The sequence below is a fragment of the Pipistrellus hanaki genome (assembly GCF_964339955.1).
Source record: "Pipistrellus hanaki genome assembly, chromosome: 6".
Classification (NCBI taxonomy): Eukaryota; Metazoa; Chordata; class Mammalia; order Chiroptera; family Vespertilionidae; genus Pipistrellus; species Pipistrellus hanaki.
Window position 1 is genome coordinate 11,230,711 of NC_140508.1, and position 71,316 is coordinate 11,302,026.

The 71,316-nt window shown below is 45.9% G+C and overlaps 1 protein-coding gene across 4 annotated transcripts; it reads left to right on the top strand.

Annotated features, from left to right (window-relative positions):
- The first annotated feature begins 6,379 nt into the window (after positions 1-6,379).
- On the top strand, positions 6,380-45,619 carry ZNF217 (zinc finger protein 217). Of its 4 annotated transcripts, none has more exons than XM_084888461.1 (8): positions 6,380-6,502; positions 7,887-8,062; positions 18,697-18,784; positions 32,322-34,057; positions 38,294-38,410; positions 39,477-41,024; positions 42,416-42,548; positions 43,531-45,619. In XM_084888461.1, exons 4-7 carry the CDS (start codon positions 32,644-32,646, stop codon positions 42,523-42,525), a joined length of 3,189 nt encoding a protein of 1,062 aa, XP_084744587.1. In that variant the 5' UTR covers positions 6,380-6,502; positions 7,887-8,062; positions 18,697-18,784; positions 32,322-32,643; the 3' UTR covers positions 42,526-42,548; positions 43,531-45,619. The 4 variants fall into 4 exon arrangements, with proteins under 4 accessions (XP_084744587.1, XP_084744590.1, XP_084744589.1 ...); XM_084888464.1 differs by having other exon boundaries at positions 39,519-41,024; XM_084888463.1 differs by lacking the exons at positions 6,380-6,502; positions 7,887-8,062; positions 18,697-18,784 and adding an exon at positions 21,960-22,164.
- The last annotated feature ends 25,697 nt before the right edge of the window (positions 45,620-71,316 follow it).

The window sequence follows — 71,316 nt, forward strand, 5'->3', positions numbered from 1 at the left end:
CTTTGCATAATAAACAATAAGGATTTCTAGTCATAAAAGCAAGGAAGTACTTTTAAAGTTCATACATTGCATACTAGACTTCATCCTCTGGCCTTTTCTAAGGATATTGCCAACTTTAAGAATTCTTATACTTAATACTCTGTTTCCCCGAAAATAAGACAGTGTCTTATATTAATTTTTGCTCCCAAAGATGCGTTAGATCTTATTTTCAGGGGGTGTCTTATTTTTCCATGCGCTAGGTCTTATTTTCAGACGATGTCTTATTTTCGGGGAAACAGGGTATATGGCAGGTACATAGGCCTAATAACAACACTCTTCTACTTTTTGCTCAGTTATCCCAAATTACTGTGGCATCTACTACATTCTACCTAAATTTGTTCAACACACATTTAAGTAGAGTTTAACCAGTAACACCTATATAATTTCCTCACCTATCCCCACAGTTTGGGAAATGGTACTTTTATTTTTATGCAGGAAATTCTGTACCAGTTCAATACATTTAAATTAAACTTGAATATTAAGGATCTGATTGGCTTATATTTACTTATTTATTTTAAATATATTTTTATTGATTTCAGAGAGGAAGGGAGAGAGAGAGAAGAGAGAGAGAGAGAGAGAGAGAGAGAGAGAGAGAGAGAGAGAGAGAGAGAGAATGATGCCGGAGAATCATTGATCAGCCGTCTCCTGTACGTCCCACACTAGGCATTAAGTCCGAAACCCAGGCATGTGCCCTCAACCTTCAGTCCGCAGGCCAATGCTCTAACCACTGAGCAAAACCAGCCAGGGTTGGTTGGCTTTTTTAGTGGGTGCATTTTGACACCTACAAAAAGCCTGAGAATGGACCGCAGACACTATCAATATGTATTCTACAAACTCCTCTGGCAGCAGCCACTGGCTTGATCAGCTTAATGATTCATTAACACTGGTAATGTTACTTTTCAGTTGTCTGCTATGTGTACTTGAAAGTAAAGAGGACAAAAATAAGTTTGAGGGGGGAAAAACATTTTAATTGCTTTCAAATGTTCCAATAAAACTGAAATGCATACACTCTTGCTCAAGAATGTCCTTGCCAGATTATTACATACTTGCTTGCCAAATCTCTCTAGCTTTCTCCTATTTTCTTAATCTTAGGAACTACAGACAATATTGAGGGTTGCTGGCTGTTCAGAACACATCAATGCTTTCAAAAGGCTTTTAAATGTTCAAATGTTGTAGGAAGGAATGAAAAAAAAAAATCAGGTCTCCACTCTTAAAAACAATTAAAAGTTTATGAGTCAGAAAATAGCCAAATAATCTTAAACTCCCAAGAACAAAGTATTTTTTTTTTTTGCATTCATGTTTAAATAACCATTTTGTTATCTTCAACTGTAGTTCCTGCTGAGAACATCCCAATAAACGGCCAGTCTCTGTGACTAAGGAAATACTCTAACTTCTGATCCGCTGATAGGAGAAGAAATATCACCGAGGCCAGCAGGTCTCCAGGTCACTATCTAACAGACGTGGCTGTGGCGCAGGCCCAGCTCCGTGATGAGGGAGCAGTGGTGGTGCCCCAGCCATGACACATCTGCTGAGATGATTTCAGACCATTGAATGACACCAGGTGGGCATTCTGTACGCAGGGTTCTGTGTAAAAACGCACCGTGGACGGCAGGTGTCCCCTGATTAAGGGGTAAAAAATGACAGCTTTCTCTGATGAATTTGCAATATTTCGCCACATACTTGGAAACTAATATAGACACAACATCTTTAATAACTTGGAAAAGTAAATCGAAGAGCAGACATATTGGTTTCCAATATATAGAAATGGAAGGAAATCAAATGTTAGAGTAAATTTAAATATCATTTTTGTCTCAAGCGAAACTCTGTTTGATATGCATGCCATCCTCCAGATAGTCATAAGAACAATTTTATTTCAATCTTGATTTCTTTGAAGGTAAAAGAAAACTCAGCGTCTTGGGTTCAGGATCAGACCTTACAATGTACTGTTTTTATTTTTATTATTGAAACAGCATAGATTTTATTATTAATTAATTAATGAATTTTCCCCATCACCATTTATCTAGATTTCTATGTCCTCTTCCATTTCCACCGCCCTCCTCCTCCTGTACTGTGTTTATAAACAATATTTTAAAGAAAAAACAACTATGACATCTATAAAGACAACATCCTAGCCCAAGCTGTTTGGCTCCGTGGATAGAGCGCCGACCCAGGCCCAGGGACTGAAGGATCTTGGGTACGATTCTGGTCAAAAGGTCAAAAGGTTAGTTGTAGGCTCCATCCCCACCCCAATCAGGGAGCATGTGGGAGGTAACCAATTCCTGCGTTGCTTTCACATTGATGTCACCTTCTCCATTCCTCTCTCTCTAAAAAATAGCCTTGGGTGAGGATTAGCAACAACATCAAAAAGAATAAATCTCATTTTTAAAAAAAGACAATATCACAGTCATAGGGCACCTTTCATGCACCCTCATAGTATCTTATGATATAAGGTGGGAGTGGGAAAACTGAGTCAGGGTTAGAATTAAATTGTTGCTTTTACATGATCCCTGAACACCAAAAGCCCAAGATCTATTTAAGATGTACCCTTTGCTCTGGACTCAACTTGATATAATTGTTATTTTAAGTAAATGTACTTTCTTTTTCTCCTCCTCCTCCTCCTCTTCCTCCTCCTCCTCCTCCTCCTCCTCCTCCTCCTCCTCCTCCTCCTCCTCCTCCTCCTCCTCCTTCTCCTCCTTCTCCTCCTCCTTTCTTCTTTCTTCTTCTCCTTTCCCACAGTAAGTGTATTTTAAAATATATTTTTCATCATAATTCTCTCTTAGTGGTAGAAGTAATTCATTTATCTCAAGGATCAGAAGGAAAGGCTTTCATTCCCAAGAGATCCAATGCAGGGGTGGTCTATCCCACTAAACAGCTTTAGATATTCACAAATGCCAGGAGATGTCATCAGAAGAAATAAAATTCCAAAATAGACCTTCTTTGCTCCTTCTGAGACACCTGAGAAAGCAGGTTTGCCACTAAGGCGAACACACATGTGCTTTCTGTTGGGGTTTAAGATTGTGGGCTTTTTGTATCTTCTAATTTACAGCTGAAGTAATTAATTAAAAACAAAACATCAGGCTATCAACCTGGTGGTCAAAGAAGAGAAGAATTCTTTGAGGAGATATAGTTTAAGAAAGAAATAACTGTCCTGGTTGGGTGACTCGGTTGTTAGAGTGTCGTCAAATATGCCAATTTTCAGATTTGATCCCAGGTCAAGGTACATACAAAAACCAACCAATGAATGCATAACTAAGTGGAACAACAATTTTTTCTCTCTTCTTCGCCTCTCTTTCAAATCAATAAATAAACATAAAAAAGGGGGAGGAGGCACCCTCCGGGCATGGCTCAGTGGTTGAGTGTTGACCTATGAACCAGGAGGTTATGGTTTGACTCCCTATCAGGGCATCTTCCCAGGTTTCCAGCTGGATCCCCAGTAGGAGGCATGCAGAAGGTGATTAATGATTCTCTCTCATTGATGTTTCTCTCTCCCTCTCCCTTGCTCTGAAATCAATTAAAATACATATATATTTTTAAAATTATTGTTTTTTATATTTAAAAAAATTTTAGATCCAAGGAAGAAATAAAGGGAAAAATGGAATAATGCATTGTAGCACAGACTGAGTGAGGAACCCTCAAAGTGCAAAAATAATATTTTCCAAAGAATTTTTTTGTTTGTCAAATCAACTGCTTGGAGTTATTTTACATTCCTTTAAAACCTCCAAGTTCAAAGTAAATAATTGTTAATAAGGGTTAAATACAATCTCTTTAAAATCTAATCTTTTAAAAATCCAATCTTTACACGGAGAACGTTTCCTGAGAATCTGACATTTCAGTTAAGGTTGCAATCTTGACAGAGATGATCAAAGACATCACATTGGAATATTGTGATCCTGTTTAGAAACCTTGCATCCTGTATGAATTCTGCTAGAGAATTTGAGTACAAATTAATTAACTTAATTTAAGTTAATTCATACTAAAAAAGAAACTTCTGGCCTGGTATGTTACTTGACTCTCTGGTCTATTAATAATGAAGAGAACTATTTTACTGTGGTTTTTTTTTTAATTTTTAAAAAATATTTTTATTGCTTTTTAGAGAGGAAGGAAAGGGGATAGAAATATCAGTGAGAGAAACATTGATCGGCTGCCTCCTGAACGCCCCTTACTGGGGATTAGGCCCGAAAACTGGGCATGTTCCCTGACCAGGAATTGAACCAGTGACCCTTGGTTTATGGGTTGATGCCCAACCACTGAGCCATACTGGCTGGGAGAGAACTGTATTTTTAAGTTGGGGAAGCGTTCATTTTTGCTACTCCCAACTGTGACCCCAGTATACCCCGTGTCCACGAAGTCCCGAAACAAGGAATATGCGTCAGGTCACCCAGGCATCTTCAATCTGCAAAAATGAGGCTACCGTGGAACAGAGTCCCATAGAATAAAAGAGGGTGAAATAAAAACAAACTAAAGGCGTTTAATAAAACAAATTAAGTAACACTATGCAGATTTCCAGACGTTATGGAAATCCTCTACCGAGCCCTGAGCTCGTGGGGTGTGCCGGGCCAGCTGAGTAGCTGGATGAAATGGGAAACTCCACGCAGGAAGTGCTGCTGCTGCTAATTAAGGAATGTGGAACCCTTCCTTCTGAGTCAGCTGGGCGGTATGTGGGACTCTGTGCTGCTCACATGAGGCTTGCATGAGACTTCAGAAAGAAAACCAGAATATCTTGCCACTTAACATGTATGAGGCAAGATGTGATGTGTGTGTGTGTGTGTGTGTGTGTGTGTGTGTGTGTGTTTAAATGTTTCCTAATCTTTAAAATGGCTCCTTGCCGCTGGCCTTTTATCAGCTGATCGTATTCCAGCATCATCTCCTCCTCTGATGGCACGGTGTTATCCCCTAGCCTAGATGGGGGCCGTCTCCGAGCTCACGTTTTCAGGTACACAACCTTATCATAGCATTCTGACGATTCACTGCTATTACTCAGCAATAAAAACATCTCTGTCAACCTTGTTTTTAATTTCTGTTTGGAAAAAGAAGTCAAGTAGATCTCATTTATTTCAAGTGTAATTCAGGCATCGTGTAAAGACATAATTCAAGAAAAAGAGGAGGTAGGAAAAGGTGGTGCAGATTTCATAATCAAAAGACAGCCATTTACAATTTTGTATGTTTGGCCACTAGCCATATATGGCTATTAAAAGAAACTACATACAATTAAAAATATTAAATCTTTATTGTTAAAAGTATTAGATATGTCCCCCCACAGTGATCTCTTCTAGTCCACCCCTGCCCACCTAAAATTTTTGAAAAGTACACAAAATTAGAAGAATAATAAAATGAGCCCTCATCCCAACACCCAGTTCTGTAGTTTCAACTTGTTAAGCACATTTGCTTCAATTCCTGTTTTTTAAAGTTTGTTGAAGTATTACAAATTCCAACATATTATGTCATTCTCCTAAATGCTTCAGTACATGTCTCTAAAAATATGTATACTTTTTATAATAATCCACAGTGCCACTATCACAGCTAATGATTGTTCTCAGCATGTCCATGCCAAAATTTCCCTGATAAGAAAACAAGTTAAAATTTTAATGTATACCTACATTCTCCCTTTTTGCTTACTATATATATATATATATATATATATATATATATATCTCCCTCATGTGAGCAGCAGAGTCCCACAAACTAATATATATATATATATATATATATATATATATATATATATATAGTTTGTTAAAAATATGATTTTGAAAAAAATACGATTTTGCATCTTGATTTGTTTTCAGTTTGATATAACTATTTCCCAATAGCAAATTTTTCAAAACTCTCTAATTGCGAAATGGCTGTGTGCAAGTGTGTGAGTGTGTGTGTGGGTAAGCTGGGTGATTAGTGATTCCTCTGTCGGTCTGTTTCCACGTATATACGGAGCGAGTTTGTGTGTGTGTGTGTGTTTTCCTTCCTCTCGCAGTCAGTTTGTTGCCATGCATATCTTTGTTCACAACACCTCTCCCTGGCCGGGGCTGTTTCCCTAGGACTGGGTCCAGGAGTGCTCTGAACAAATGTATGAGCACGGCAGGGCCCTGGACTCGCTCCGCCGTTGTTTACAGAAGGACCGTTCCAGTTTACACTTCCACTCACAGAGGCCGGGCGCCTCCGTCTCAATGTCTCAGGGCAGCGCTTTGCAGGGAGGGCGCTTCTACCATCCCTGGCTGGGGCTGGCTAATGTTTGTAACCATCTCAGAATACATAAAGACACATTTCTCTCCCCCCCTCCCCCCAGCCCTGCACACCCGGCATGCGCAGACTGCCAAACAACCGCAAAGTAACTTTGATTAGAAGAGAAGCCGGCCCATCTGAAAACGTGGTAATGAGATAGTTTCCACCCCCCGGGAAGCCGGCCTGCGGGGGCGGGGCGCCGGTCCTGCTGGCCTCTTCCCATCCTCAAGGAGGTAGAAATGCACAGGTCAGCGTTCTCTTCCTTTGCTTTGCGGGTTTTTCTCTCTCCTTTTTTCTACTTAAAGCTGGGTCTTCTTATCTGTTGCCCTCTGGCTGGGTGGAGGATGCAGAAATACGGCTGGGAAGTAGAAAAGTTTGGTGGCAGGCGCTTCCTGTGAGCGCAGCCCCACGGCAGGCAGGCACCGGGGAGCAGAGGATTAAGGCAGAGCCATTTTAGCTTCGAGTCCAAATTCGACTTTGTTTCCTGGGGGACACGTTGTGCTCGTTTGCTGACTTCCAATACAGTTGCCTCGGTGGCTGCCGATTGCGGCGCAGGAAATGCTTATGTTCTTTTTAAGGAACATAGCATTATCAGCTACAAATCCTTGCAGGAAAGTCAGTGGTGTGGGGCTTGAGAAGTTTATGTGACAGATTTGTGAGTGTGTTTGGAGTCAGGGAGAAAGAAACACTCTCAGGACTGCCGTGTTTATGGGGGAGGAAAAAAAAATAAAAAGGAGGAACTTGATAAGGACATATTCAGCAGGATGGTCTTTAAAAGCCCAACATCTGAATCTTTATTTTCTTTTCGTTTCTCTCTTTTTTTGTGTGTGTGTGTGTGGGGGGGGGGGGGGAAGGGAGAGTGGGGTGGGAGAGAAGCTCAGGAAAGATGGTCCTGTTATTCTCACTCGCTTTTCACTGTTTTCACCCCATTCAGAGGCTCAAGTCCTTCCTCAAAGCAAAGTGGGGACAAAACATAATCTCTTAAAGTATTTTTAAAGAGGACATGCAGGCGTGGTAGGGTAAATGCATATATACTATATATCAATATATATCTATCTATCTATACATCAATATATATCTATATATATAAATGATTCTGTATAATATGTTTGTATATATGTTAACAAAATGTGCTAACCACATTTTAAAGAGTCCAGGATTCCAGAGGGATTTAGTTAAGCTGAGGCTGTTTTGGAATGGGGACAGACACTGCAGGAAGAGGGATGGCTAATGCCATTTTGACCGACGTTTCCTGAGTGTTCACCACGCAGTTACCAGGCAGTTTTAAGATTTCATGGAAATGGGTTTATTTAATGCTCCTAAGTGCCCGATGTGCTGGGCGGCAGTGTTATTCCCACTCTGCAGGCGAGACCCAGAAGCTGGGTCAGTGGCCTGAGGCCCCCCAGGAGCAGAGAGCGCTTGGACTCAGCCAGTTCTGGGGCTGCTGTATCCAGTTCTGGTTTCTGGGGAAACCTGGGCCCCCAAACCCCTCAGTTCCTGGCGGGTGGTGAGGCGGGGTAGCTTTGGGCCAACTGTTGAGATTGGGGCAGCTGAGCTTGGGCCTAGACTCAGGATTTTGGGATCACTTTATCCTATCCAGGTTGTGACTCAGACTTTAATCTCTTCCCCAGCGTTTCCCCCCAATCCCAGCATCCTCTCTGAGGGCGTGGCTGCGGAGGGCACACATTATATTCGGAGACTTGGAGCTCATCCAGCTCGCTCACCCCTGCCTCCTGCCTGGAGAAGGTGCCCATCGGACTCCGGAAGGCCGGCGGCCTCCCAGCGCCTGCGGATCCCCCAGAGCCTGGTATGTGCCGTGCATTGCCTACATGGGTTGGTCGTGTTATTCAAGTTCTGGAGCAGACAAGTCCGGGTCCAAATACGACTGTCTCTCTCTCCCGCTATGAACACACTCGCTTCCTGCGGTGGGAAAAGCAGAGCTGGCTGTGCTGGCCTGCGAGCTGTGCTTGCGGGCAGGGTGTCTTCCTTGCCGGCTTGCTAAGTGCCTAATCCCCCTGGAGAGTTTTACGAGTGAGGACCTGTTTATTCCACCCAAAGGGGAATGCATTACCTCCATCTGTAAAATGGGGGCACAGAGGCAAAGGGAGCTCAAGGGAGGTGCCAGAGGCTGCGAGCCCAGCGTCTTGGTTTGAACCCAGAAAGCTCACTCCCTGTACCACCGCTCAGGCACAGCTTTCTCACCTGGGGGATTAATATACATAAGTAATTAATATATCTAAATATATAAAAGGCTCTGCCTAGGTATCCAGAAATGGTGCCTCTGGTAAGTAGGTAATCAATGTTAGCTGTTACTATTCTCTCCTCTCCCAAAGCCAAGGTCAACCACTTAGTGTAGATAAGAATGGCATGAGTCAGCATGGGCTATTGGATCAGGCTAGAATTCCACTTTATTCTCGTTAGAGAACCTCAAGGAAGTTAGAGAAGTTGGTAAGTCAGCAAGCGGGTTAACCTCTGATGGCTCCAGTTTCCTCACCTGCCCGATGCATGAATATACAGGTTATTAGGAGAACTAAATAACGCTATGCCTGGATCAATCACCTGTGGAGTTAAGACTGGCACCCAGCAAGGGCTCAACAAATTGTATCACTTCCGCCTTTCCTTATCCTTATCTCTTCTTACTTTTACTATTATTGTTGCTGTAAAAGTAAACCAAAAATATGAACACACTTAAATATCCGAATGAGTTCAGCAGAGGGGATTATCAGCATTACTATTTTAGGCGTGTTCTTGGTTTTATCAGTCTGTTTAATAAGCCTCTTAATATCTGAGCCATTCCTCTGCTCAGACCATTCCTCTCTGACTTTTAGGTTCATTCATAGTAAAATGATGTGGTCGTTTTTTTCTTTTCTGTCCTATTATTATTATTATTATTATTATTTTAAATGGGCATAATTATAATTTTATTTTTTTTTCTTTTATTAAGGTATTATATATGTACATATCTTACCATTGCTATTGTTTTTTTAAATTGAAGTTATCAGGGTGACATTGGTTAATCAGACTCTACAGGCTTCAGGTGTACAGTTCTGTAGCGCATCCTCTGTACATTGTATGGTGTTTACTGCCCCAAGTCAAGTCTCGTTCCGTCACCATTTATCCCCCCTCGATCCTCTTCTACCTCCCCAACCGCCCTTAAAACCTGGTCTTTGCAATGACCCAACAACCCCATCGCAATTTTCAGACTTGTCTCCTCTTCTTCCTCCACACAAGCCACCATACGTGCTGGCTTCCCTCTGTTCCGGAGCCGCTGGGCACCTTGCCTCCAGGTCTTTGCGTGTCAGCGCCTCAGCCTGGAATGCCCTTTGCCCGGAACTCGGCATGGCTCTCTGTTCCCCTTCAGATCTTCACTGTCTTCACCTGTGCAGTCTTCCTGGCCCAGCCTATTTAACATCACCCCCTGCTCCTACTCCCCTCACTCAGGCAAGTAACAGCACTTCCCCTCAGCCCATGCCCCCAGGCACCTAAGGCAATAATAGGTCCTTAGTTTTCTCCACAACATTAGCATTTGATACACCAGGATCTTATTTAATGCACCATGTTAGCTCCACCAGGATGGGGTTGCTTTCCTGCTGCATCCCGGGGTCCTAGAACAGTGGCTGGTATGTGGAAGGTGCTTAGGAAATATGGGATGAGTGAGTGAGAAAGTAAGGGAATGAGTGGATGACAGAATCCAGGGGGCAGGTTTATTTAATTAAACAGAACAGCTGTGTATTGGGACACTTCCTGTGTGTGGCCATATTCCACAATGTGGAGGAAATGGGCCCTCCCTGTGAGGGGCCTGCCATCTAGTCTCAGCTGGTAGGTCCAGCACACATCCAGGTCGAGGCATCACCCAGCAAATGTCATAAAGGAGACACTGGACTAAGGGTGACTCACCGAAGAGACGGAGCCGGCCCTGGGGGTGGGCCTTGGGGGCTGGCGGGATGGGTGCAGACTGGTTTTGGCACGTACATGGCACGGGTTTGGGGAGAGTCAGTGTAGGGTGGGGTGGGGGGGGTGGTTAGGCATCAGGCACAGAGCAAGGAGGTGGGTAAGCAGAAAGGTTTCTCGAGTGTTTATCTGAAGCTAGTATATGGAAATCCTAAACATTTAAAAAATATATATATTTTATTGATTTTTTTTACAGAGAGGAAGGGAGAGAGATAGAGAGCTAGAAACGTTGATGAGAGAGAAACATCGACCAGCTGCCTCTTGCACACCCCCCACCGGGGATATGCCCGCAACCAAGGTACATGCCCTTGACTGGAATCGAACCTGGGACCTTTCAGTCCGCAGGCCGACGCTCTATCCACTGAGCCAAACCGGCTTTGGCAATCCTAAACATTTTAGTCACCATTTTTTATTCTCCAGGGCATTGAACAGTTTGGGATTCTGTTAATTTAGGAAAAACTTATTTCTTGATTTTAATGAGAGAAAGGGAGAGAGAATCATCAGTTTGTTGCTCCATTCATTCATGCATTCATTAGTTGGTTTTTGTATGTGTTCTGACCCAATGGCACCAGCAATCTTGTACTGGGACAGGCTTCAACCACCTCTACTCCCACAGGGCCTCTTCTAAACCCCACCCCCTCCTGCCACACTGCCCAGGCCCCGCCTCTTCCTGTCCTGGAGGCCCCGCCTCAGTGGAATTCTATGTTAATAGAAAATCTGTGTAACAGTTTTAATTATACAGGTAAAAAGATAAAAATATTTAGCCACCACCAAACGGTCCTGGGCCTTGCCCACAACTGAGAATTAATCACTTTTGGTAAGGATCTTCCCAATTTTCATATATTTCCATATTTCTTTCCTTTTTTCCTTTTTAAAAAGTGTTTTTTCATTGATTTTAAACAGGAAGGAAGAAGAAGAGAGAAAATGGATGAAAGCCCTAGTTGGTTTGGCTTAGTGGATAGAGAGTCTGCCTGCGGACTGAAGGGTCCCGGGTTCGATTCCAAGTCAAGGACATATGCTTGGATTGCCAACTTGATCCCCAATAAGGGCCCCGCAGGAGACAGCTGATCAATGATTCTCATCATTGATGCATTTATCTCTCCCTCTCCATTTCTCTCAGAAATCAATAAAAATACATTAAAAAAAGAAAATGGGTGAGAGACACTGATTGGCTGCCTCCTATATGCCCCCTATGGGGGATCGAGCCCACAACCTTGGCATGTACCCTGACTGGGAATTGAACCAGTGACCTCTTGGTGCATGGGACGATGCCTTTCTATTTATTTGTTTATTTAGGTACAGTTGACATACATTATATTAATGTCGGGTATATAACAATTATTTGATATTTATATGTTATGATCAGCATATATATTTGTGTGCATGTAAACATAGGTATGTATTTGTGCATAGTATATGTATATATACATACGTACCTATATATTATGTAGTATACATATACATATTTTTCTATTAGAAACTATATTATGGTATGCTATGTGTGTTTAAGCAAAAAAATGACATACCTTTTTGCAGCTTGATTCCTCTAAAAAATTTTTTTATTTAACAATGTCTTGGTGATTTAGGTTCATGTGGCTCTACTTGATTCTTCCCAGGGCTGTCTATTAAGTTTGGAGAGACCGTGGTTTATGTGGCCATTTTCCTTGGATGGGTGTGTAGGTGGCTTCTAATTTTTCACTATTGCAAACAAACAGTGCCAGTGAGCATTCTTGTGTACCTGAGGGGTTATTTATTACCCTAGAGTAGGCATTATAATTATATGCTTCCCCCTTTATTTATGCTTTAATTTGTTTAGTGCCTATTTCTCCTATTAAAACGTAAGTTCCACAAGGACAGAAATACAATTTGTTTTGTACTTCACTCTTCAATTACACCGCAGTCCAGTGCCTGGGACAGAGGGGTCTTCAGTGAATAGTTATGGAGGGAATGGGTGAACACGTTGGCTGGGGTCACGGGGTGGTCTTGCATCCCGAGAGGAGAGAGCGGTGACTTCAGTTGGCACGGGGGAGATCTGTGCCCAGGGCAGCGGCAGGTGGCTATCACGGAGCTAGAAGTGCTGCGGGCTGGGAGGAAGACAGGTTCAGCGGCCTGACGGTGAGATTCCTGTACTGATCAGGAAACCGGAAACAAGGAACGGGAAGGAAAGGGTGCAGTTGAGAACTATGGGGATGGCGGGACCTGTAAGGTGTGCTAATTGATTAGCTCTGAGGGGCAGCGGAAAGGCAGGCGTGGAGGGAGGGTTAAAGCCTAGTTTAGGACACTTATTTTTTAAACATTTATTGCCTCCCACTTTTTTTGCAAAAAAAACACTGCTAATTGCTTTCGGGACATGAGTGTGCACAACCTTTCTCCCTCCCCTCCAGGAGCAGTCGCACCAATTGGGGAAGGTGGGTAACCAACTGGGACAGCAAGAATGCGAGGGAGTGGCTGGTGGGAGGGGGCCAGACTCGGGCCACACGTGCTGTTCCAGAACAGGGCCGAGGGGAGGATGGTCTCCCTGGCCCCAGACCACACACGCCGGCTGGTTCAGGAAATGGGTGTCCAGAAATGTGTGTCGGTGTGCATGTTTAGAAATGAGGGACGTTCGGGTTGGTGACAGCGGAGGGCTGGCCTCAGTGTGGTCTGGAAGACGGACACGCACTGAGGCCTGGGGCCCCAGGCAGGCTCCTCCACCGTTGGGGCAGCAGTGTCACCTTTTAAAGAAAGGCAGGACCGTCGAAAAGGGCTGGTAAGACTGCAGGAGCCCAGGGGCAGGTGTCCTTATCGGCGACATTTCGGACTCCAGGGCCACGCCCTGGACGGCGACAGGAAGACCTCCTTGGAGGTGAAGGACTGTGGGTCTCAGTTCTCACGCCTCTTTGTGTGGCCAGGAGGATCCCTGAGGAAGAAACACCTGAGGTTGAATAGTTCTCTTGGCTTTACTTCCATTTCCTTCCAGTGGCTTCCCTGGGCCCTTAGAGCAGGGGTCCTCAAACTTTTTAAAGTGGGGGCCAGATCACGGTCCCTCAGAGAGCTGGAGGGCCGGACTATATGAACTACTAATTCCTACTGTAACACCTCGGCTGCGCTCACTGCCCAAAAAACCTGGCGGGCCGGATCAGACTCCTCTGCGGGCCGCATGTGGCCCGCGGGCCGTAGTTTGAAGACCCCTGCCTTAGAGTATTAATAAAATCCAGTCTTCCCAGGGCTCAGGGACATTGGCGTTTCTGGCAGCCCCTACTGTACTCAGGGTTGACTTCTGAAAAGCTCAGTGTGTCAGGTCTGTGATTTCTGCTGGAAAGGTAGTTCTTTGAACGTGGAGTTCACGTTCTTCCAGCTGAATCCCTGGTATTGGGGGAAATGCCAGGCACATCACGGAGTCGGTGTGCATTCCCTTGATTGAATGCATGCTTCACCTCTCTGCCTTTAAAGCAAGATTAAAACTAGCCACTTGGGCCTGGCCAGGGTGGCTCAGTGGTTGAGCATTGATCTATGAACCAGGAGGTCACGGTTCGATTCCTGGGCAGGGCACATGGCCGGGTTTTGGGCTCCATCCCCAGTAAGGGCGTGTGCAGGATGCAGCCAGTCAATTATTCTTTCTCATCATTGATGTTTCTCTCTCTTTCTCAGTCTCTGAAATCAATAAAAATATTTAAAAAAACAAAACCAAAAAATTGATTAGTAGGAGGATGTAATGAGATAATGGAGATTATCTCATGCCTGGCACATGGTAACCATTTACTCATTTTTCATCCAGTATTTGGTGAACGTCTATTATGTGCCGGCATGGTTCAAGGTCCTGGGCCACAGGATGGGGTGTGGGGTGAGGCCTGGTTAGTGTCTGCACAGGAAAGGAAACGCTGTGGTGAAGGGTGGTGAGGGGGAGGAAGGAGATAGGCGCTGAGGTTGGAGACCCCAGTGATGGGGGAGGAATGGGCCTTGAGGGAGGCCCCATATCTGTGGATAAGGACAAGGCCCTGGGGGCAGGTACTGGGTCTGACTCTTAGCTCTGCTGCTTCTGACAGTGGGCTTTGGGAGAGCCACTTCGTCCCTCTGCCCAGGTTCATCTACAAAGACAGGCTCTTCCTCGGAGGGCCCCCAGGAGTTAGAGTGAATGAGTTACAGAGTAGAGAGCATACCCTGAGGACGTAATGAACTGTTAGCGCTGATCAGCCAGCCTCTGGGCACTGCACCTGCTTTTGGCAGAGCATTTTTGGAAGCATCAGTGCTCCATCCCAAGGCAGAGAAATGCAGAAGGCACTCCTGGGTGTGGGTTTGCACAAGTCCCTGCTCTCAATGGCGTTAAATAGGCTGACTCAGACCTGAAAGTAAGAGAATAAAAATCCTAACCAATCAACTATACAGACAACTTACTAGGCCATTTATGTCACCTAATTGAGAGAGCTGGGGAAAAAAGAGGAGAGGGAGGTCAAAGACTCTGAATGTTCTTCCTAGTAAACTGCGAAACCCCCTGGGTTCCAGGTCCAATGTCAATAGCATCAGGAGAGCTGACCCTTGGGTGCCAGGTATATTCAAAGGCGAGTGAGTCCTACACAGCCCTTCGTGGAGTTGATGCTCAGTGTAATTGACGGTTGATCAACACAGGAGTTGGGGGTGCTTACCCGGGTGCAGTTGAAAATCCCAAGTATAACTGCTGATGGCCCCCCTCCCCCAAACCTAACTACTGATAGCTTACAGTTGTCTCAAAGCTTTTCTAATAATGTATACAGTCAGTTAACACATTTTGTGTATTATATGTATTATGGACTGTATTCTTACAATAAAGAAAGCTTGAGAAAAAAATACTATTAAGAAAATCATAAGGAAGAGAAAATAGATTTCCAGTATTGTTCCAATAGGGAAAAAAAATCCGTGATGTGGATCTGTGCCTTTGGCTGGTGTGCAGCACGGAGCTTCCTGTGGTATGACTTGGGGCAACACAGCTGTCCCGTGAGGCAGCTGATTAGAGACTATCGTTCCATTTTACAGATGAGGACACTGAGGTCTAACCGGTTAGAAGACCCACATTTTAATTCCCTTCCCATTAGGATGCGTTTTGAACACATTGATTGATCACTGCTACAGGCAGGCATCATGGAGATACAGCAGAGAACAAAACACAGTGGCTTCTATTTTCATGGAGTTTAGTAGGAGGAGGACCAGCAGGAACGAATAGATTACTGAGGTATAATGTGTAGTGAGTACAAACGCATGGGTTTGAGATCTGGGGGTACCTGGCAGGGGTACGTGATCTAATGTGAGTGGCTAGCCCATCTCTCTACCCTCTACCCATTCTTTCTTCGTCAGCATCCATGATATTAAATGTCTGTTAATGGTGGGGAGTTGTGGGTGAAGGTCTGAGAGAGAGATCTAGAATTCATTACTGGACATCTAAGTGGACATAGATAGAGTAGGGAGTTAGAAATATGTTTTGGGAGTTAAGGTAAAGGCCTGGGTGAGAAAGATATACATTTAGGAGCCTTGTTAGGTCTGCTGAGCCACGGAATTGGATGAAGTCGTCTCGGGTTCAAATGAGAAACAGAGAAGGCACCAGCTTTGGGCCCTGGACGCTTTAAAGTCTGGAGGTCAGGGAGAGGAGCAAGGACCAGCCCAGGGGACTTAGAAGGGGCAGCAGGGGGAGCTGGGGAATGAGCAGGCTCCAAATCCAGGGAAGAAGTGTTTCAAAGAGGAAGAAGGGATAGACTCTGTCAAATACAGAGGTGGCAAATAAAATGAGGATGGAAAATTGTCTGACATCCTGTTGCATCCAGAGATAAAAACCAGTTCTAGCCACTGTCTTTGAAAGGTCCTGTCTTATTCCCATGCGTTCCTGTCCTCCCTCGCTGGGCCCCCCTCGCTGGCTTCCTTCTAGTTCTTTCTGTAAGCGCCTTCCCTTCTGTCCTGAGCCTGCCCACCTTCTGCTCCCCACCTGGCTTCCTGATGGAGGGCCACTGTCCCTCAGGGAGCCTCACCCCAAAACAGCAGGCACCTTCCCCTCTCCGGTGACCCTGACTTTGTGAATATAACTGTGTATCTACCTCCAGAACAGCGATTTTCTGTCACTGGCAGAATTTTTAAAACCCGCAAAACCTGACTATTTAGTCAGGGGCACTGACTCCTCTTCCCTTAGATTATTAAAAAAAAAACAAAAAACAAAAAACAACACAATAGCTGTCTGGTGTGAATGAATCAAAATAACACCTGTTTTTTGTATGCCACAGATCTAATTACAGTGGTAATTAGCTTGTGTGTGCCACGGTATGGAAAAGGTTGGAAATGGCTGCTCTAGAAGATAGCATGAAGTCCAGAGGGGCAAGGACTTCATTTGTTTGGCTTCCTCTAAGCTCTGTCTCCTGAGCCTACAACGGTGCCAGGCCCTACCAAGCTCTGGGCTTACAACTTGGCACAGGGTGTCTCATTCAATCCTCCCGTCTCATTTATGCCGGGAATATAAATATATGTTTTCTCCAATTTTATTGAGATGCAGTTTACATGTGGCGCTATAAATTTAAATTGTACAGTATGATGTGAGGTATGTGTATGTTGCAAAATCATGATCACAGTTAACATCAGTCATCTCATAGCTTTTTCCCCTTGTGATGAGAATTTAAAAAAAAGAAATATATTTTTATTGATTTCAGAGAGGAAGGGAAAGGGAGAGAGAGATAGAAACATCAGTGATGAGAGAGAATCATTAATTGGCTGCCTCCTGCACGCCCCACACTGGGGATCAAGCCCACAACCCCAGCAGATGCGCTGACTGGGAGTCGAACCATGACCTCCTGGTTCATAGGTCCACACTCAACCAGTGAGCCATGCTGGCTGGGCAGTGAGAACTTTTATGTAGTAGTTATTTTTTTCTTCCTCTTCCTCCATGTTCTTCCTTTTTTTTACTTCTTTATTATCTCATTTTATGGATGAGGAAACGGAAAGCCAGAGGGATTAAATAATACTCTAGAATTAATGCAGCTTTCAAGTATTGGAGTATTTGAGAATATTTGGGAGTCCAGAGTGACTGGAGAGAAGACATGTCTACCCCCCTTCTCCCAGAACACGATGTTCAAACCTCTCTTAGGAGAAAACAGCTGATTTTCCAAATGAATGGGAAGGGAGCGCTAGGCGGAGGGAACCGCGCGTCTGTAGGCTCTGGGTCAGACCGGTTTAAGCTTACCCTGTTTCCTCGAAAATAAGACAGTGTCTTATATTAATTTTTGCTCCCAAAGATGCGCTAGGTCTTATTTTCAAGGGATGTCTTATTTTTCCATGAAGAAGAATACGGTACACATTTATTGTTAAATGAAAATAAAGGAAATTTATTACCTGTATACGGTAGTACGGTAGTTGTCAACACAAACCAGACAAACTGTGAATCCTACAGCATCAAGAATTTACTCATTTATTCAATGACAGTCATGTCATCATCTTCTGGAACATCATCATAACAATCCAATTCCTGAATTTCCTGGCGAATTTCTTGTGACTCCATTTCTTTCAGAATCAGTGGACCAAATCTCTCATGTTTAGCCTGGGGGGGAGGCTTATTTTCGGGGGGGAGGGGGGGCGATGCCTTATATTTCACTCAGAAGGAAACCTGTAAGTAGGTCTTATTTTCGGAGGATGTCTTATTTTCAGGGAAACACAGTAGAACCCCGAATGAGGGTTGGCCAAGCCTTGAGACTGGAGAGTTAGGCTGGGGCCAGATTACAGGCCTGGCGAGGCAGTTCTGGAGTTTGTTCTTTTCTCCTGAGGCAAAAGGAAGCCATTAAGCAGGGTGGGGACATGATCTGCTTTATGCTGTGAAAGCTCTTGGGGTTGTGGGGTGGAGAATGCGAAGGCAAACCTAGAAAGAAAGAAAAGCCAGGAGGAGAAACCTCACTTATTCAAATATTTGGAGGAGGGAGTGGGTTTGTGGAGGAAGGCTGTGTTAAGAGATGAAGTGGACAGAGTTGAAATATATTTAGGAATTACAGGGTTGGCTGATGGGTTCAAGGTGTGTGGGGAAGGAGGGTGAAGTCTAGTTTAAGCCACATTATACTAGGTTTTGACTTGAGTAAGTGGGTGGATGAAAGAGAGTTCCATTTATTGAGATGAGGCTGGGCATCGGATTTCAAGAAATGTTATTGACCTCCCTCTTCCCAGACCTCCTCTCGTCCCAGAGTCCCCCTTTTGGGATATCGGATGAGTGCGGAGAGCTTTAAAGAGGTGCTCCCAAAGTTATGTGACACACGTGATTTTTAAAAGAAAGTTTACATTTCCACGCCGAGTGACGTCAGCCCTGGAAAATCTTCCAGAATATTAGAGGAAGACAGAGTGCTTGTCAATGGGACAATTGATGTTAAAAGATTAACAGTGTTCCCCTCTCCACCCCCTCCCCAACTTAATCTAATGAATTTGTGATTGGATCTAGACTTCTGTTTAAAAATCGAGCCTTATTCTTGGCCCCTCCCTCCTTGGTTTGTGAATAAAATCCAGCAATCACTTCTCTTCCAGGGTTGTTCCGAGCCAGGTGGACTACTGGCTGGCGGGCTCAGAGAGCAAGAAGTCTCCAGGTTCCATACGCCGCCCCCACTTCCGAAAGGTAAACGCTGCTGTTTATTTTCTGTCATCTATGCCGATGTTTTATAGAGGGCTTACGGTTTTGAGGCGACCTGAGTGAGATCAAGAGGCTGACTAGGAGAGAGAGAAGTGCGGTGTCTCCTGCAGTTGCTGGCGATCCCCACTTAATTGAGTGCACTCAGTCGTGTGAAAACGGCTGCCCCGGGTTCTTCTCAGATGTCCTTTGTAGTTTGCAGGAGACTGGCAGGTTGGGCTCACTTTTTCATTCTCTTTTCCTGCTCATGCCTCGCCGCAGTTTTTCAGGTTTTCCTGCTCTGAACCACTAAGTTTCTTTTTTGTTTTTGTTTTTAAGCCAAGTATCTTTGTTGGCTTTCTTTCAGCTCCCGGGTTTTACACAGTTCCCAAATTGTTTTTCTGTAATAGTCCCACAGCAAAATAAATAAGATCGTACCCCATTCTGTTCTTCCAATCATGGCTTAGTCGCCAAACATGATTCCAATAGACGGTAAATATAGCAAATGGGAAGGGCTTTTTTTTTTGTCTGTTAGATCTGGAGAGAAAACCAGAAGTTGGCTAAAAGAGGTCTCATGTCCCCAGGATTAAACCCGGGATAATGGGGCTATATTTTAAAGCGTGCCCTGGGAAACATCTGAAGGCGGGCTGGCCTGTTTAGATAATTGTGAAAAATGAAGTGTAGCTGACATTTGTCGCATTAAGAACGGGTGAAGCGGGGCGTTCTCTGCCCCTTCCCGAGGAGCGTGTCAGCTCACGGCGGAAGGGCCACTTCTGGTCCCATTCTTTGTGCCGCCTGCCTCCCGCAGCACCTGACTCCAGAAGAAGGAGTCTTGCTGGGGAGGAATGGGAAAGCAGGATTACTCGGGAGGGTGGGTGGAGCTAAGCAGATGCAGATCAGCGTTTGATTTTCAATTTTCATCTCCTACGATAACAATGTGAATTCCTCGAGCTTACTGAGGAACCACATGTTCCCAGTGTTCTGTTACTTTTGGAGTTCCCATTTTTAATTGTTTTAAGTATACCAGCTTTCCAAACACATCTTTAAGTGTGAGTCTCTCTCCCTTAAAGGGAGATTGTGTCTCAACAGATGCCCTTACAGCAAATCCAGATCCCTGCATGTCCATTTGAAAACACAGTGTGTGTTTGCACTCAGTCCCTGGCAGAATTTTGCAACCCTTTCCCCGTTTTTTTGTTGGCACGCCTCCAAGAATAAGGTCTTTGTAATTCCTTGCTCAAACATAAGGATCACATATAAAACTCTTAGCAGTTAGATCAGTTAATATAATCATCTTTCAATTTTAAAAGCTACAACATAATAAGGTTGTGTTTTTTTTTTGGGGGGGGGGGAGGAATAGGGAGAGAGAAACAGTGGTTAACAGACCATATGATGTTATTATGCTAACAAAGTGGTAGCTTTGTGAGGGCGTAGAGAAAAAAAAAGCACAACCCCTTTCTGCTCTGAGAATAATTCAGTAGCAACACGGTCTGAGAGCCAGGAGTCCTATTGTTCTTAGTGAAACGATTATTTGTCAAAACATTTGATTGTTTCCCCATTCCCACTGAAAAAGTTTGGACTTTTCTTTTTTTGCTCAGTTTTGATAGCAGGATTTTAAACTATCAGTAGTGCCATTGTGTTTACAGCATTCAGGGTTTCAGAGTTCAAAGGTTATCCATTAACATGTAGAGTGAGGCTGCACTTATGTTCAGGCTCAACCTGGTTCCACTAGTTCATAGCCTCTTTGTTGGGGAGCGAGGGTGGAAGTCATTTGTTTTGGTAAGTTCAATGAGGCTTCTTGTTTATGAAGAGGATGCCTCTGGACTGTGTGTTTCAGGATGTGACTATGTCGGAGGCTCTGAAAAGTAGCTTAAAGAGCGGTATTCATCTTCCCTGAGAAAGGGAAGTGCTAGAAGTAACCGGTGTCAGTGTACTTTATTTAAAAAAAAAAAAAAAGAGTTCTGGCCCAAGAATCTACTCTGGCACTAATTAATTTGTAAGAAATTGGCTCATTTCTTTAAAAAAGACTAACCAGACCGTCTGTGGGGCTAGTAGTTGTGTATAAAAGGACAGCAAAAAACAGCACACTCTGTAAATGCTTCCCCTCTGCTAAGAAGCTGCCTCTCGAATTCCATTTCCTATTTATTAAGGATTGCATGGCTCACCAGCCCAAGCACTTACGGAGTGGCTTTTTTTTTTTTTTTTTTTTTTTGCTCCTGATTTATTAACTGTGTACTTGAAGTGCCTTTCTTGTTATGTTTTAAGTTTTTCCATTTTGGATACACCGAAGGTAAAACTACACACACACAACAGAAAACACGGGGCTGTTTTGTTTGTGGTGACTTGCAAAGCTGCGTTTCCATTTGCATTCGTTTGCATTTCGGGGCGGAAAACTTAATGGGTGTGATTGTGCTTCCGTGATTCCTCCTGGATCTGAGTGGGGGAATCAGTGTCCTTGCACCTTTCCTTTCTTTTCCTTTTTTTTGTGAGCAGAGAAAGAACAGTAGGAAAACACTTTGAGTTAGGCGCGGGGAGGTGGGGGAGAGCTTTTTTTTTTGGATTCCATTTTAATAAGCCCGGTTTCATCCACGTGGATGTCTATCAAAGCCAAGTGGATTCTTGGGACCTAGGCCAAGTGTATAAATCCCAAGTTACAACAGCAGCGCAGACCCAAGCCTTTTAGAAAAGTAGCAACAAAGGACAGCTTTATGAGACACTAATTAAAAAGCATTTTTAATCATCTTATCGACCCTCCTCACACTTGAGAACCCGAAGGAAGCGCCTTTTAATCCGCCCAAAGGGGTGAGGATTTTTTGTTTGTGGGTTTTTTGTTTGCGGGTGACTCCGGGTGACCCAGGAGTTCGGGCCCCGGCTCCGCCTCGGGCCTGGGCACACCTTGCGAGGGAGGGGGCGGCGGCCTGGGTCTGCGCCTGCGCGCTGCCCTCGCGCCCCCTCCCCGCGCGTACCTGTCACTGGAACCGCCGGATGGCGGGAGGGGGGCTGTGTGTGGGCGGTGAGAGGCGAGCGCGTGCGCGGGAATCTCCGGGGCGAGAACTGGGAGTGCGCGTGCTCGCCCGCTCGCGCCCGGGGGGCGGGGCAGGGGCGCGCCCGCGCAGGTCACGTGCCCGCGGGGCGGAGCTTCGGGGGGCGGCCGCGGCCGGTGTAGGCCGGGGGCGGGGCGTGTTCGAACGGCGGGGCCGAGGGCGGGCGCAACAGCTGCTCCCTGAGCACTTTCTGACCCAACAGTCCCGGGGCGCCGGCCGCGCCTCGTCCCGGCCGCCCTAGGGACCCCCCCGCGCCTGCACCGTCCCCTCGCGGACGAGTAGGGGGCGCCCGAGCCTCTGCCCCCCCGTGCGCACCCCCACCCCGCTCACCTTAGCCCCGCGCCCGAGGTGAGCCCGGCCCCCAAATCCCCCGGGCGGGGCGGGGGTGGGCTGGGGGTCGGGGACGCGGGGCGCTCCCTTTGGGGTGGGGGTCTCCAAGGCGCGAGGTCCCGTGAGGGATGGTTTCGCCCTCGGACCCGTGGCCCCCCGCCCGTCCGTCCGTGTCGGGGGGCCGGGGCCGGTGAGGCGTCCGGGAGGTGTCGGCACAAAAGGCCGGAGAAACTCCCGGTCGTCGCCTCCCCTCCTGTCTCCCCGCCCCCTCCCCTCGCCCGCTCCCTCCTCATTCAAACCCCGGCTCGCCCGTGCGGTGTCAGTTCAGTCCCGGCCGCCGCCGCCGAGCGAGGAAATGGCCGAGGAGCCGGAGCCGCAGGTAAAGGGGGCGCGCCCCGCCCGCCCGGGCCCCAGGGGGCGCCCCGAGTCTCCGCGCTTGTTTCCTCGCCCCCTCCCCAATGGCCGCCCGCCGCCCCCGCTTCCCCCCGATCCCGTCCTCCAGGGCGCCCTCCCCACCCGCGCGGATGTGTGGGAGCCGGTGTGTAAGACAGCTTTACCTCACACTCACTGAGGGGGGCCCTCGCCGGGCCGGGGGCTGAGTGCGTGGGGTCCCCCGGAAAAGTTGGGCGGCCGCGGGGGGCAGCGGCCGGCGGGGGTCCCCGGCGGCCCGGGAGGGGCGGCCCGTGGGGAGCGGCCCAAACAATGCCCCTCACGGCGGCCCCCGCGAACAATGGCCGGACCGGCCGTACGGCCCTCCGGGCGCGGCTATGGGGGCCGGGGAGGGGCCGGGCCTGGCCCCGGACCCCCGCGAACCCCTGCGAGCCCCCCTCCCCCCGGGCGCCCCAAATCCGTGCCCGGGAGTGCCGGTCTCCTGCCCTCCATCTCTGAGGAGGCGGCGCTTCCTGGGTGTGGAATTGGGGTTTTTATGTGCCCCCTTTCATTTTAAAGATTAAAAAACAAAACAAAACCCTAAAAAGAACCCATACACGCTTAAAGAATGCCTTTACAACTCCATTCTGGTGGCAGACCCAGAGCTAGCCGGGAGCAGAAGCAGGAACTCCAAAGGGCAGGAGGGACTGAAATGTTAGCCGAAAAGAGTTTTTTTTTTTTTTTTTTTTTTTTTTAAAGGGAAGTTTCTGCCAGCGGCGCCGAGTGGCGAAACCGCGCAGTTTCAGATGCAGAGACCTCTTCCCTGTTGCTTTGGCCCCCAAATGCTAGCGGCACGGGATTGGGGGCGGGGGGGGGGGGTGAGGAGCGGGGAGGCCGGGTTCGGGGAGGCCGGGTTCGGGGCGGCCGGGCCAGAGGGTCCGCGGGGGGCCGAGGCCGGTACCTGCGCGCCGGTCCTGGGTGGGACCCCGCACGTTGGGATTCGGGGGAGGGAAGCCGCATTCCTGGGCGGGCGGGCGGGGGGTTAGGAAAGAGCCACCGGTGGCCACGTCGGGGACCCCGGGAGCCTGCTCCCATTTGGAGCAGCAGAAACTTTCCCCCCACCTCCAAGGATAGTCACTTCCGAGTTTAAGGCTTTGGTGCACTGCTCTCCTTTGGAATCTTTTTTTTTTTTTTTGTGCCTCAATTTATCTCTTGAGTCAGCTTCTATAGGGCGTGAAGCGTTGAACATTCCCAAACCCGTGTTGACTAAATGGCGGTTGTAGGGTCCTCTGGGCAGTTCGGGGGCCCTGGGTTACGGACCGCTGTGCACACCCCAGCCCCGCCGGTTTCCTGGCTTTCTAGATCGTTTGCAGCCATTAAACTGCATGTTTTAAGAAGCCTCGGTCCGATTCAGTTCAGGTTGATTCAATTATGTCTTCATTGCTTCGGAGTTGGTTGAATGAGTTGACATGAGATTAAGCTCAACAAAAGAAAGGCAGGGCACAACAGCTGCCGGCCGGGCCTGCTCCTAGGTAGGGGTCTTAGGAGGCCTTGTACCTACTCTTCTGTTTGCCCAGGAGTTCACAAACACTTTTCTTACTGTACTTTTCTCGTGGACATAGATGGGCAGCCTTCATAGCAATAGACTTTAAAGTACCAAACTTTACAATATACTGAGAATGAGGAATAGATCTGGGGTTTCTAAAAGGTTTAGTGTCTGTAGTGACAAGTGCAGAGCAATAACCTAATTGCTTTTTGTCTGAAAAAAATATATCAAACCACTAGTTTGTGCTTGCTTAGTTAATATGTGCTGAGAACTTTTAAGGTGTGTCCTTAATGGTAGATGGCTTTTTCTGAGAAGTCGTGTTTATTTTAGATACTGTTTTGTTCGGTATTCCAAAGACTGTGGAGTAGTGTGTTTGTGCTTTTTCAATCCTGGTGTTTCAGTTGAAGTCACCCCTTCCCCCCATTGCTGCCAGGTTTAATGTTATGTAAGTATTAAGTTCCAGAGACAGTGCCTTATTGAAAAGCTCAGAAGTCAAATTTACTATTTGTTTGGCTCATTTGTGAGAATTGGGTTAATAATCTGATCATTTGGAATTTTAGTTATTTGGTGTGAGGAGGAAGCCTGCGCCTTCAGCTCTGCACATTGATTTGCATGCCGGAGGAGGAAGTAGGGTGAAGATTACGACTTTTCTAGGTGGATACCTATTTTAGTGTCCCACTTCTTTCAATCCTTTTATCTTAACACTTTCTACCACTTCACTGTTTGCCTTTTTTTTTTTTTTTTTAAAGAAATAATTTGTGAGAAGTTTAGCAGTTGTCTTGGGTTCATATTATTCCCTTTCAATTCTTAATTTAAAAAAAAGGGAACTAATGCACCACTGAAATGAAGCTTGTAAAATATTTCCTCCCTTCAGCCTGAAGAATCTACTTAGATAACAGCGTAACTCCCCTCCCTTCTCTAGGTAATAGGCGAGGAAGGAGGAGGAGGGAAGGTTTTGGCTCTGCCTTTACTTGAAGGTTTAAGGTGGAGGTGGATTTGCATTCTCTTTGTAAGGAAGCCTCCATTTTTGGCAGTGGAACTGCTGGGAGGAATAGCAGCCCCGGCGTCTTTTTAAAAAGAGGAAATCTGAAAATAAGACTTAATCAAGTCACTTACAAACTGATGAAATACTCAGGAATATAATGGCCTGGCAAGTACAGTCCCTTTATCTCATTTCAGATAAATGCTCATCACTCTTCTCCATGTAACAGTATTTATGATGAAATGGCATGTTCTTGTCACAGCAGGGCTGCCTTTTCCCAATTCCAGAGCACTCTTAATTCTGAGCCGCTTGATGAGAGCCTCGGGGGTCCCGAAAGATGTGTTTTCCCACTTCATAGAATTACATTCTTTTCTCTCCATTGTCCCGAACTGATATCAGCTGATAAGGACTTTGGAGTAGTTTTAATGACTCTTGACTGCCTACAATCTACTACTTATAAAAAATAGATATGCTTTTATCCAACTCTGAGGACTGTGACGGGCCTTCTCTTATGTTTTACAAGAAGCTTTGTTTCCACTTGCTAAAAAAAATCCAGATCAAGGTGTTCAGTATGGCTTGTATGTTATGGGTTTTGAGGTTGCTGTGTATGACTTGTCTTAAATGGTTTAATCCTAATACTTCAGTCAAATTCTGTAGCAGAATTTAATAGGTGAACAGTGGCTAGGTTTTTGTTTTGTTTTGTTTTTAGTTTTTTTTTTTTTAGTGGCTAGGTATTTTTAAGTCTTATGTATGAATAAAAACACGAGATAGTTCTACATACTGATGAGCATGCCAATAGAATAAAACAAATGTAATAAGACTTTAAATGACTAAATTGGGATAGCTAGAATAGTTTTCACATTACTGAGGTGTTACAAAATTAAAAACCTGGAAGGTATTTACAGTCCAGGCATTAAAGGAATCCCAATCATATCAAATGCTCTAAATAGTGAAGGTTTTGGTCCCAGCATATGAATTAAAGCCAGGACAGTAGGAAGAGTGGATTTGTCCACTCATCTCCAGATGTGGGGGAGGGGTGTTGACTAGCTTAAATGCACGTGGAAGACCGGATTACACAAAGACAGCAGGAAATTTCTTAAATTTGGGTGAGGGAAGCTTGATCATTATAACTTAATGGCCTCATTTTGGGTGCACCAGAACCAACTTCACTGAAGTGCTGGCTTAAGAATAAGGTGATTTGGCTTGTTTTTCTACAACCAGTACTACAGTTAGTTAGGCACATGTGCAGTGGTATGTGGGGCAAAGGATTTTGAAGTGAGACCATGAGGGCAGATAGGAATCTGACTTTGAGGAAGTGGGAGGACAGGGACCATCCTTTCTTAAAATCTGCAGCTCTGATAAGCAAGCTCAATTCTTGTTATAAATCTATCTTCCAGATAAATAGAAGGGCAGCCCCTGCCAGCGTCTGCTGCCTCTAATTGTTTGTCCCTTTATGCCTAACATGGGGACCCTCCCGAAAAAGGGCATTAGAACACTTGCTGGCTGCCTGTTCTTCACATCCCCATTACTTCCTGCCCTGGATAACAGCAAAGCTGAGTTACTGGAAATTTGGGGCCAGTTTGGTAATTTTATGATCAAGTTGAGAAATAAAATTACTAAACCTGAAAAGAGAGCTGAGCAAGTTGTCTGAAAGAATGAGTTGAATTCCTTAGGCTGTGTTCTTAAGCTTTCCCAAAGTTGTTTCTGACCTACACATGTCCCCACTTCCAGGGCAGAGCTTCCAGGAGCCAAGATGCTGGCTTTTTGTGGGCTCCTGTGTTTTGTGTATAGGTGCCCCTTATTTTCTAGTGTCAGAAAGCCTTTTGAATTTAAAATTGTTCAAAATTTATAGTGATATGGCCTGGAGATGGAGAGCCCAGATATGTTTTGTTCTTGATTCAGCATTAGGAGAAATACTTGTATGTTTTTTTCCTACCTATATCAAATCTGGATAACTTCAAAAACAGTTCAGTTATACCAGAAGTGTTTTTATTCTTAATCAGTGGATAGTGTTTTCATATATGAATCTTCCACTGAACACTGACTGTATGTATTAATTGGTAAGAGCCTTTCCCCCCCTCAATTTTGAAAGCAAACAGGTGATTTAAAAGGGCCAATTTACAACTTTAGTATTTGCTCTCTACAAAGATGGGGAGGGCAGGATTTATATGTTTGTAAAGAACCACCTCATGCCTTAAAAGACATTGACTGCCTTGTTTATGTTTAATCTGAAGTTAGTTAAGTTTGGTACAATTAAAAACATTGGCCTTGTGGGAAAAGAGTGGTATGGTATAATGTTGAAAGTTATTTGTATATCTGTTTATATACAAATATATACATATGTGTGTGTACCTGAATGCATACACTGTTCTCTTTGTAGAGAGTTAAAGAATACAGGTAAAGATAGAACAATTTGCTTTTTTAGTTTTCCCTCTCTTTGGTGAAGTATTCTAAAATCTTTTCAAAATGTTAAGATAGTACTGGTTAAGTCATAATAAGAACTCACTGATAATAATGCTTAATCTTGCTTAGTTAGTTAAAATTCTTCTTTTATCCTTTTCCCTTATAGTTCTCTTTCTGGACTAGATGAAAAATTTTAAAGCCAGTTTACAGGCCATAGTATCTGTAGTACTGATAATACTGAAACTAAAACTAATACACGTTGCTCTAAGTTCACAATAATATCCTTTAACTGATTTAATTGATTTGGAATGAAGCAGGCAGAGTTTTTTTTTTTTTTTCTTTTTTCCTGAGGCAGAGTTTTTAATCATCACATTCAAATATGCTAATGTGATTACATTTTATAGTACTGTGGTTTCTAATCGTATGTAGAACTAACTGGGCACTTAAATACAATTTCAAGAAAATGAGACTATATCCTGTAGAATCTTACCAAACTCTGTCTTTGAATAATCATCTGGTTTTGAATAGTTTAGGTTGGGATGTTGAATATCAACTTTGAGTATTTTAATCTTTTTCTGTCGCTTAACTTTTAAACATTTTTCCACAACTATTTTAGGGAAGTTGGGTTGGCCATTTCGCCTCCTGGGTGTGACCTTGGTGATTTCCTTGAAATAGTGCTAAAGGATGTCAAGTTATAGGTTTTGATTACTACTGTAGATTACTATGTAGAGTTATCTTCACTAACCAGATTAAGAAAAAATAGTATGTGTAAAATATGGAAGGGAAACTTCTGTAAGAATTGTAAGTTTCCTAACCAGATCTTAGAGATAATTTTACAGTTTAAAGATACAAATGAATTGGTCAGTGACTAGCAGTTTAGGTGGTATGTTTTAATGATCATTTAATTGGGCTCTTAACTGGGAGGGGGGATAGTAGATTTGCTGGTTACTTCACATTGAGTGGCTCTAAGTAGAATTTTTGTGTTTTGGACAGTTTTTGAGGACCTTGAATACCTATTGCTCTGTACTATGGTAATGAGTAGTCCACATCAAGAAATATAAGATACTTCTTATGAAGGACAGTCTGGTTGTTTCCACACATAAAGAACAATATCTAAAGTTACAGTAATTGTCAGTGTGGTGGCATTTACTTCTGATTTGTTGTGCTTAAGCTCAAATTATTGTGCTTTTCATTAAGCACTGTATAATGTGTAATATTTGCTGATTGCTACATCTACAGGGAGTGGCAGAATTCACACTAGCTTTACTCACATTGAATATCTTAAAAAACAAAAAAAACCCAGAAGAGATGACCTAAAAAAACATCAGACTTCTATTCCAGGCAATTATAGCAATAGGGTTCCTACTTTTTTAGAAAGATGGTGGTGTGGTAAATTTAAAGAAAATCTACCAAGGTAATCACAATTTAAATAAAACCCTAGTGCTCTCTCAGAATGTAAGGTTAAACTGAAGAACTTCCTGCCTTTGGTGCCTTGGGTATATATGGCTGAGGGTTAAGTGCTATTTGTGTGAGTAAAAGTTCTAGGAAAAGTTTTTAAACATTGAAAACCATTTCTGCAAAGTGCCTTTTAGTAGCTTAGTGTGTTTGGAATGCTTCCTTTTCTGCCACTAGAAGCATTGAGACCAAGTGTTGGGTTAGAATGTGTACCCCTCCCCACTCCCCAGTGCTTTGTCGAGAGACAATTGACATTATCAATAGTTATCGTTCTGTGGCTTCTGTGTGCTTCACACGAGAGCGCTGAGGGTTTGGGAAGGCTGTGCACTCACCCCATTCAGCTGGAAATGGTGGTTGGTTATTAACAGTAATTTGGTTAGAATGTCTATTTCTCCAAGTTCTGTATTTATTAGGTCTTCATTATTACAATCACTCTAAACATTTTTGTTTAGTAGATTGGTTTTAAGTAGCTACTAATTTATAACTTAAGGAAGTGTTTTGTCTATATAGAATTTCTAGGCAGGAATTAGACATTTGCTATTAGGTTTCCAAGCATGGCCCGTGTTTTTGTTTCAGTGGGTCTGTGAGTTGAGTGGTTGTAAACCAAAGTGATTGTTGATTGAGCTGAACAACTTTGTGATATGGTTACCTGATTTTTTCTTTTTATTACCCTCTTGAAATTGCAGAGAATGGTAATTAGATGGCAGTGTGGAAGTTGTGATGAAATTCAAGTTAGTAAATTCAGTATCAGCTATAGCTGGTGATCGAGGCCAGAGATGCATGTACTGACTGTGTTGGCTATGTAGTGCTGTTCATTTATTCACCAGGAGTTTATTGAGAGCCTAACTCTGCCTGGGACCCCTTCTAGGCCCGCACTGGAAGCAGCGGTGGGAGGGAGGGGGGAAGAGAGAGAGGGGCAAGGTGACAAGGTCTCTGCTCCTAGCTAGGCCCAGGGTTTTCATTTCTTGTGGGTGAGCAGCAAGAATTTCAGTGACCCAGGGTCATCTAGTGCCTGGGACAGTAGGCAAGTTACGGCTCCAGAGTACCTCAGAAGCTTCCCCGGAAGAGCTCCAGTTTTCCCTGGAAGGGGGGAAGGGGTCTTCTCTCAGCCCCCCTAGAGGGCTCCCTGGCCTGTGCCATCTTCCCCTCACTTCAGGCAGAAGGGAGAGTGCTTTTTCCTAAGATTTTCACTGCCTCTTTACCAATCCTTTCGGTCTTCTGTTAGGCTGATGATCACTTAACCCAGATATTTAACATCTCAGAGACAAAAATGGAACCTAAAACTTCTTTCCAAGCTGCTTTCCCAGCCTTTGCCTGGTGGGAAGTCACAGGGATACCCCACCTCATGTTTCTAATCCAGAAACTGGGTGTAGGTTGTGTCTTTTGGGGAAAGGCTATTTTTAGAAAAGTGGAATTCCCCAAAACTTAAAAAATGTCACAGACTAGTGAATTTTCTTAAAAAAAGAAAAGTTAATAAAGTTGAGGTTTGATGTGAGGGCTAACTTTGATTTCTGCCAAATTAGGACATTAAAAAACACACACACCTCTACGATGTGCCAATATATCCTTTTTTTTTTTTTTTTTTTTTTTAAAGGTTATTTTGGCACCAAAAACTAGGAAAGAGTTCTAATAGAGTGCAGTCTTTATTCAAATTGAAATGAAAATGAACTCCTCGAGTTGTTTTTCTTTTTCTCAATTAGCTCTTGGCCAGTGAAAACAGTGTTTTCAGGGTTTGGGAACTGCCTTTCTAGAATACTTGCTGTTAAATTTGTCAGTTAAAATATTACCTGGGATGCTGGCAGTCAGCAAATATTTGTTGAATAATAAATGGCCGCAGAGAAACCTAAATGATCAGTCATGTATTCAAATATCATTTAATATTTTGATTAGTATAGTCATTAAGTATTCTTTTGACTATATCTGTCTATAAATATAGGTCTGTCCCCCAGAACCATAGAATTTTGGAACTATGAGGTGATCTGTAATTTATCTATCTGCATTAAGTAGATATTTTTGAGATAATGTGGTGACCACTTTAAGGTTGTGACTCAGGTAGGACTAGAATTCAGGTTTCCGGAATCTTCTATTATATCCCTTCACTGGTAGTCAGTCCATGGGTTGAGCCTCTATTGTGATGGCAACAAAAGACTAAGAAATTAACACAGAATACTTCAGTGCATTCTTTCTTTTCTCTGATCTTTGATCTACAGTCTTATTAGGAAAAGTTTAAAGTTTAGTTTTTTTCAAAATGAAGATAAGGAATATGAGCAGTTTCTCTTTGAGTGTGAAGAAATGTTTCCTCGTCTTTGAGCTTGTTCTTTGAGGAAGTGGAGAGAAGGAAAGTAAACTTTTTTTCTTCTTTTTCTTTAACGTTGCCTGTGGTGGGAGTAGTTTGCATGCCTTTTTGTTTTCTTGGGTAGAATTAACTGACTTCAGTTAAAGTAGTTGGGATTATTTAAAAATGAACCTATGCTTGCTGTAAAGGTGGAAGGTTTTGGCTTTAGAGGTTAATTCTTCTCCAAAATTAACTTCTAAATCAGCCTGCAGAGCTAAATGCAGTCACAACCCCCCCCCCCCCCCAAAAAAAAAAAAAAAAAAGCAAAAAAAAAAAGCCAGGGCACATGTGAAAGGTGGATAAAAATGAAAGGACCCTTTTTTGACTTCAAGGCTAAGGCATGCTGAACCAGCTAGGTTGAGGATCTTACTTTAAACATGTACAGTCACAAAGTAGCGTTGTATGTATTTCCTTATTTATTGCTTAGGCAGGAAGCCTTCCCTGATGCTTGCTAAAGGTAGAGAGTTGTTAAAAGCAAACTGGGATTGGGCAGTGGATTGGGGTGTACAGTTTCCAAAGAACCAGAATTTTTCATTTTTCCCTTGGGCAAGATGAACCACCATCTTGAGGTGTTCTGTATTTCTGGAGGGGAATTTTAGGAAAGGTCCCTGTTTTGTGTGTTTGACCTGTGTAATCCCCTACTGTGCTTTCACGCATGTGTATTTCTTGTCTGTTCTTTTGTATATGAGACAGTTTGAAGCTCTGGCTTTTAAAATGTTACCCTTCTTCGTCATCTTATTCTTATAGCCTCTAGATTTGTAGAGGCTGTTTATAAACATACAGATGTACAGTTCAGTGACATTTTAAGTGTATTTATCTGAATTGGACAGTTTCTATCCTGAAACTGCACAGTGTGGATTTAAACCATTAAAGCACCATGTTTTAAGTTTCCTAATTGGATGGAATTCTAGTGATGTGATAGGTGTGCTGATTGGACAAATGAAATCGTTATTTAAATCAGCAAGCTTGTTGAACAGGCTGGCTCTGTGTTAAGTTGTGCCTTCTCTGCTACATGGAAAAGGTTCCTGTGACCACGCACTCAGGTCTCTGGGCCGTAGCTAACCCTTTCTGTTTTTTCCCTCTAGGTTTTGGGAATCTTGTCTCCAGATTGCTGGAATTGACTTGTTCAACTGACTCACTCACTCTCCGTGGAGACAAAGAGAAGTAATGCTTTGTGCTGACTCATATTTGAATCAAAGCATCGCGGAAAGAACCAGTGATACTCTTTCACTGAGCTTCCTAAGACTTCTGAAGATAAGAAGTTAGAGGAATATACATTTTCTTTTGAACTTTTATAACAAATATTTGCTCTAGTTTTGAAGCCCAGGACTGCTGGGGGTGTGAGTGACGAGTATTACAAGTGGCCTTATTCCAAGTCCAGAAATTCCTCAGCCAGATTCTTATTTTATGCACAGTCCTGAAGTGACAGGAAACATGCCAACTCAATCCCTCTTAGTGTATATGGATGGACCGGAAGTTATTGGCAATTCTCTTGGCAGCCAGATGGAGCTAGATGAAGCCATGTCAGTAAAAGGGACCACCACTGTTCCTTTCAGAGCCACGCAGGAGAAGAGCGTCATCCAAATCGAAGGCTACACGCCCTTGGACTGCATGTTCTGCAGTCAGACCTTCACCCACTCTGAAGACCTCAATAAGCACGTGCTGCTGCAGCACCGGCCCACCCTCTGTGAGCCCGAAGTTCTGCGTGTGGAAGCAGAGTATCTCAGTCCTCTAGATAAAGGTCAGGCGCGAACAGAGCCCCCCAAGGACAAGAGTGGCAAAGAAAATGAAGACTTGAGCTGTGAAGTTTGTGGGCAGACATTCAGAGCCCCATTTGAGGTTGAGATCCACACGAAGACACACAAGGACTCTTTCACCTACGGGTGTCACGTGTGCGGACGGAGGTTCAAGGAGCCCTGGTTTCTGAAGAACCACATGCGAACACACAATGGCAAGTCGGGGGCCAAGAGCAAGTTGCAGCAGGGCTTGGAAAGCCCGGCCACCATCAACGAGGTTGTCCAGCACCAGGCTGCGGAGAGCATCTCCTCTCCTTACAAGATCTGCATGGTTTGTGGCTTCCTATTTCCAAATATAGAAAGTCTAATTGATCACAGGAAGATGCACACCAAAGACACGGCTTCCGGTGGCAGCAGTCCCCAGGCAGACTCTCAGCAGACGGGAATGCCAGCCCCTAGAGACGAGTTCCTGCAGTTCTTAAACCTCAGACCAAAAGCTCACGCTGAAACTACGAAGCAGCCCACCAGATGGATACCTCAGCTCGACCCCTTCACCACCTACCAGGCCTGGCAGCTGGCCACCAAGGGCAAAGTTGCTGTCTGCCGGGAGGTGAAGGAGCAGCCCGGGCAGGAAGGGAGCACCGACAACGATGATTCAGACAAAGAAGAGCTTGGAGAAATCTGGAACGGGAGTAAAAGCCATGCTGAAGGTTCTGGAAAATCCAGGTCCAATAAGAGCGGGTATGCAGGCCTAGCACAAGATAAGGAGAAGCCTAGACACACCAATGGTGAAGTGCCTTCTGGGGACATGGACTCCAAGTTGTCCGGTAAGAGTGAGAAGCCCACGCATTGCTCTGAGTGTGGCAAGGTGTTCAGAACCTACCACCAGCTGGTCCTGCACTCTAGAGTCCACAAGAAGGACCGGAGGACAGACGCCGAGTCGCCCACCATGTCTGTGGACGGCCGGCAGCCAAGGACGTGTTCTCCAGACCTAGCTGGCACCCTTGATGAAAACGGAGCCACAGATCGAGAAGGAGGCTCTGAAGATGGATCCGAGGACGGACTTCCTGAAGGCCTCCACTTAGGTAAGTTGTGTGCTGGGAGCGGCCCTCTGCAGGGCCCGGGAGCTCAGGGTCTGGGGCCTTGGAGTCCAGGCTGTTGGGATACCACCCTTTTGAAAGTCGCTTAACTTCCTCAGGGTTGAGTTAAAAGGCCCCTCTATCAAGGTTTCTTCCTGTTCTGGAAGTTCTGGGATTTTATATTTTGCTAATAAAGGACACGCGTTATTTTTCCTTGTGCATCAGCCTAAAGTGATGCTTCCTAAGTGGGGTGGTTTTGCTCCAGAGCAGCGGTTGCCAACCTTTCAGACCTCATGACCTCATGGGCCACCAGTTGGCAACTGCTGCCCCAGAGGGCGTCCGGCAGGGTCTGGAGACATTTTTGGTTGGCACACTTTGTGTGTGGGGGGGTGTGCTGCTGGCACCCAGTGGATGGAGGACAGATACACTGCTAAACATCCCCCAATGCACAGACAGCTCCACAACCGAGAAAGATCCTCCCAAACTCAGTAGCACCGGGTTGAGATCCTGGCTTTTGCTTAAATATTTTTTTGCATTCCTGATCTTATCTATAAAAATAAGAATGTAAAGTTTACTTTATGTAGTAAACTTCCCTATCTGCCAAGGCCCAGCTCTCATATGTTTGTTACAAATGGATTTCCAGTGGTGAGAAGGCACTAGGAATGATGGGTAACCAGAGTGAGAATACTGCTGTTACAGACACCACTTGGTGTACCGGTATCCCATCCTTTGTGTCTGGGGGTAGTGTTCGTTAAGTTAGCTCAGAAATAAATGTGTCTAAAGTACAGGGCATGTGAACAACCAAAGGTGTTTTCAAGCAATCTCATTTGCTCTGCCAAGTTTCTACTGTGCTAATGACATTTATTATGGGAACCGGAAGCTGGTTAACATGTTGCTGGAGTCCCAGGGGAGCTAGCCAGGCCGGAGGACTCCCCTGTGCGGAGCCTTGCCCACCCTCTCCTCACCCAGAACTTCTCATCCATTTGATCATATTTTGCTTCAATAAAGAATTCTGCTGCTTGAAAACAGTTTTAAAACCCAGCAAGTGGATGATGAGAAAATTAGTTAGTTTTAGAGAACCTTTATCATTTCGAAAAGTGTTTTCAGTTAAAACAAATGCTGCCTTTTCTTGTAACTTGATTGGATGTCGGTAAGAGGTCTGTGCATGAGACCCAAGATGAGTTTGACCAGATAACACATTGGACTTGCCATCCTCTGTTAAGCCCGGTTCTTTTTTTGATCACGTGATGGATGTAAGAGCTGTGGTTTTCATGTTAGACATTTAGACTGCTTTGAGTTTCCTGGGATGCAGGAAACCTGGCACTTAGAGAGCTACCATCTTCAGTGTTCAGAAGTCCAGAAAATACATTATGGTGTCTTAGTGACATAAAAAACTTTAAGCCCAGCCCTCTAGTCTTCCATGTGGTGTCTTTCAGAGTCAGTTCTGTTCAGGGCCATGTTCCATGTTGAGAAATAATGAGGCTCTAGAGATGCCCCAGTGCTCCGAGAGAAATGAAATGGCCGGTCCACGTTCTGCCTGCAGGGGGTGTGTGCAGAAGAACCTGGTGGAATGGCAGTCAGTGTGGCTAAGTGGTTGAGCATCGATCCATGAACCAGGGGGGTCACAGTTCAATTCCCGATCAGGGCATTGGTTGCGGGCTCAATCTTCAGAGGAGGGTGTTTAGGAGGCAGCCAATCAAGGATTCTCTCTCAATTGATGTTTCTATCTGTCTTTCTCCTTCCTTTCTCTGAAATCAATAAAAACGTATTTAAAATTTTTAATTAAAAAAATTAAGCACCTGGTGGAAAACCTGGGCTTGGTCATTGGGCAACTAGAATACCCATTATACCTGGGAGCGCCAAGACCCAGGTTTAGTCTGGTTCTGCCACTGCATTGTTTTGTGACTGATTATGTGTTGCTTAACCTTTCTTTGCCCTGATTTCCCTGTTTGCGAAATTGGTTCATTGAAATTTTCCTTGTCTTTCACCTCTCAAGGATGATTTCAATAGCTTGCCTATAAAAAGTTCAGTCCTTAAAGGACAGCACTGTAAAATCAAAGGTGATGCTAAAGAGAGCAGGAACCAGGTAGATGTGGACATTTCATGTCCTTTCTGTTAGAACAGAGGCATTGCTTAACTTTTTGGATCTGATGCAACATACCATAAATCCTGACACATAGTTGGAAGAAGGAAATTGCGATTAAGGTACCAACCCAGTGACAAATTCAGCTAGTTGAGTGTGATTGTAAGAACTGGGTGTTCTGTATGCAGGGAATTGTTTCACCTAGATTTATGAGGCTGAGGCAAAAGTAGGCTTGCAGTTGTATGTGACAGACTTTAATCTTGTATTTATTAATTACTGTATTTTCCATTTGAACAACTGTAAACCTACTTTTGCCCTGCCCTGTATTGTGATGATGTCTTCTGGTCTAGATTGAGTTTACTATAATTTATTATCAACCTGACATTCTTTAAATTTATTTTTTTGATTTTAATAGAGTGGAGAGGAGAGAGAGCAACATCAATGATGAGAGAGAATCATTGATCAGCAGCCTCCTGCACGCCCTGCATTGTGGATTGAGCCCATAACCTGGGTTTGTGCCCTGACTGGGAATCAAACTATGACCTCCTGGTTCATAGGTGGATATTTAATTACTAAGCCACTACGGCTGGGCATCGATTTACTTTTAAGAAGATCCAAAAGGGAAGTAAATAATTCATTACAAATTTTGTTCTAGCTTTTATAAGTGGGTTTAATAATAGTTCCTGTGATTACTTTTTAAAGTCCTTGTGGCACCTTTTTTTAGATCCAGGGCTGTCTCTGCCATGTTAGCACATGTAAAGGTGTTCAGATGTTAAGTGGTAGACACATTTTCCTCAGGGGAACTTAGGGTGACAGAGGGTACGATCCTGTCTGTATTGTACATGGAGGCTGACAGAGGGCTGGCTTGTAAGCTGCTTTTTAAAATCAGTGAGTTAAAAAAAAAAAAATAAATAAAATAAAATCAGTGAGTTATACATAATCAGAATGTGAAATGTGGAAGGAGCAGGGAAGAGATAAGCCTTTTAGTTGAAAATAAGTTTTTCAAAACAAAACGATCAGTTTAGTTATGCTAAATTTTAATAGCAGCCCCACTCATCATATTGTAATGTTCATAAGATGAGCTCTACAATAAGAAGATGTTGAGCTAAAACTTAACCACTCATTTTTTGGGGTGGGGTATTTTTACTGCAGTATATAACTATTAGTCTTTTGGAGGGCTGGCGTGATGTTTAACGATCCTTTAATTGTGTGTCCCCAGTTGACCTTTGCTCTTTTGCCTGTGAGATACACTGTCCCGATCACCCTGTCTAGATTGAAGTGTAAAGTTTAACGCATTGTAATTGAGGACAGGTTTGATTTGTCAGCTAGATTGGGGCATGTGTATGCTGTGGACAATGCAATCTGCTTTCCAGAACGTTGCTAAGTGTTGAAAAACTTTCCTAGGTGGTTGCTGGTGCCAAACCTTTTATTTTCTGTGAAGATTAAGTTGTGCTTGCTACCCTCTAGTGGTAACTTGCCCAATCTTAAGATAAAAGTCTTATTTTCCCCGGTGATTGGGAAAATTGGTGCTCTATATTGGCTCACTTTTCTAAATTAGACTTGTTTTGAAGAAGCTGGTTGTTCCAGCCGTTTGTGTAGGTCCGGCTCCAGCTGGCCAGATCCTGCTCGTTCCGCCATGTGGAGAGAGCTGCCTGCACATCTGGCTGTCAGTGAACTTTCCCTGATTAGCAAATCGAAAACTCAGTCTTTAAAAAAAAATATTTTTATTGATTTCAGAGAGGAAGGGAGAGGGAAAAATAGAAACATCAATGATGAGAGAAAATCATTGATCAGCAGCCTCCTACACACTCCACACTGGGGATCGAGCTTGCAACCCAGGCGTGTGCCCTGACCAGGAGTTGAACTGTGACTTCTTGGTTCATAGGTTAGTGCTCAACCACCCAGTCACCCCAGCTGGGTAGAAAACTCAGTCTTTAACAGCAAACTGCTGCAGCCCAAAAACCCATCCCAAACAAACAAAAAAACTAAACACGGGCATGATATAAAACTGCAGACAATCTCAAAACATTTGGTGTGTTTTCAGCCTTTATGGTTTACCCAACACTAATATAAAAGTTATTGTATGCTTTTGGAAAATGTTTACATCAAGAAAATTTCAGTTGAGCTGTCTTTTTACACATTTTTGTTTCTGATTTCAGATAAAAGTGACGATGGAGGCAAAATAAAGCATCTGACATCCTCAAGAGAATGTAGTTATTGTGGAAAGTTTTTCCGTTCAAATTATTACCTCAATATTCATCTCAGAACGCATACAGGTAAGGAACTTTTTAGATTTTTTAAAATGATGTATTAGTCAAAAGAATTACGAGGTGCTTTTTATCTGATTATTGTTGCTCAGATAATCTGGTAGGTCCCTGGACTAGTTTAAGAATAAATGTGTGTCAGGCAGGTTGCAGCTATCATTTTAATACTTTCAGAATCATTGTAACTTGAACTATTGTTCCTATTTTCAAATTATTTTCCTGTTTAGTTTCTGATTACCATATTCTCTCATTTTCAAACCTCTTTCATGTGTTTTTTAAAAATTTTATTTATTGATTGCTTTTAGAGAGAGAAACATTGATTTGTTATTTCACTTATTTATGCATTATTTTACTTTCAAAATGGAATCTGTTTGGGTGACATTGGTTAATAAAATTATAGGTTTCAGGTATACAATTCTACCACACATCACCTGTATATTGTATATTTAACATCCCAAGTCAAGTCTCCTTCCATCACCACTTATCCCCCTTTACCTTCTACCTCCCCCTTCCCTCTAGCCATCACCTTACTATTGACATTGGTTGATTCTTCTATGTGGCCTGACTGGGGGATGGAAACTTGAAACCTTGGCAAAGTTATCAGGACAATGCTCTAACCAGTTGAACTACCCAGCCAGGGCCTTTAATGTATTTTAAGGCCACAGCTTCTTTGTATTTTTATAGTTCAGAATGAAATGGCAATATGTTTTACAGATTGTGGAAGTGGCTGTAACAATGGGTAGAAAGCTTCATGCACTTGAATTTCATCTCTTCCTCTCACTAGCTATGCAACTTTGGTCACGTGATTGAACCTTTCTGTGCCCCGTTTTCTGAGCTGTAGAGGATAATAATATTCACTTTCATAGGGCTATTGTGAAGGTTAAAGAAGAATAAAGTGTTGCTATTTTATTTTTTAAATTAAGACATATTCACTTGTTCATATACTCAGTATAGTGAGCGTGGTAAAGCGAACACCTGGCGAGGACTCCTGGATATGGAGATTAGTAGATAGAGAGGGAAAAGTTAAGAGCCCTGTATCTCATGAAGTTCTGTATTACGGTAGTGTTTCTTGTTGTAGGTGAAAAACCATACAAATGTGAATTTTGTGACTATGCTGCAGCCCAGAAGACCTCTCTACGGTATCACCTGGAGAGACACCACAAAGACAAGCAGGTCGATGTGGCCGCTGAGGCCAAGAGCGACGGGAAACACCAGGAGCCCGAAGATGCACTACTCATCGCCGACAGTGCGCAAACCAAAAATTTGAAAAGATTTCTCGATGGTGCCAAAGATGTGAAAGCCAGCCCACCTGCCAAGCAACCTAAGGGGATGGGCCCTGTCTTTCAGAATGTTCTGGGCAGCGCTGTCCTCTCGCCAGTCCACAAAGATACTCAGGATTTCAGTAAAAATGCAACTGAAGCTAGTGCCGGTCAGATGGGCAGACGCCCTGCCCCTGCTTACCTGGACGTGTTCAAGAAGAGACCAGCGCCCGAAGCGCAGGCCGTCAACCTCGCTCGCAGAACAGAGGTGGCTGCTCCGCCTCATGCTCATCCAGACGCCACTGCCACCCGCCAGGCCGAGGGGGGCCTCAGAGAGAGGGCAGAGCTGGCAGCGGACAGCAGAGTGAAGCCCAGCATGGACTGTCAAGAGAAACCTTTGAATTTATCCCTCGGGGTGCTTCAAAGTTGCCCGGCAATTTCTTTGAGCAAGAGTGTAATCCCAAGTATCTGCTGTCCGTTTTGTACCTTCAAGACCTTTTATCCAGAAGTTTTAATGATGCATCAGAGACTGCAGCATAAATACAATCCCGACGGCCACAAAAACTGTAGAAACAAGTCTTGGCTTAGAAGCAGACGCACTGGCTGCCCACCAATTCTGCAGGGAAAAGACGTGCCTCCCTTGCCCGGTTTCCCCAAGCCCAAGCCCAAGCCCAAGCCTGCCTTCCCGGCCCAGACCAAGACCCTGCCGTCAGAGAAGGGGAAGCTGGGCCCCACGGGGCCAAGCAAGGCCCCTCTGGCCTCAGGGATCGACTCTAGCACTTTAGCCCCCAGTAACCTGAAGTCGCACAGGCCACAGCCCAGTGTTGGGGCGCAGGGGGCTCCGGCCGCCAGGCAGCAGCCCTTGGAGATGTTTTCTAAAAGCGGAGTTTCTCCTGCCCCCGAGAAGACGAAGAGGCCGGAGACGAAGTTCAAAGCCCCGGTGGTTTCCGTGGCCCAGCCCTCCACAAGCAGCAGCACCAGCAATGGCTTGGCCGACTTCTCGGCCAAGCACGACGGCCGGTGGGCTCCCCAAGGAAAGGACTACTTCTGTGGCCGCAGCGCCAGCGTCGCCAGCCCGGAGCTTGGAGAGCCGCTTCCCAAGCAGCCGAAAGCCAAGCCCGTGGTCCTAGATGCGGAGCAGCCCCGGCCCCACCACCGAAGGATCCTCGACCTGCCGGTGATCCGCGGAATCTCATCGCTGCTGCCCCAGGAGTACGCGTGTCCGCCGCCAAAAGTGCTGCCTGTCAAGCCACGATTCCTGGCGTCAGGCGAGATTGACTCCTCCAACGTGCTGACCATACACAAGTCCTACAGCGGGCCCGGGTCCCACTACAATTGTGCCCCTGCGGCTGGCGCAGCCCTGGAAGGTATGGCTGGTCTGGTTCAGCTGTACATTCTGGTGGGGGTTTCTCATGGAGACAGAGCGTGGGGGAGGTGTCTGACAGGGAGACGTTCCTAGTAGGTTTGGCACTGGTTTTTGGTCTCAGCCCTCCAGGGTGCAGTCTTATTCCTGAGTTTTGACTTTCTCTTACTAATTAATCTTTCTACCTTGTGGAGGTGATAATAAAAAAAGGCTGTTTAGGATCCCTGACCTGACCCTCTCTTGCTCTGAAATTCAGGTGCCATTTAGCCCCGGTCACCTCCCCCCATCAGGTCTCTTCCTCCTACAGATGTGGTTTGCCCAGCACTCATGCCCAACCTGCCCTGGGATTTGAGATTTGGGGAACTTCTGCCCTCATCTTACCACCCCTCCTAGGCTGTCGGCTCCTTTAGAGCAGAACACCCATTGGGAGAATTTGGATTGCCTCACGTGCCCCCACAAGGGAGTCCAGGGGTAGGGGGTAAACACTACCTGAGGACCTTGACCTGTCAGGAGCAGACCCTGTGCGAACTGCTGGTTAAACAATCTTTTGAGCAGTTTTGATGTCAGGACTAAGAATTATGCTGCCTACTTAGTCCTTGGGAAATACTAAGAGAATTTCCAAAGTGCCATTACTTCCCCAAAAGTGTGCCAGTTGTTAGCGTGGAGACAACTCGCACTCTCCCCCCGGGAGTGTGTTCTAAGCCTCTGCTTCCTCAAGACAGCGCTTCGCAGGGGTGTCTGCCTGTGAACGGGCAGATGGCATGTCCTGGGCCTTCCCCGTTCGGCAGCCTGGGTTATACCCTCTCACCTCCTGCGGAATGTGAGCTCTGCTGGGCGGCGCTGCCTCAAGGCCAAACCCCCAGTGCTTATGGATGTGTATGGTGACAGTACTCCATCAGGGTAGCTTGATGTGAATTAATCGCTAATTAAAAAACAATTGCTTTCAACACTGCAGTGATTTAAAAAGTTGCGATGAAATACTATTTTGTTGCCTTTTGATTAAAAGCAACCCCCCCCACCCCTCCCCCAATCTTAGAACAGACACGAGTCAAAACTTGATGAGAAAATACCATGTTACAAGTAAAGTCCCTTTTTAAATGAGTGTTTTTTCTGTTCCACAGTTTTGGCTCATGATGCTTTTAGGTTTCAAGTATGTTATGCTGCCTTTTTTTCTTTTGGCTTTTTAGGTCTTTCTATAACAGCCAGGACTTTTGAGAATTTTAGCTTTAGTGACCTAAAATCCTGTGGTAACACATGTCTTCCTGACACTTAGGACTGGTGGCTCCAACCACATTATCAGAGTTAGGAATTTCGAAACTAGCCTCTGACAGCCCACCCACAGCTTACCTCATCGCTTAAAATTCTAAGTGCCCTTTTCACTTCTTTTCCAATCAGGAAAAAGACCTGTGTCGTATCAACACTTATCTAGCAGCATGCTTCAGAAGAGAAACTATGAGAATTTTACTGGGAATGCACATTACCGGCCAAATGACAAAAAAACTTGATTTTTCTATTTTGGGGAAGAAAGGTAAGCATATATATATATATATAAAATTTATTGATTTTGTTTAATTGAAAATAAGCCATCTAGCTTAGCCAATATAATAGAAAGTAAAATTGCTTTTCATTTTCATTTTTAGGTGTTTTATTAAAACTTAAGAGTGCTCAGGAAAAAAAAAAGTATAAGATAGCAACTGAAAGTTAGTAAGCAGTTACTTTGTGTGGCAGGCATGGACTGTTTTATAAACACGGTTTTACTCCATCCTTCTTCCAGCAGGTGGCGGTAGGTCATGCATCAGCAGATTGTGTTCTCTGCTTGTTTTTGTCAGTACAGTTTTATTGGCACCTGGCCATGATATTGTCTGTGGCTGCAGAGTTGGGTAGTTGTGAGAGGAACAGATTATTACTGCCAGATTCCCTGCACTGTGCACTACAGCCGTTCAGTAACAGTATAGGCTGACTGTCCTGTGTGGCTCATGCCCATTTCTGCCCGTCTTACCTAGCTAGATGTCTGACCCCACCACTAGCTGAGCTCCAGAGGAGAGTCCTCCACTTAGTGCCTAGCCCATCGTCGGGAATGTCATGGAAAACTAGATAGATATTGAACAAATAATGTTCCAGATATTTTATGCACTTTCTTGTGGACGGAGGTTATTCTGAGTCACTTGTTTTGTTTAATGACTCCGGGTCTGTCCATTCATTTCCCTCTCAAAACGGTAGAAACTTGCAGAGTTTATTGGAGTGGCAACTGGCTTTGCAGACTGAATTCACAGGGGTGAATTCTGAGTCTTGGTTCAATCCTGTTCGTTGAGTCAATTAAATAAATACCAATGACCATGGAAGTTGTGTGGCTTTATCTGTTATTTGTCCGTCTCTCGCTACTTGCACTGCAGGGTTCAAGCTGCAGCGAACATGCAGGGCTCGAGCCCTGAGGTTCTGTTCCTTTGGTGCACTTAGGGCTGTTTTTTAAAATGGCCTCCGTTAATCACTCTCTCCTCCTCTGTCCTTAGGTCTTGATGGGTGTGTGCTCCATGAAGTGGAGTCTGTTCATCCTTCGAGAAGTGAGCGGTGAAAGCTACTGAAATAAGCTGTGACTGGACTGTACATACGCGCAAGGAACACTACATGCTGCAAAGGGGTTCTGTTAACTTTTGTACCAAATAGCAATAAAAACTTTAGTTTGAACAGTTGAGTTGTATACAAATGGAGATGGGAAATCTCTATTTTGTCCCTGAATAATATTTTTTTTTTTTTTTTTTTTTTTAAGAATTGACCAAATAAGCAGAGTTTTTGCATACTTGAGCGCTGCTGAAAAGAATCATTTGGGCTGGGGAGGGTGGGGAGAAAGTATATAATGCTTGCACCTCAGGTAAAATCTGTACATACATAAGTTGTACCTGCTTGTTTCAATACCCTGTGTATCCTTCTTCTCATGTAGCTCCTCACTCTAAAAAGTTCCTGCTATTTGTGCTCTTTCATTTAAGATGTACGTTTTAAAATTTTTTCTTGATGATTTGTATTATGTTAAATTGTCTGCAGTCTGTTGTCTTAAAATTTGTTAATGGAAGTGTTGACCCTCTGTGAATATTGCTGCCTGTGTCGAGGTCAGCTACTCTGATTCGGTGCCCTTTTATCTCCATGTCCTGGTGTCGCCGGGCGGAGCCCCTCCACGTCCCCTCTGGGAGCTGTGTCTGCAGGGCAGCGCTTCCTCTCGGAGCAGCCAGCTGCTGGCACTCGCACTGAAGCGTGTGTGGAGCTACTCAGATTAGTCTCCTCTCAAACAAATCATTTCTGTTGGAAAATTCAGGGTTTTTTTTTTTAGGTGTTTGCTTAAATTAGTAGATAAAAAAATTAAATGCTAAATTATACATGATACAGATATTGGAAGCAATTTTCAAGGAAATTAAAGTTTTTGGGGAAATTTGTAGGTTTGTATTGGAAGTCAGTGTGTCTGCATTGGGGTCAGCAGTGGGCATATTCAGACACGTTGGTTCTGAATAAGAGCTTCTGGCCCGAGCCTTCCGATAAACCTGTTTCTTGACCTCGGTTGTCTTCCCATTTTTGGTTTTAAAGCAACAGCGTTTTCTCAGGACACATGCAATTTGGGTTTTAAAGAGAATAGAGCCATTGGTTGGCTGACTGGATGTTTTAAACTTCCGTCCCCTTAGTTTGCAGTTTGTAGCCGAGTTCTCCAGCCGTCCTTGGGTTTATACCATGAAACATTTTACTAAGAAAACTGTTTGAAAAATAATTTTGCACTGTTAATGTTTCTTAAGGGTAAAGTCCTAAAAGAATCTTGATTTTTTTTTTTTTTTTTTTGGTTTGTTTTGTTTTCATTATGCAACATGAATGAGAAGTCTTAACTCCCAAATGACAGGGAGACGGGCCTGAGATCAGTCTGCTGGCCTGCGGCAAAGTGCTTCGTATCAGGAAAGCGTACACTATTAGCCCCTTTTCCTGTTCACAAGCTGAGCCATATGTACATAATCTAGATTTTTGTTTCCATAGTTTTGCACTTTTATAGCCTATTTTTGAAGATTAACACATTTTCGAAGATGATTGACTTGATCATTGCTAATCTGATGAGTGTTACAGAAAGCTTGCTCTAACTATAAGTGTAAATCTTAAAGGGGGATACATCATAGTAGAGGGCTGAAACTTAAACCTGTAATTTAAAAAAAAAATCACCAAATCTATGTGAAAACAAGTCAGTTCGTGTTATGCTGAAATTATGGGAGTTTTCATATTTCTCCTTCCTAACCACATTTCTAAAAGTATAAAAGTACCAGTTTTTTTTTTTTCTTTTTCACAGCCCTTGTATTCCAAAACATGTTATTATATTTTATGTCCATCAGTATTAACTATTGGGATACTACTGGTTTTGTATGTTATTTTTCCTTTGGGACAACAGTACATATATAATAGAGGTACAATCTGTTGGATTTTTGTTTATGTATTTATTTCATTCCAGTTTGATTTATTTTAATTGTTGATACTTAAGTTGTCAAACAGTAGATGTTACTTGTTTTATTTATGATATATTTCAGCTTAAAGTTATGTTATTATATGTGGATGTAAATATAGATTTGGTGTTTTGCAGTCTTGGTTTCTGGTCTTCATTGTGTTCTGGTTTCCGACTTTGTTTCATTGAACTACTTATAAACACAATTTTACACGAGAGTAGTGAGATTAGTGTAATGACTACCCTTGTCCTGAGCAGCATTTTGTGTCTTTCTGCGCCTCCCCGCCCGTCTCCCCCCATCTTTCTGAAGCAAATCTCAGACCTGATATAACTTATCTTTAAAGCACAGCACTTCTTATGATCACGTAGCTGAATGGCCAGGTTCCTTGAGCCGGCTGCCATCTCACAGCTGGTAGGTTCACTCAGGGTCCAAACAAGTACCCTCTCCAGTTTAGCTTTCTTTTCACAGAAGAAAGGTCCTGGGTCCTATGCATTCATTCCTGTTTGGGTTTCTTGCAGACTTGTGCGTGGATTCCTCTAACCTGTTTGTCCAGCCTCTGTATCCTGTCATCGGGTAACTACAGCTAGAAGTTTGAGATTGGAGCTCAGATTTGGGGGGAGGGACTATGGATTTACATGGTGTCATCACTGGACACAACACCGGGGCTTTTCAGCCTGTGGGGATAAGTTGGACTAGTGGGTTCAGAAGTCCCAGTGAGTTTTCCCATCAACCTTCCTCTTTTCGGTTTCACAAGGTGCCTTTGTAATAAAGGCCTATCATTCCTTAGCGTCTGTGAGCCGGACTTCTTTGAAGACTCACAGTGATTTTCCCTCACGGCTTAAACGCAAAGGAGTCACCAGATTGGGGACCACCGGTTGATTGGTGTCCAGCATCTTCCAGACACGGCAGCCAAATCGGCTTTTGATGCTCCGCCTGCTGTCCTGGCCAGTTTGTGTGCGGGACGGGTCTGAAGGCGGCTTCGCGTCTGGCCATGGTGAGACCTTGAGGGTTCATTGTGAACACCTGAGATCCAGACCTGTGGACGTTTTCCAAGGACCCTGGGAGATGGTGACTGCAGTGTCATCTGGGGTGGAGTGCATCATGGGTGGGTGGCTTCAGCTCCGGGGCTGAAATACGTATTTTCTTTCATAAAAATACCTCAGCTCTGCTTCTGTGGCTCGGTTGGTAGAACATCATCCCATACACCAGGAGGTGGCTGGGTTGTAGGCTTGACCCCCCCCTCCTCCCCCCGTAGAGGGTGTGCAGGAGGCAGCCAATCTGTCTCTCATGGGTGTTTCTCTCTCAACATTTATTATTAAAGGAAAGATGATGCTTTTTTGTTGTCAATCCTCACAGAATATTTTTACATTGATTTTTAGAGAGGGTGGGGAGAGAGAAATGTCAATGTGAGACACATCTTCACATTTTTTTCCCTGAAACCCTGGGTTTCTGATGAGATTAACATGATAACCTACTTTACCTTACTATATGTAACAAATCCTGATGTGATTATTGCCATGATTACATAAATGAAGTTTTAAAAAGCATTTTTATGTAATTTTACTTGTTTGTAGCAGTGGTTCCCAGCTGTGGCTCCAGCTAGCAAATCCTCACCGGGAATTGGCAGGAGAGCAAGTTACCAGGCTCGGCCCAGGCCTGCTGCACCCGGAGCCCGGGGTGGGGCCCGTTATCGTCCTGCGGGGGGTTGCGGGGGGGTCCCACTCGGGACAGCGTGGTAGAGTGAAATGACCTGGGAGCTACGGCAAGGTCAGATTCATGGCTTCCCATCTTCAGACACTGCTTTACTGCCCCTCCAATAAAGTTTTGTTACGGAAAACATACTTTCACAGTCAAAGCTGTAAAACGGACTATTCAGGGATGTTGAGCTCTCCATCCATCCCCTCACCCTGTTTCCTTCCATAAAATAAGTAGTTTTAAAAGTTTTCAAAAAGACATGTTTTTATTGATTTTAGAGAGGAAAGGAGAGAGAGAAACCTGTATGAAAGAATTCGTGGATCCACTGCCTCTTGCATATCCCCTACTGGGGATGGAGCCCGCAGCCCCGGCATGTGCCCTGACTGGGAATCAAACCTCTACTTTTTGGTTCCTGGGTAGACGCTCAACCACTGAGCCGCACGGGCTGGGGCAAAAAGCTAGTTTTTGATTTATCCTAATATTGCTTCTTTTTGCAAGGGTGGGTGTACGTGCACCTCACGTTAACACAGCTGATGGTGGCTGCTTCATTTCCTTCCCCCTCACCCCCTTTCCCAGGAGGGAAAATCACATGACTCTCAGAGAATTTCATTGGGAGGTGCAGGTGGGGTGGGGCTCGGCCTGGTTTTGTTCGCTCAGCAATAGCCATGGAACTTGTCCTGGGTGCTCAGCGCCTGCTGCTGGGGAGGGGCCTCCCAGGCCAAATTCCCACTCCTCCCCTCATGGAGCTGCCCTTCTCCCCGGGGGCGCTGGGAGGCTGAGCACTGGTCCCCCCGCGGGGACACGTTGGGACAATCCAGGCGGGGTGGCCAGGCCGGGTTCTAAGCAGAGACCTAAAGGCTTCCTGCCCCCTCTCCTTTTGTTTGTGATGGCAGCAGCAGGAGACTTGCTTTTCCTTCTGGAAACTTCTGAGGTGCCTTCCTCGGTCAGCAGTGGTGCTCCTGCTGTTCTGAACCTGGTAACACTTGTATAATACTTTGGATAATCCACACCCGAGGGCCCGCGTGCCACTTTCCCCCAGCCCTCCTTCAGGGTTTGGCCTCAGTTTCCTCCGGGCACCAGCACCGCCTCAGGCCAAGGTGTGCTCCCCGAGGCAGAGATTTATGTTATCGAGTATCTCCTGGGCTTAGTTTAGGGCTTGGCGCTCCAGAGATTTGCTGCTGGGAGGGGTGGAAGTCTAGCTTTATCTCCGCAGAACCTCCCGCCTGTGAGAGTGCTGGCTAAGTCACTCCGCGGCAGCATCCCACCTATCCGGAGCCATAATGGGACGCGCCAGCACGTGGCACTTTATTGTTCTCTACCCACCCCGAGTGGAAGGAGTTGTACCCACAGGATGGGGTGTGTGTGTGTGTGTGTGTGTGGGGGGGGGGGTGTTTTTGAAGAGACGAAGGTGTGTAGGAACTGGAGATGTTTTGGTCTGGTTGGCTTTTTCCTGGTGTGTGGGAGGAGGCTGCAGGATAATCAGATTATCGGAGATAGAGGCACACCTCATTTTATTTTATTTTAATTTTATTTATTTTTAATTTTTAAAAATTAAATTATTATCTTTGTACATATACCATTGCCCCCCCTCCCACCTCCCATGGCACACCTCATTTTATTCACTTCCTCAATACTGCCTGTTTTTTTTTTTTTTTAAAATATATTTTATTGATTTTTTTACAGAGAGGAAGGGAGAGAGATAGAGAGCCAGAAACGTCAACGAGAGAGAAACATCGACCAGTTGCCTCTTGCACACCCCCTACCGGGGATGTGCCCGCAACCAATGTACATGCCCTTGACCGGAATCGAACCCGGGACCCTTCAGTCTGCAGACCGACGCTCTACCACTGAGCCAAACCGGCTTCGGCAATACTGCCTGTTTTTTTTAAAAAAAATATATTTTATTGATTTTGTACAGAGAGGAAGGGAGAGAGATAGAGAGTTAGAAACATCGATGAGAGAGAGTCGTCGATCAGCTGCCTCTTGCACACCCCCTACTGGGGATATGCCCGCAACCAAGGTACATGTCCTTGACCGGAATCGAACCCGGGACCCTTCAGTCCCCAAGCCGTCGCTCTATCCATTGAGCCAAACTGGTCTCGGCTGTTTTTTTCTGTTTTAATGAGTTGAAGGTTTATTGCAACCCTGCATTGAGCAAGTCTGTCAGGGTCATTTTACCGACAGGCTCCTGGTGGTTAGCATTTTTTAGCAATAAAATATTTTTTATTATTTATTTATTTATTATTATGTGTCCTGACTGGGGCTGGAACCTGCAACTTTGGCATATTGGACCGATGGTCCAATCAATGAGCTACCTGACTAGGGTTAAGGTCTTTTTTTTTTTGTTAACCCTCGTCCCAGGATATTTTTCCATTAATATTTAGGGAGAGTAGAAAAGAGGGGGAAAGACAGAGAGAAATATCGATGTGAGGGAAACATATCAATTGGTTACCTTCTGCACAAGCCCAGCCAGGGCCTGGGCCAGGGAGAAACCTGCAACCTAGGTACAAGCCCTTGACCGGCATCGAACCCGGGACCCTTTGGTCTGCAGGCCGACACTATTCACTGAGTCAAACCGCCTAGGGCTAAAGTACTTTTTAAATAGGGTGTGCACTACGTGCCAGAGACTGCACAGAGGACTTACATGCAGTATCTTAAGGTGGTGATCTGTTCTCACCACTTTACAGATGAGAAAACGGAGGGCCACAGAGGGAAGTAACTTGCCCAGCGCCAGTCAAGGGGTTGAGCGAGTTCTGTGCTTTCTACCTGTTAGGTAGGTAGCTGGCCACACAGGTCATACGTGAGAGGTGGATATCTGTAAAAGGTGGATATTTCTGTGAATTTAGCAGAAGCAGTAAAGTGGATTTGATTACATTTGGAACCCAGCCCTTCTCTCGTCATGAGGAAGTTGACGAGCACAATACACTTCTGCCCAATTGCATGCGAGAGGGGTGTTCTGGAAGATAGTCAATAAACGACCCTTTGAATAATTCAAGACTATTTTCCCCAATAGAGCTAACGAACCGACCAGACCACAGACATTCCAATACCGGAAAGTGTTAAATAAACTTCGCCACAAGGCGGCGCTGTTCCAAACCGCCGTCAGGTAACTTTTGGTTGAGCTTGTATGAAAGCCTCGCTCATATTGTTGGTTAGATTTTGAAGGTGAGCAGGGCAGGGGAGCGAATCACGGTCCTTGGGTGACTCCCTTTATTGCTGTGCGCCGATCCTTAATAAAAAACAGGCCTAAGTCACAGCCAGCTCCGCGGCCTCCTTTCATCTACAACACAAACGGCACCTCGGGGTGAGGAGTTTAAAATTTGTCAGATGTAGCATCGGACCGACTAGACTCCGGCTGCCACGGCGAGGTCTTCGTATGCAAATCTGAGTTATGCAAATCTAGAATGGTGAAATGCAAGTTTGAATTATGCAAATGTAAAATTGTGAATTAGAGACGTGTTAAATAGAGTTCCATGGTATGTATCAAATTTGCCATAGTGTGATTTCCACAAAATTAGAAATTCTCAGACAATCTTATTTCAGGCACGAAGGACTGAAGAGGGCCAAACCTCACTGCCACACGGGGGCGCCCGCCATCAGGTAAACGGCCTCGGGCATTCCGTTGTGGAGATCAGGCTTAGGCTCTGAGGCTTCAGATGATGTTGGGCTTTGGGTTTTCTTTCCTTGACAAAAACAAGACAAAAAACAAAACAAAAAACAAAACCGCAGATGCTCGTTAATTCCAAGCGAGATATGCCTTTGAAACCAGAGGCCATTTGGCCAAAGGGAAATATTCAAAAATTCAAATGAGAGATCGTAGCTGATGCCTTCTTTGAACTATGATCATGTTCCTTTATGTCATACCTCCCCCCCCCCCTTTTTATACAAGTTTATTTGAGCCAAACTGATGAAATGCTCCATGTCCTAGCCATGTCTGTACCTTTGAAATTGCCATTGAAATAAAAAACTAGATAAAATTACATTTTTAGCTAGTTAAAAACAAATACATCTGTACTAATACAAGGGTAATATGATAATTAGACCAGTCAACCGGACATCTTATGGTCATTCGATCCTCCTTCCAGACAAAGCCATGGTGGTGGGGGCCGAGACAGGCGGTTAGGGGAAATCAGGCTGGCAGGGGAGCAATTAGGGGCAATCAAGCAGGTAGGCAGGTGAGTGGTTAGGAGCCAGCAGTCCTGGATTGGGAAAGGGATGTCTGACTGCTGGGCTGAGGGACCCCCAACCCCATGCATAAATTTTGTGCACTGGGCCTATTTATCTATCTAGTAATATTTATAATGAAAAACCAAGGTGCTGCACTCTGCCAGCACCAGGCCTCTCTCCAGTAGAGGCGGACACATAGCCAGTGCAAGGTTTTCACTTTGTGGTGTGTGAATATTTATCTCTTTTCCACATCCAGCGCTGTTAGAGAGCTGTCTGGTTCCTGAGTAGGGGCAGCTGGTGATTGAGAAAATGAAAGAAAGAGACAGACACAGAGATGGAAGGAAAAAGCTGGGGCCAGGTGGGACAGCTGTCCTCTGATGGAGAGACAGGGACTCGGAGCCAATACAGCGTGTTTATTTTATACAGCAAAACCCAGGAAGTTTTACTAAAGGCCAAGACAAAGGAGATTATGTGCATTCTTGGGGCGTATCCATTCCTGGTGCTTGGCTGGATTTAGATAACGAAACCCACCCCCTGGCACCTGGGCTGAAGGTCAGGCTGACAACACTCCTGCCTCTGGCAAGGCGTGCTTCCAGGACGTGGCTCTGCCCACTCCACTGGATTCAGCTGACAATAATTAAAGAAATGCCCATGCGCCTTCCCAGGCGCTCTCTACAGGGATGCTTTCTAAAGGAGGCGCCGTTGGCATTTGGGGCAGGACAACTTTTCTTGTGAGGGACAGTCCATCTGCTGCCACCTGGCCTGGGAACATTCCCGCCCCTCACCCCATGCCAAGTGGGGAACTGCCAGTTACGTGAGGAGTTTCCAAATGCCCTTTGGTGGTGGTGCTCCCCGCCATTGGGGAGTGTCTCAACCGCCCACATCTGTAATTCTAGCCACTGGGCCTCATTGGCACCCACTGCCCTGACTCAGTATATTCCTTGCCGCCCACTTGTGAATGGGATTTGATTTTCAGCTCTTTGGGGTGTACACCCGGGAGTGGAATTATTTGGTCATATGGCTCACACACGTTTTACATTTTATTTTCAAAATATGAAAACCCACACTTTTGCTTCATGTTCCTTTAAAAAAAAAAGTTTAATTACGTGTAAACCCATTTTCATTTTATTTATTTATTTTTAAAAATATATTTTATTGATTTTTTTACAGAGAGGGATAGAGAGAAAGATCGATGAGAGAGAATTATCGATCAGATGCCTCTTGCACACCCCCTACTGGGAATGTGCCGGCAACCAAGGTACATGCCCTTGACTGAAATTGAACCCAGGACCTTTCAGTCTGCAGGCCTGAGCCAAACCAGTTTAGGCTAAACCCATTTTTAGTGTGATACTTTCTCCCTGACTTTTACGCTAAACATTAAGAATTGCCTTTTCCTCCGTATTGCATCTCTACTGCAAGTGACTTCGATGCTGAGTAAATATACTTTAGCAAAACCGAGTGAATGATATTCATCAACACAACCCTTAATGACAAAAACCACCAAGACTTTTATCAGTGAATTTGCACCTTATTCATGACAACATTTGAAAAATTACTATAGATGTCGCATATATTCTGGGCATCTAATTGAGTCTTCTACTACAAGAACTGAGTTATAATTAATGGTTATGGAACCTTTATTTATACCAAGGGGCACAGGTGATAAATTTTTTAAAATTTGTCTCTCTCAATCTGACAACTGAGTTCTGTTTATGGGACCGTAGTCTCTCAGCCGTGAGCCGGGACCCACACCCACGTCCTAGAGCAGTCTCCACTTAGTTGGGCTACTTTCTCTGTCCGGAGATTCTGAAATATTGTGAACCCAGCACAGGTAGAGAAGGCACGTTCCTCTTTATTTCTAAAGATAGCCCATTAGAGCCACTTCCTTAGCCAGTCAACTAGAGGAAAGCTTTTTCCTCCCAGGCAGTGGTAATGCAAGCTCTGTCCACCAGGGGGAAGTATTAGCCAAGAGTAGCAATTGTTGGAACAAAGAAGCTGGCTGCTGGATTTCTAGGGCAACTTAAGGAAATTAATCAGCAACTGTAGAACTCTGGGTAAACAAATATAAAACAGGCCGGCACCGGCTCCGGAGGCCACAGCGAGGCCTCTCACGAAGGCAGCGGGAGGGCAGGGGTGCACACCATGCTCCTGTCTCCAGGGCAGTGTCGCCAGGCCCCCAGCTGTGACCCTGGGGGGACTCGCCCTGCCAGGTTGTCACAGACAGATGGTGACGCACAGGTCAGGGCACCGCTCAGCTACGGGGGAACGTTTTAACTCTTCTTTCCCCGGCAGGGCCGGTGATTGCACGGCAGGCTTTAAAAAAAATGATTAAATCTTTATTGTTGAAATTATTGCATTTGTTCCCCTTTTCCCCATTGACCCCTTCTGGCCCGCCCCTGCCCCCACGCTATGCTTATTTCAAACGCAGATGAAAGCAAGTGCCCAGGAAGCCTGCAGGACAATATGATAATTAGGCTAGTCAGTTAGGGGCAATTGGGATGGCAGGGGAGGGCAGTTAGGTGCAACCAGGCTGGTAAGGGAGGGAAGTTAGGAGTGACTGGGCCAATAGGGGAGGGCACTTGGGGGTGACCAGGCCAGCAGGGGAGGGCAGTTAGGGGCGACCAGGCCGATAAGGGAGGACAGTTAGGGGCAATCGGGCCAGTAGTGGAGCAGTTTGGCATCAATCAGGCTGGTAGGGGAATGGTTAGGGGGTGATCAGGCAGGCAAGTGGTTGGGAGTCAGCAGTCCTGCATTGTGAGAGGGATCCTAGGTTGGAGAGGATGTAGGCTGGGCTGAGGGACACCACCCCTGTGCATGAATTTTGTGCACTGGGCCTCTAGTTATTTCATAAAAGAGAGGGCTGGACAGTTGATAACATAAATGAAGACTAAAGGGTAGTTGTTGAGACTGACAAAAAAGAAAAAAAAAAATCCCCAAATAAACAAACAACCCCCCCCCAAAAAAAAAAAAAAAAAAAAAATTGCCCTAAACCAAGAAAACAACCCACAGGAAAAACAAATCAGTGAAAACTTAAAGACTAGCAGCACAAAGATCCCTTTTGGGAGGCATCATTCTAAAGGTCTCAATTCTTTTGGTTTGAGAGGAACTTAGTAACTGCCTCGATATTTTGAATTTAATTAAGAAAGGCCTGCCGTTTGTGTCTATAGACACTTATGGTGTACAAATGGTTAAGAAAATAAAGATAACAAGGACAGATAACTCCTTTGAATCCCCCAAACCCATGGCCCCTTTTCACCAGACCAGAGGGGAATGTCCTTACTGAGCATGCTCAGTGGACCATGCATAGCCAACCCACCGTCTCATTTAATTCTCACGACTTCCCTGAGAAACAGCTTTCTGACATCCCCATTTTACAGGAAAGGAAACCAGACCTTGAAGAGCTTAGTGAGCCCTGGCCAGGTAGCTCAGTTGGTTAGAGCATCACCCCCAGGCACCAAGGCTGCAGGTTTGATCCTGGTCAGGGCACATACAAGAGTCAACCAATCCTATATAATAAAAGCCTAATATGCAAATCAAACAGCAGAACAACCGGTCACTATGAGGTGCACTGACCACCAGGGGGCAGATGCTCAACGCAAGAGCTGCCTCCAGACTGCAGGCCCCAGGCCAGCCAAGGGGGTTGCCAGGGCCTTCTCTCGCCCCCCCCCCCCCCCAATTGCCCCACCGGTTGCCCTGCAGATTGACCCTGATCACCAGCCATGCCTAGGGACTCTACCCATGCACGAAGTTCGTGCACCGGGCCTCTAGTGAGTGTATAAATAAATTGAACAACAAATTGAGGCTTTTCTCTCCCTCTCCCTCTCTCTAATAATAATAAAAGAAAGTTGTGGGCCACTGAGATTTGAATCCAGGCTGTGGCAACATAAAGCCCCTGCCTCACCACGGGACTATCCTGCCTTTCTGTCCTCTGGTTGCTCTAGATTCTAGAGTCTAGAAAGACAAGTGTTGTATTTCCTGATAAGTTAAAACACAACAACCACCCTGGTTGACCATCAAAAAAGAAAATCACCCATTATCTCCCAGCCAATGAGTGAGGGTGCACTTTATAAGCAAATCTGTATCCTCCTGGGCTCCCTTGACAGGATAAGATAAAGCATTTCCCCTGTTATTAATACTCTTTGTCACTGTAATTTTCAAAGGTTTCATCTTCCGCTGATGAGTGAAATGTGTATATTGATATTACTCGTCTATGTGTATGTTGATATTAGTGTCATTGTCTGTTTGGGCAGCTATAACAAAATGCCACAGGCATATAAACAGCAGTGCAGGAGGGGGCTGGAAGCCTGTGATCGGGGTGTCACCGTGGTAAGGGGGGGCCCTTTCCGGGTTGCAGACTGCTTGCTGTGTCCTCACATGGTAGCAAGGCTGGGGAGCTGCGTGGGGCCCATTCCTGAGGCTCCATCTCATGACCTAATCACCCCTCGAAGGTCTCACCTCCTGGTTGGGGGGATGCGTGAAAAAGGTGAAGGGATTTAGAAGTAACATGCCTGGCGGGTGTGGCTCAGCTGTTGATCATTGACCCAGGAACCAAGAGGTTGCTGGTTGATTCTTGGTCAGGGCACTTAAAACACCCCAAGAAATTAGTATTTACAGTATAGTCATGAGGGTGTAAGGTACAGCATAGGCAATATAGTCAATATAGATATCCTATATAATAAAAGGCTAATATGCAAGTCGACCAAACAGTGGAATGACTGGTTGCTATGACACGCACTGACCACCAGGAGGCAAACACTTAACACAGGAACTGCTTCCTGTTGGTCAGTGCATCTCCCACAGTGGGAGGGTGGCACTACTCAGCCAGAAGCCAGGCTCACAGCTGGTAAGCATAGCGACCATGGCAGTGCTAAGTTGGACATCCCCTGAGGGCTCCCGAACTGCTAGAGGGTGCAGGCTGGTCTGAGGGACCACCACCCACCCGTGCACAAATTTTGTGCACTGGGCCTCTAGTCCTATCTAATAAAGAGCAATATACAAGTTGACCATATGTCCATTACACCCACAAGCCACGCCCACCAGCCAATCAGGAGTGACTATGCAAATTAACCCAACCAAGATGGCTGCAGCCAAGGGGCAAGCAGAAGGCTTGGGTTTCCCCAGATTGAAGGAAGCCAAGCTTCCTGCACATCCTGACCAGCCCTGGACTCCACTCAAGACTATAAAGTTTCAATTATAGAAGATAAATAAATCCCAACAAAAATGGCAGCAGCCACGAAGCCAGAGAGAGCAGGAGTCTTGAGTTTCCTCCAGTGATGGAGGAAGCCAAGCTTCTGTAGCCATGGCCTGCCTTGGCCTCTGTTCAAGGCTACAAAGTTTCAATTATAGAAGATAAATAAATCCCAGATACCAGGGCCTCCACTTGGGTCACTGGGGGGCCTGGCTGGGCTGCAAACAACCGCAGGCCCCTCGCCCAAGCTGCCCCATGCCCCAAGAAAACCCCACCTTGATCTGGGACACCCTTCAGGGAAAACCAGCTGGTCCCCACCCATCACCAGGCCTCTATCCTATCTAATAAAAGAGTAATATGCAGATTGACCATCACTCCAACACACAATAGCTGCCCCCATGTAGATAAAGATGGCCACCACAAGATGGCCAGCAGGGGAGGGCAGTTAGGGGTGACAAGGCCTGCAAAGGAGGGTAGTTGGGGGTGACCAGGCCGGCAGAGGAGGGAAGTTGGGGGTAACTGGGCATGCAGGGAAGAAAAGTTGGGGGGGGGGGTCGGGGGAAGATCCAGGCCTGCAGGGGAGAGCAGTTGGGCGGTACCAGGCCTGTAGGGGAGGGCAGTTAGGGGCAATAAGGCTGGCAGGGGAGCGGTTAATATCAATTAGGGTGACAGGGGAATGGTTAGGGGGTGATCAGGCTGGCAGGCAGAAGCGGTTAGGGGTAATCAGTAAGCAGTTGGGAGCCAGCAGTCCTGGATTGTGAGAGGGATGCCCTTTTAGGTCAGATCCTACCAGGGGTCCCAGATTGGAGAGGGTGGAGGCAGGGCTGAGGGACACCCCCCCCCCTCCGGTGCAGGGAATTTGTGCACTGGGCCTCTAGTGTGTGTGTGTGTGTGTGTGTGTGTGTGTATGCTTAGGTGACCATTCAACCTATGATGCATATTCATCAGGGGAAGACACTTTGGTAGGTTAGCTTGCTGCTGGGATCTGACCCATTGGGACTGAGCGAGATGGGCCAGACAGCCCTGGAACCCTTCCTGGCCCCGATTGTGCACAGGTGAGGTTCTGGATTGTGAGAGGGTGCAGGCCAGGCCGAGGGACCCCACTGGTGAATGAATCTGTGCACTGGGCCTCTCGTATTCTAATAGCTGGGTATGGTATCAGATGGGTATGAGATTTTTCAGGTAATCACTTATAAGTTTCATAATGTCTAATCATGGGTATACACCTGAAACTGATATAAATGTGTCAACTGTAATTGACAAATGAAAAATGATAAAAACGCCCCACCTCCTAATACCATCTTGTTGGGAGTCATGTTTCAACATATGAATTTTAGGGGGACACAAACATACACACCATAGCACTTACTCTAAGTTGCTTCTAAACTTCATTGTTTATGGAAAATACTATGTTATGTTGGACATCTTTGTTCACATTTTGGATTTTCTCATGGTTAGATTTCACAGGAGTGGAATTACTGGGTCAAAGGCTAGAATGTTTTACAACTTCTCAGAAAGTGTGCACAACAAACACACATGGTGGTGTGTCAGAGGCCAACCAGGAATAACATACTCATTTTGTTAGTACTAATTATTTCCAGTTTCATCTTTTTTGTTAATCCTCACCTGAGGATATTTTTTCCATTGTTTTGCAGAGAGTAGAAGGGAAGGAGGGAGACGAAGGGGAGGAGAGATAGAGAGAAAGAAAGAGAGAGAGGCGGGGGGGGGGGGGGGGAGGAAACATCAATGTGAGAGAGACACCTTGACTGGTTGCCTCCTTAACGAGTCCTGAGTGGGGATGGGGAGCGAACCCACAACCCAGGCAGGTGCCCTTGATCAGGATTCAAACTCTAGACCCTCTAATCACTGAGCCACAAGAGCAGGGCAGTACCAACTGTTTTTAGGTATTGCCCTGGGACTGGGTTTGTTCCAGTCCAGTTAAAGAAAGCCTTTTACACAATTTCCACTAAAAAAAAAAAGAAAAAAAGCTGCTCACATTCATCTAGATCACATGTGTCAAACACAAGGCCCGCGGGCCAAATCCGGCCGGCCAGGCCTTGCAATGTGGCCCGCACCGCGCTGTCATCACTGCACTCTGCTGTCAGTTTATGACATTGTCAATTTATGACTGTTCAGTAAACCATTCGGCCCGAGACTTAGGCTGGATTTTAGATTTTGGCCCCTTCTCTGATTGAGTTCGACACCCCTAATCTAGATCATCGGTTTTCAACAGGTGTGCCGCGAGGATTTTTTAAAGCATGGCTTAGCATCTCTTCTTCAGAATGCCTCCATGTTCCCCTGAAAACATCTTCCCCAAGAAACTTTTTTTTTTTAATATTACACTAACAAAGCACAGTTTCAGTTAAACGGTTATTTCCATAAAATATGTCCAAATTTCTGTGTTAAGTTCCGTGTGAAATGAGGCATAACATAAATTTTAAAATGTCATAATAAAAGGCCATGTGATCTAATCTAATATACATAGAAAAATCATCTACGAATTTTCTTAGGAGAGAGGAGAAAGTATCTCTTTCTATTTAGTCATCTATGGAGCCTAAAAACATCTTTCTAAAAATTATATATATTTTTGGAGGGTTCGGGGGGAAATCTGAATGTAGAGAGAAGGGGGCTTATTTCTTAAAGTCCAGCATTTCAAGACAGGGCTTGTCTTAGTCTGTAACAACTATACCAGAGGTGGGGTGGCTGATGTCTCGCTGTTCTGGAGTCCATGACCACAATGCCATGACCGCGTGTCTGGTGGGCTCCGAGCTTCCTGGCTTACAGGTGGCCGTCTCCTTGGCGTCACAGGGCAGAGAGCAGGGCCGAGAGCAGCCCCCAATCTCGGCGGGCAAGTCACACCTCCAGGCTCGTCCTCTCATTACCTCCCTCCAAAGCCCCTGCTGAGATTAGGGTTTGAAACCCAATGCATTTTGTGGGAGACACAGACACACAAAACAGGGATCAATGTCACTGCCTTCTAGTTCTTTTTTTCTTTTCTTCCTTCTAACATTTTATTTCCAGCGACAGCATACACTCAGTATTACTTTGTACCAGTTTCCCACGCACAGCCCAGTACTTAGACAATCACACACTTTACCAAGTGTTCCCCCTCATATTTCCGGTACCCACTTAGCACTCCACACAGTCACTGTGATAGCATTGATCACATTCCCTGTGCTGTGCTTCGTATTGATCCTATTTCCCACGTCTGTTTTGTAACCACCGAGCTGTGCTTCTCCCTCCCTTCACCTTTCCCACCCAGGCCTCCCCTCTGGCAACAACCAGTCCACTCTCTGTGTCTACGAGCCGGTTTCTGTTTTGTTTGCTTGTTTATTTTGCTCTTTAGGTTCCACATATAAGTAGGATCGTATGGCATTTGTCTTTCTCTGGCTTATTTCACTAGGCCATTCTATGCAGTCGAAAATGGTAACATTTTACTTTCTTCTTTTTATAACAGAGTAGTATTCCCTTGTGTAATGGTACCACCACTTTTTTATCCACTCGCCTACTGATGGACACCTGGGCTGCTTCCATATCTCTGCTATCCTATATTATAAAAGGCTAATATGAAAATCAACTGGTAACTAAGACATGCACTGACCACCAGGGGGCAGGCCCTCAATGTAGGAACTACCCCTGGTGGTCAGTGTGCTCCCAGAGCGGGAGCACCACTCAACCAGAAGCCAGGCTTATGGCAGACGAGCACAGCAGCAGTGGCGGGAGTCTCTCTTGCCTCTATGTCAGCGCTAAGTAGGACCTGAGCCATCAGTTGGACATCCCTGAGGGCTTCTGGGCTGCCAGAGAGCACAGGCTGGGCTGAGGGACCCTCCTCCCCGCATCAAGTGCATGATTTTCGTGCATCAGGTCTCTAGTTGTAAATAACACTGCAATGAGCACAGGGGCACATCTATTCTTTCAAATCAGTGTTTTGGGGATCTTTAGAGATATACCTAGAAGCAGAATCGCTGGGTCATAAGGCGATTCTATTAAAAAAAAAAAAACTGAGGGACCTTACTGGGCTGAGCAAGGCTGAGAACCCCCAATGGGAGGGGAAGAGGAAAGAGAATATAATGAGGAAGAAGAGAAAGGGGGAGGATGAAGGCACCGGAGAGTGCAGAGCGGGGAGGACAAGCACAGGGTGCCCGCTCAGCTCCTCGGAGCCAAGCCCGGTCCTTGCCCTCCTTAGCTTCCTTCATTGTCTTTCCCAGCTTCCCTGACACAGACAGTGTGAGTGGAAGGCGTACCACCTGCTGATCTGATCACACATTGGGAAGGGATTACCACCGCAGCCTTAGCTAACACCTTCACCAGGTCCCCCAGTTACCATGCTTTTTGTGCCGAGAACACCGAAGATCTATCTTCTCCGCAACATTCAGGTGCCAAGTTCAGTGTTGTTAGCTCTCGTCACCAGCTGCCCATTAGGACTCCAGAACCCTTTTGTCTTCCAGGAGCTGGTGATCTTGACTAGACTCTCTCTGCTCCTGCTTCTCCATGGGACCTGCCTTTGAATTTGCAGTTCATTTACTGTGACCTCCAGACTGGAGGAAGGCAGGCAGGGTCCAGGGTTCTAGGTGCCTGTCCCTGCTGGGCGTCCATCTGGGCGTCCGTCTTCATTGAAAGACACAAACATCTCCGCACTGCCCTCTCTCACAGACCCTCAGTTCAGTGGCTGCTAGGCCATTAGAGGGAGTGCGGGACCTCCCTGCCCCCACAAGCCTCATGGGGAGGCCCCCAGATTCTCACCCGAATCCTGGAACAAAGCTGACATGGCCCTTCTGGCACCTGGCCCTGCCTTGTGGCAGCGTGTGCCCATGAAGGTGCCCATGCCTGTGGCAGGTTCTGCCTCTGAAAGTTCCAATGCCGTCCATCCCCGAGGGGCCAGCACTACTCAGTTTCCCTACAGAAGATTCCACAAGGCTTCTCTCCCGCAGCTCCTCGCTACATGTTGTCTCTGGACCCCCAGTCCTGCCTTTATTTGAAACTTTGGTATTTTGTTCAGCATGGATTTTTTGGGGGAACATTAATTTTGATTTATAAAAGACATTGCATTGGAATACTATGCAGCAGTGAGAAAGAAGGATCTCACCCTTTGAGAAAGCATGGAGGGGCCTGGAGAGTATCATGCTAAGTGAAATAAGCTAGTCAGAGAAAGACAAGCATCACACGATCTCACTCATGTGGAATCTAATGAAAAAACAAACAAACAATCTGATGAACAGAATACACCCAGAGACACAGAAGCATGGACGGAGTGTGGAACCTCAGAGGGAAGGTGGGTGGGAAGAGATCAACCATACAACTTGTATGCATATATGCATAACCCATGGACTTAGGCCATAGGTGGTGGAGGCTTGGGGCAGGGGCAGGCTAGAAGGGGTCAGTGGGGGGTGGTGGAAGTGTCATATTACTTTCAACAATAAAGATTAAAAAAAGGATAATGCATTAAAATATCCTTTATCATCCTGGTCAGTGTTGCTTAGTGGTTAGACTGTTGGCCCCAGTATGGAAGGGCTGAAGGTTTGATTCTCAGACAAGGTCATGTGCCTAGATTGCATTTTCAATCTCTGGCAACCGATCGATGTGTTTCTTTCACATCGCTGTTTCTCTCTCTCTCTCTCTCTCTCTCTCTCTCTCTCTCTCTCTCTTTCTCCCTCTTTCCTCCTTTCCTCTCCTCCTCCCTCCCTTCCCTCTCTTCCTTCCTCCCTCCCTCCATTCCATTGATGTTCTCTCTAAACATCAATGGGAAAAAAGTCATTGGGTGAGGTAACAACAAACAAAATTATATATAATTTATTGCTCTGGCCAGTGTGGCTCAATTGGTTGAGCATTGTCCCATGCACTGAAAAGGTCACAGATTCCATTCCTGGTCAGGGCACATGCTCAGGTTTGATCCCCAATAGATGGCATGCAGGAGACATCTGATTGATGTTTCTCTCTCTCTCTCTCTCTCTCTCTCTCTCTCTCTCTCTCTCTCTCTCTTCCTCTCTCTCTCAAATCAATAAAAACATATTGGGGGGGGGCGGCAATGGTAAGATATGTACACATATAATACCTTAATAAAAAAATGAAAAAATATTTGAAAAAATAAAATGTAATTTATCTCGATTGCTGAGTTTTTTGGTGGCCCCTTAAACGTGTCACAGACGAGTGCCTCACTTGTTTCTTTCTATCTGAGCCCTGCCTGGGCAGCTCTGCTTTAGTTCAGCGCCTCCCAGAGGGTCCCAGTGAGTCAGCGCCTTTTGGTCCCCATCATCTGTTTTGAACTGGTCCAAGGGTGAGAGCCACAACCCCCTTCTGTGCTGCCTCCTGCCTTCCAATTCCCTTCCTCAGGGCATTCTTCCACCCAAGGCAAACACATTGAACATATACCCACCGAGCCCCTCTAACAAAATGCCTCAGTGTCCTCCCGCACCTAAACCAGCGTCTTCCGGCACATCCCCATGTGCAGGGACTTCTCCAGAGGCGCCAAACCTCTAGGCAGCTCAGCAAACAGCTGAGCTCGAAGTCTGTTTGGCTCACCATGTTCCTCCTGCTAGAGGGTAGAGGGTTTTTATTATTATTATTATTATTATTATTATTATTATTATTATTATTATTTATTTATTTTTTAATGAGAAGATGGTTCCACTTTGAAACATCTCTAGAGAATGTGACTCCTTGGAAGACAGCTACCACCTCCACCAAGCACGCCTTCATTGGAGGCATCCCAAAGATCTGACAGCAGAAAACAAAACTTGCAACTAAATAAAAGTCATTTGGATGGAATTTTAGGCGCCAATAGTTTTGGGGTTTACTCATCTTTGTGGCTCTAGTGGCAAGGCCATCAGATTCTCAGTTTTGGGTTGTTGGAAGAGCAACGAAGAAATGGAGGAGACAGATTTTGGAAGTGGGTGATGAGCAAGTCCATGACTCTCTACCTTGACCACACCTGCAGTCCAGTCTCACTGTAGTGGCGCTGGAGGTTGAGTTTAAATTCCATCACTGCCTCTCCTGGGCTGTGCCACCTTGGTTGTGTTACTTAACCTCTCTGAGCCTCTGTCTTATCTATGAGATGAGGATATTGGCTGTATCAGTCTCACACTGTAGGGAGGGTTCCAGTTGAGAGAAGCCTGGTACTTGGTAAATGCTCAATAAAGGCAAACTATTATCCTATCTAATAAAGAGGGAATATGCAAATTGCTGTCACACCATAACAAGAAGGTTGTGCCCACAGTGGAATCAGGGATTCTGTAACACAAGATGGCTGCACCCACAGTGGAGGCCGAGTTCCGTAATGAGCCTTAATGAGCAATCAGCAAGGACCTGAGGTTGTGTGGTGCTGGGCTGAGGCAAAGCACCTGAGGCTGTGCCCAGTGGGGCTTGATGGGAGACCTCAGGCCATGCCCCCCACCCAGTGGGGCTTGACAGGGGACCTTAAGGTATACACCTGTTCTGGTACCAGGCTGGGGAACCTCAGGCCATGTCCCCTGCCCTGGCGCTGGGTCAGGGACCTGAGGCTGCACCCCTTGCCTGGCAGGGCTTGATAGGGATCCTGAGGCTGCACCTCCCTCCTGGAGCTGGGCCAGGGCACCTGTGATTGTGTGTGTTCCTCCCTCCCCCCCCCCCCCCCCCAAAAAAAAAGGCAGCGTTTGATGGGGATGGGGCCAGCTGGGTCTGGGTTTCGAGCGATTTTGAGGCATATGCGGGTGGGCAGGGACTTGACTCTGGGTCCCATGGCGTACCCCAGACTCTGACAGGAGGAAGATTTTCAAATACATTTTACTAATTTTCTTTCATCTACGACACTTCTAGTATTGAAAAAGGGCAAATAGCAAAATTAAAATATTACCTCTAATTAATTCCCTTTTAATGTGTACAAATTTTGTGCACCAGACTTCTAGTTTTAAGAGGTCTGGCACATGAAATTCGTGCCCTCTGGGGAGTTCCCTCAGCCCAGCCTGCACCCTCTCCCAGCCTGGGAGCCCTAGGGGTATGTTTGACTGATGACTTAGTCCTAAGCCAGCAGGTGGACATCCTTAACACTACCTCACAGGCAGGAGAAGCTCCCACTACTGCTGCTGTGCTCACCAGCCATGAGCCCAGCTTCTGGCTGAGCTGTGTGAGAGTACACTGATCACCAGGGGCAGCTCCTGTGTTGAGATGCTGCCCCCTGGTGGTCAGTGCACATCATAGCGACTGGTCATTTTGCCATTTGGTTGATTTGCATATTAGCCTTTTATTATATAGGATGTATTGTTATTCATCCAGGTGGAAAAGCAGTAGAGGTTCCAGGTGCTTCTAGTGTTGAATCAGGTACCCTCCCTCCTCTCTGGAGTAATGATGTCCTTTCTGGAAGTTTCTGAAACTGTGCATTAATTTCCCAGTTTCTGTTTCCTGCCATTTGTTGCCATCTTCTACTCTTGACAGAGCAGTGTCAGGAATGTGCAGCTGCATTTGAAATGCACTCAGTGGCCTTGTCTGATCTTAGCTGTCAATCTCAGCTATTGTCATCTCCTTGTCTGCCTTCCTGGAACAGAGATTCTTAATCTGGGCACTTCAGTGACAAAATTGAGCAGGTCTACGAATGTGCACAGGAAGAAAGCAGCAAACACTGACATTCACCAATTCAAACCCTAATGTAGCATTTCTTTGATTGTGAAAGTTGGCAACAAACCAGTTGGTGGCTAGAGTACTTGTGAATTTGCTACCAATAGAAGCCAAAGATATTTTCCTGTTATGACATCAGTCATGATGGCTGGGACTCTTATTCACTCATCACAACTTTGCTCATAGTCAACTCTGCTCTGCCACTTGTCACTTAATGCATCAACAAAGCAGCACACATGATATGCTAGTTCAAATTTGTTTTTGTAATTTATATTTTAATACATTTTTCCTATATAATAAAGAAGTAGTATGCAAATTGACTTCACACCCTCACACAAGATGGCCACCCCCATGTGGCCACCACAAGATGGCCAGCAGGGGAGGGCAGTTGGGGGAAACCAGGCTGGCTGTTGGGTGTGACCAGGCCTGTAGGGAAGGGCAGTTAGGGGCAATTGGGCTGGCAAGGGAGCAGTTAGGCGTCAATCAGGCTGGTAGGGGAGTGGTTAGGGGATGATCAGGCTGGCAGGCAAGCCAGCAGTCCAGGATTATGAGAAGGATGTCTGACTGCTAGTTTAGGTCCAGTCCCCGGCAGCCGGACATTCCCTGAGGAGTCCCAGATTGGAGAGTGTGCAGGCTGGGAGATACCCCCTCTTTTCCCCCCACCCCCCCATGAAGTAAGTGTTACTATTATCCCTATTTTTCAGATGAGGAAACCGTGTCCAGAGAGGTTAAGTGAGCTACTTGAAATAGCACAGCTAGAAAGTGCCTGAGTGGGAATTTGAACCCGCATTACCTGGGCTGAGATGCAGCCCTGAAGGATTCCTGCCCCCTGGGCTGCGGCTGTCTCTGTAGCTGTGCCCTTTGCCGACTTTGAGGAACGGTGCCCCAATGTATGTGGAGTGGTAGCCTGTAACCATGGCCCTTGTTGGCATGGTGACGCTGAGGTGCCTGTGCAGCTGGGGACCAGGGCAGCTGGGCATGTTCCTAGGTGGCTGAGCCTGAGACCACATTCTCCCTCCCTCCCCCACATCCCTGCCCAGGACTCTGCTCAAGACTCTGGGAGGAGCAGGCCACGTAGGAGGGCTGAGTGGCAGTTGACGGGCCCAGTGGCCTGGAGGATCCAAGTAGACAGATGTGTGGGATGACTTGTGTCTCCCCCAAAGATATATGTGTCTCCGACTGTGACCTCATTTGGAGTAGGTGTCTCCAGATGTGAGTAAGGGGTAAAGACCTGAGGATGAGGTCATCTGCATTGGGGTGGGTCCTGTGGCCGATGAGACAGAAAGGGGACAGACAGACACAGGGAGGCGGCCACAGGAAGGCAGAGACGGGAGTGATGCGGCCATGAGCCAAGGAACACCTGGCGCCCCCAGGAGCTGGAGAGGAGAAGCTCCTCCCTGGAGCCCTAGAACCAGGGCTCTGCTGACACCCTGCTTTCCACTTCCAGCCTCCAGAGGGCGAGGCACACAGGTCAGTCCTAAGCCCCCTGTTTGTGGTTATTTGTCGCAGCAGCCCCAGGAAATTAAGACAGAGGCACCCTTAAAACAGTGAGGAAGAAAGAGAGACAAAGCTGCTATTTCTCAGCTCGCAGTCTGTGTCCTGAGATGGGGCTGCGGGCTGTTGGGGTGAACATGGCCTCACCCCTGGTGAATGCGGCTCTGATTCTGAGCATCTGCAACCAGATGCAGGCGGCCTGTCCTGGTGATCCGCTGCAATGCTTCTCTCTTCTTCCGATCCTGGCCCTGCACTGACAGGCCATCCAGGGAGAGGCCAGCGGAGCAGCTGAAGAAGGAGGCCCAGGCTTTGACAAACGACTGTTTAATGCTGGGGGCGCAGCCAGCTAATCATTGAGCAGCAACAATCATCATAATTAGAGGCGGACCAGATGCCGGAGGTCCTGCCCAGCCACCCTGCCTGCCTCGGAGACCAGCCTTCCTCACCAGCCTTCCTCACCAGCCTTCCTCACCAGCCTTCCTCACCAGCCTTCCTCACCAGCCTTCCTGGGCCTGGGCACTGAGGAAGGGGAGTGGAGGGGAAATCGGGGTGGTGGGGAGGGGTGTGAGGACCTGGAGGTGCACCATAGCCCATTGGGATCTGCCTACTTTTCAAGAGAGTCTAAAAACTCAGGGCATTCTTTTATCGTGGTACAATGCAGATCACAGGAAATGGACAGTTCTGCCCGTTTTGAAGTGTATGATTCTGGGAAGTGAAGTCAGTCCATTCACTGCCTGCAACCATCACCAGCCAAACATTCATCGTCCCATAGGGAACCCCATTAGACATGGACCCCACTCCCAGCCCCTGGCAACCCCCTCCTGCTTCTGTGCCCATGAACTTGATTGAGCAGGCACTTTTAAAAAAAATATTAAAAAAAAAAATAATTTCAGAGAGGAAGGGAGAGGGAGAGAGAGATAGAAATGTCAATGATGAGAGAGAATCATTGCTTAGCTGCCTCCTGCATGCTCCCCACTGGGGATTGAGCCTGCAACCTCGGCATGTGTCCTTGACTGGAGTCGAACCTGGGACCGTTCAGTCCACAGGTTGACACTCTATCCACTGAGCCAAACCGGCTAGAGCTTCTTTTGTTTTTTAGGGTGAAATTTCCTTTGTTTAAAATTTGGATTTACTTACCACAGCTGCCAGAACGCATCTGTGGATTTCGAATATAAGTCGCCAAATGAACACACTAAACACACTGCATTTTCCCACCCAATCTTGCTTCACCTTTGACCTCTACCCTCTCTTACCAGAAATGCAACTGTCAGCCAGTGCTGTCAGTCGATCTTGCCCTTGGATCTCAAGCCTGATCACTGTTACCACCTCCGCCCTTCATCCTCCTTAGAGCAAAGCACCTGCACCTGGACCATCACCCTCGGGAAGGTGTCCTGTGTCTCCTGCTTCCCCCTCCCCTTCCCCTGCTCATTCTCCCCCTTAACAGTTCTGGCGGCTTTGGAACCAGGCAGCTTAGGTCCAAATTCTGACTCTAATGTTGACTCTTAACATCTGGACAACCCAGCTTCCTCATCTGATGAATGGGACCCATCTTGGGGTTGCTGGGAGGATGAAATGAATTTATCTATTGAAGCCAATTAATGCAAAGCATTTCATTATCATTATATTGTAAAACAACTAGAGGCCTGGTTCACGACATTCATGCACTGGGGAGGAGGAGGGTCCCTCAGCCTTGCCTCTACGGCCCCTTGGGGCCTAAGCTGGCAGGTGGACATCCCCCGAGGGGTCCTAATGCTGCTACGGAGGCAGGAGAGGCTCCTGCCGCTGCTGCTGCACTTGTCAGCTGTGAGCCTGGCTTCTGGCTGAGTGGTGCTCCCCCTGTGGGAGAGCACTGACCACCAGGGGACAGCTCCTACCGTGTTTCCCCGAAAATAAGACACTCTCCGAAAATAAGACCTACTTACAGGTTTCCTTCTGAGTGAAATATAAGGCATCCCCCCCAAAATAAGGCCCCCTTAGGCAAAGCATGAGAGATTTGGTCCACTGATTCTGAAAGAAATGGAGTCACAGAAATTCACCAGGAAATTCAGGAATTGGATTGTTATGATGATGTTCCAGAAGATGATGACATGATTGTCATTGAATAAATGAGTAAATTCTTGATACTGTAGGATTCACAGTTTGTCTGGTTTGTGTTGACAACTACTGTACTACCGTACTGTATACAGGTAATAAATTTCCTTTATTTTCATTTAACAATAAATGTGTACCGTATTCTTCTTCATGGAAAAATAAGACATCCCCTGAAAATAAGACCTAGCGCATCTTTGGGAGCAAAAATTAATATAAGACACTGTCTTATTTTTGGGGAAACAGGGTGCATTGAGCATCTGTGCCCTAGTGGTCACTGCGTGTATAGTGACTGGTCATTCTGCTCTTCAGAGGATTTCCATGTTAGGGTTTCATTTATTTAGGAATGCAGTTACTATACTACATATGAGATTTTAAGATATATGATCATTATTCATTTGCACATCTACTCACCTGAGACTGGGAAGCTTAGAGAATAGGGACCATAGCTAATTGGCCTCTGTCTCTCCAGGGTCTGGCGCATGCCTCCTACTTATTTGGGGAAGGAAGGGAAGAAGGAAGGAAGGAAGGAAAGAAGAAAGAAAGAAAATAAGGAAGGAAGAAGGAAGGAAGGAAGGAAGGAAGGGAGGAAGGGAAGAGGGGAGGGAGGGAGGAAGGGAAGAAGGAAGAAAGCAAATAAGGAAGGAAGAATAAAGGAAGGAAGAAAAGAAGGAAGGAAGGGAGGGAGGAAGGAAGGAAGAGAGGAAGGGAGGAAGAAAGAGAGGGAGGGAGGGAGGGAGGCAGGAAGGAAGGAAGAAAGGAAGGGAAGGAGGAAGGGAGGGAGGCAGGAAGAAAGGAAGGAAGTTAGGAAGTTTTCCCAGTGGAAGGTTGGGACACACCTACGCTATCAGGTCTGAAGCAAGGACTCCTCCCGGTGTCCCTGGATGTGTGGGGTCCCCACCTTCACCCCATATCACAGGAGTGCATCCCTTTCTTCCTGTTATTGCCAAGCTACAAACTATTCTGAAATGTAGTGGCTTAAGTGAGTTATATGTTTGCCTTTGTGGGTCAGGGGTTTGGGCCTGGTCTCCTGGGCGGTTTTTCTGCTCCTCATGGCGAGGAGATCCCCAAAGGCAGTGGGCGGAGGGCCTAGAGGTGCGAGGAGCCTTCCTCAGTGCCTGGCCCTGCCTCCTGCACGGGCCTCCACTGCGTGGGGGCCAGGGAGTCAGCAGCTTATCATGGGGGCTGGGTCCCCAGAGCGAGTGTCCCGAGAAAGGCTTCTTACAATCAGCCTCGCAAGTCCCAGAACACCATGCGGCTGCATTCTGTTGGCCAAGGAGATCGCTAAGGCCGCTCAGATTCCAGGGGAGTGGACCCCACCTCTCCTGAGGAGGAGCAGCAGAGACCCCAAGGCTCCATTACAACCACGCTCCTTCTCTCCACTGCAGGGTTTGTTGTTTTTTTTGTTTTTGGCTTTAAAAAAATTGATTTAGAAAGAGAGGAAGGGAGAGGGAGAAAGAGAGAAACATTGATCTGCTGCCTCTTGCATGTCCCCTATTGAGGATCAAGCCTGAAAACCCAGCATGTGCCCCAACCAGCAACCTTTTGGTGCACAGGAGACACTCAACCAACTGAGCCAGGGTTGCCAGGGGTCAACCGGCCTCATGGACAGTTTTAAGTGAATCTGGAAGTCCCCCAGTGCGTTTTGTACAGATGTGCAAAACACACATTTTTTCAGTGAGCTGTCAGGAAGATGATGAGCCACTGCGGTGCTCCTCCTTCTAATTGGGCCTTCTCTCACCCCAGGCCTTTGCACAAGTCCCCAGGAAACCTAAGCAGAGACTTGTAAGCTATTCCCACAATGCAGAGCAACTGGTCACCCACCCATCCCCTGCGCTTCCCGCTCAGAGATAATCTTCCGTCACTCCACTGTATCTTTGGCCACGTTTTCCCATGAATCACAAAGATGTGTAGGGTTTAAAAACAAACAAATAGCCTCATGCTCTTCATAGTTTTTCGGTAAGTTGCTTAGTTTTCACTTGTTAACATTATGTGTAGGAGACTGGCTCATGTTAGCATGTCTAGACTTATTCTATTTTGGCCTGGGTCAGTGGGCGGAGCCACACCCATGTGGGCCTTTTTCTGGGGTGCACACAGCTTCGACTTGACCACTGTACTCACCTGAGGGCATTCTTCCTGGGTGAGAGTGCAGAGTCAGACTTGCAGGTCATTGGGTCTGTGCATATTCAGTTTGAATTTTTATTGCTGAATTCGCTTCCCACGGAGATGCACCAATGTACACGCCCACCAGCAGGGATGATGGCGCCTTGTTCTCCATGCTCTTGGTAAAGTGCGACTTTCCCAGTGTTCTCAGTTCTTTCTGTTTGAAAGCTGAGCATCTCAGCGTTTTATATACCACTAGGAGCCCTGCGCTAGTAGCTCACCAGTAGCTCACTGCTACCCTCCTGTAGCTCCCTCCTCCCCCTTCCTCCTATCCCCCCTCTCATAGCCTGCTGCCCTGCCCCCTCCTGTAGCTCTCTGCCACCTGCTTATAGCTCACTGCCCCACCCTCCTGCTGATCCGTGATCCGGTCGTTACATGGTTGGTCGTTATACTTCAGGGCATAATGACTATTTACATATTACAATACATCTTTATTATATAGAATTGCTCTC

Coding starts and splice junctions, on each gene's coding strand:
- ZNF217 (XM_084888461.1), top strand. CDS start 32,644: ATGCACAGTCCTGAAGTGACAGGAAACATGCCAACTCAATCCCTCTTA. Junction 34,058..38,293: donor TCCTGAAGGCCTCCACTTAG/GTAAGTTGTGTG, acceptor TTCTGATTTCAG/ATAAAAGTGACGATGGAGGC. Junction 38,411..39,476: donor TCATCTCAGAACGCATACAG/GTAAGGAACTTT, acceptor TTCTTGTTGTAG/GTGAAAAACCATACAAATGT.